At 31.0% G+C, this 72,089-nt stretch overlaps 3 protein-coding genes and 1 pseudogene across 3 annotated transcripts in view; 2 read left to right on the top strand and 2 right to left on the bottom strand.

Annotated features, from left to right (window-relative positions):
• LOC129877822 (vacuolar protein-sorting-associated protein 37 homolog 1) overlaps positions 1-5,047 on the bottom strand; it is a 12,153-nt gene extending 7,106 nt beyond the window's left edge. The window contains exons 1-3 of the mRNA XM_055953361.1: positions 4,910-5,047; positions 3,528-3,752; positions 2,548-2,635 (exon numbers count right to left, since the gene is read on the bottom strand). Coding sequence (XP_055809336.1) covers positions 2,548-2,635; positions 3,528-3,752; positions 4,910-4,929 — 333 coding nt within the window. The 5' untranslated portion in view covers positions 4,930-5,047. The remainder of the gene's footprint in view (positions 1-2,547; positions 2,636-3,527; positions 3,753-4,909) is intronic.
• A 14,792-nt stretch (positions 5,048-19,839) lies between these two features.
• On the top strand, positions 19,840-22,590 carry LOC129877824 (protein RGF1 INDUCIBLE TRANSCRIPTION FACTOR 1-like). Its single transcript, XM_055953363.1, has 3 exons — positions 19,840-20,412; positions 20,808-21,026; positions 22,027-22,590. Exons 1-3 carry the CDS (start codon positions 20,233-20,235, stop codon positions 22,240-22,242), a joined length of 615 nt encoding a protein of 204 aa, XP_055809338.1. The 5' UTR covers positions 19,840-20,232; the 3' UTR covers positions 22,243-22,590.
• A 14,459-nt stretch (positions 22,591-37,049) lies between these two features.
• Positions 37,050-42,908, bottom strand: LOC129877821 (DEAD-box ATP-dependent RNA helicase 38). The gene is made up of 8 exons (XM_055953360.1): positions 42,606-42,908; positions 42,198-42,491; positions 41,241-41,468; positions 40,877-40,942; positions 38,922-39,338; positions 38,633-38,744; positions 38,424-38,509; positions 37,050-37,416 (listed from the first exon to the last, which is right to left on the bottom strand). Exons 1-8 carry the CDS (start codon positions 42,858-42,860, stop codon positions 37,354-37,356), a joined length of 1,521 nt encoding a protein of 506 aa, XP_055809335.1. The 5' UTR covers positions 42,861-42,908; the 3' UTR covers positions 37,050-37,353.
• Positions 42,909-53,256: 10,348 nt separating this feature from the next.
• Positions 53,257-59,805, top strand: LOC129875563 (uncharacterized; annotated as a pseudogene).
• Positions 59,806-72,089: the final 12,284 nt, after the last annotated feature.

The following is a 72,089-nucleotide window of genomic DNA, read 5'->3' as shown; positions in this document are numbered from 1 at the left end:
CCCCCACATTTAGGCCTATCCCTTGTATGGCACAAGCCACCACTAGAGACCATGGGAAGGTCACGTCGGTGCGGTTGCCAGAAGGGCGGATCCTCCTGGCCACTAGGTGTAGCCATCTCTTGGCATCATCAGACCAGTCAGTGCTGGTGATGCCCTTTGTACTGGGCCAATAGACCATGTTTCGGTGTTCTAGAGCCACTAGAGTGTCTTGTAACCACTCCAAATCCATCTCTCTCAGCTTGGCCTCATAGTCAGCCTTGGAGGCGTTGGGTACCTCAAGCACAACATTTATGTAGTGGGACTCAGTAGGATGTCCACTCCACGGATGCGGATGGTGGAGTGAGGGAGTCTCAGTCAATGAGCCCCACCTAAACTCCTCCAGTCGGGCATGGAAGGTAGGTGCCTTGTCTGCCACTCCTATCATGGAGAAGCCCTTCTGGACCAAGAATTTTGTATTCCAGTAGTCATGGTGTCACTCTCGGCTAGCGGCATCGGGAAAGCGGACAAATAGGAGGTTAGCGTCGTCGTTGTAAGCCATAGTGTTGAGACCTGCAAGTTTTTTTCCACAAAAATACAGTTAGAACCCGATGGTGTGAGTATGAAATTAGGGTTAGAAGAATGGGTGGAAACTCAGCACCGGAAGGATTCCAACAAGTAGATTTCAAGCCTATCTCGCCTATCTAACATCTGGAATCAAGAATTGGAGCAACTTATTCTCTCCACAGCTGCTTAGCACCCAAGTAGGCTACGCTTATCTTATTTGAGTAGTTAAATCTATACTTATTGCGTAGTATAAAGGGATTTAGTGAGAGGTTTCATAATTAGGCTCATTGGTCCCGGATCACAGGCAGAAATACAGGTGTTTCAGTGGTCGGCCTTGATGTGACCTAGGTAAGGAGGTTGTATAATGAGTTTGGGAAAATTGATAGTGGTATTCTCATATTCAGACTTGTGTGTTCATAATTGTCTTAATTGTACATATGTTGGTAGGAAAAATAGGAAAGATTGTGATAAACCCTAGGGGTTAGCAACTTATCTTGATTGAGTGCAAGAGCCTAATGTAATTGTAAATGCATTGATTATGTGTTGTTATTGTAACTGTAAATGTGGATTGTTATGGTTGTGAGAATCGGGTGTCACGTTCCGCCATATATATGGTTGAGTCTAGGTCCCATGAGAGGGCCAAGTGTGTGGATGGTCCCATGAGAGGACCCGATGATATCTGTCTTTTTGTGGAATAGTGGGCGTAACTGTTAATGGACTAAAGGGTAAGACTCTTATAAAAGAACCTTGTCGATCCTATGGTTGTTATTAGTTGGGGATTGAGAGTCAGCATAGGCTCATTCGTAGGTCAAACGACAGAGACTTATGAGGCCATGCTGTGATATGTGTGATATTCTACACCTCCGAGCTTGTTGAGTGGGGGTGGTCTGTTAGCAGGGAGTGGATTTCATTAGGATTCGATCAAGTAGTAGTAGTCGTTGTACTTGGTATGTGAGAGCCAGAGCTAGCTAAGAAGTGTGTTTGTGGGATGACTAGGTCATGTCTGGTAAGGTAAACGGGTTATGGCTAGGGATAGTGGTGTTGCCTTGTGAGTGGATAAGGTAGCCGACTGCCTTGATGTTAGGGTGTTCTTAAGGACCTTGTGGGCCCATAACCCACAGGTCTCACCTCAAAAATCAAAGTTGGTAGTGAACCCGTCGTTAGAAGGTGGGTAAAGCACTAGAAAGGTAAGAGTAAAGAGCTACTTGTAAGTTTTGTGTGCGGGAACGTAAACCTTTATTGCTTATGGTCTTCTCTTATTTTTCTATATATTATGCGGTGGGTATCAGATTAACCGATGGTGATGCTTACCAGTACGTGTTGTTTGTACTGATACTACTCTTGCTATGTCATTTGGCATAGTCTGGTTGCAGGATCAGTGGAGTTTCTTAAGTGAAGGTGAAGACGATCCTCCGGCAGTTTCTACTTTTCCTCCCTTTGTGGTTGGAGCTGTGACTTTTTATTTATCTTATGTCCTCTTCCGTAGAGCTCTTGTACCTATTTTAGATTAGTATTCTTGGGGGTTTAGACAGTATCTTGTATAAACTTGAGTTTTTGAATTATTATAGACGTAATGGAAATTCTTGACTCACTATTTAAATTTTTCTGTAACTTCCGCAATGTTTATCTCACGTAAGGGGGTTAAGGGTTCTCCTACCTAGGTCTTAGAGTGGGTGCCCACACGGCCCGGTGGGTTGGGTTGTAACAGTAAGCCATTTGAATGGATTAAATACATTATGCCATCCTGAATGCAGAACCTCACAAAGACAGAACAACTAAATTCAGTAATCCCACGTGCATAATTTGATTCCTCCCTTACTACCAGAAAGGAAATCTCACTCGGTCGTTCATTCAATTTTCGACGCGTATAATTTAGTGGAGCATAATATCATAAAAGAACAAAATGAGGATAAATTAGATCCACAGTGTATGCTTGACTATAAAAGGAAACAGGGTATGGCAAGACCGACCGAGCAGAATGAAATAAGAAATTTTATTACTTACATTATTCTGTGTCTTGACAGCCTCAAGTGAAAGTAAGAAGTTGTGACAAGCAACCTTGTCAGAAACAAGCTTCTTTAGCTCATTAACACTGAACAATTTAACAAGAAAGCATATTGAAAATCAGAAACAAATTGCAAAAAGAAGAATGAAGAAAAAGGTTAAGCTCTTCATTTGATTGTTTAATCACCAGAAAAATTGCCTCTTGTAATTTCTTTTTTCCAATCCCAAGAACAAAAAACAGATGATCAAGTCATGAAGCATTTTTTTTGTTGTTGTTGAAACTAAAAGGCCATGAAGTGTTTGCTGGCAGAAGATACTTCATAGAGTCGAAATCATATTTTAAGATAAAACCAATTCGGCATTCTCAAAACATGCACGAATGGTACCTTAAAGGGTGCTGTTAAATGCTTCCTTGGATACTAATGATCAAAAAGAAAATATATATGCTCTTTCATGTACCAGAAAGATATCTCTGATTTTCAGATATAAAACTTTTATCTTTATTATAATCCATTGGTAGTTTCCTACAAGCCACCCTCTCTTCATTTATTGCAAGAATTCTGCTTTCAAACGACAAAACCTGTACTATCCAGTATATTTTTTTACTGCATACACTTCAGTTCATTACACAATTTGGTGTTTCATGATGCTCCATAAGATAAAAAAGCAGAATTCATCAACATTCAAACAGGTTGAGTTCTATCACGTAGTTGTATCACTACCATTATATAGATTATAGACTTTTCAGGAGTTCTATGTACATAAATGTATAAAAATCATAAATCTATGTTGAATCTCATGATGGTGACATAAAACCACTCTTGATAACCATACAGCAAAACAAAGAGGGAATCTCTGTTACAAATCCCAGCAAGTTCAGAATCTAATTCTGGTAGAAACAAAGACTGCAATAATTGCAATGCAACTAATGATCCTTTCTTTAGAGGTGTAATTGCGGACATATATGAACTAAAATTTACCTCTTGTTTCTTAAAGCAGCAATGATGTCAGCAGACTCTGCAGGAGAAACTTGGGACATAGAGCTTGGCCTGTTTGTTGGACTATGCGCATTAAAGCCTCTGGAAGAGTTTGAACTAGGGGTTGCAGGGTGGGAAGAGCCTGGTGAGCTGACTACAGAAGGTGAATACAATGAAGCATTATTAGCCTCTTGAGGACTTGACTGAGCCTGTTGCTCTTTGTTACCCCTGTAGAAAAGAGAAGTTCAAGGAAATATGTATGTCAGAGCATAAAGTGGAATAGGTATGCGACTCATATAGCTGACACCAACTAATTTGAGATTGAGGAGCATCACTGATTGATTGAGATATGTTTGCCAAAATCATAAAGATAACTCAGATTAGGAATTACTTTTGTATATTCTACTTACAGTACATCATGCCACGATAGCATTTACATTTAAACAAGCTATGCTATAATCCACTGCCAAATGAAATTACATGGATCTCAGGGGTGAATCTAACAAAGGGTTCGGTAGAACACAGTACTTCGGGGTTCAACTATATATATGCGAGAGTGAAAAACAAGTATGATCAAATTAGTTTTACACTTAAGAACCCACTCTCTCTACTCAATCAACTGCGTCCAAATCCTTGATCCACCTAGGGCAGAACTAGAGTGTAGGAAGCGGGCAGAATCTAGTAGTTTTGGTTCAAAAGCCCTATAGTTGTCTTGAAATATTCAATGAATAGGTGCAAATTATTAATTTAGAACCAGTAATTCAAAAGGACTAAAATCCTGAATGGACAAGCTTCTATTTCTGGCTCCACTCCGCCTATGGTAGATAGTGGAGGCTTAAATAACACAAGATTGAATACAATAACAACAACATACCCATTTTAGTCTCACAATGTGGGGTCTAGAGAGGATAGAGTGTACGCAGACCTTACCTATCTTAGAGTTAGAGATTACGATAAGTAATAGAACAGAAACTACAATAGGATAATCAATGTACAAGGAACAACTGAGAGTAACAGAAATCGAAGAACAAAAAACTACCGAAGCAATAGTATGACTACTAATATGAATGGATCACAACACAACGCACTTCTAGCAATTAACACAATATGTAATATCAAAAGGGAATTCAAAACATGAGTAATAGTTCCTAAAATAATGCTTCCAGGATCACTCATTTAGCGCAGATTCTTCACAATTAACCAAAAATTAGCACCAAAAATAACAATAAGAAGAAGGACAAAAACGGAACTGCAGATATCTATACCAAAAGAGGACATAGGTTATATAACATCTGAAACTTCAAATAAAATGAAAAAAATCAACAACGAAAGGCGATCCAATTGAACAAGGAAATGAAAATCTGTAGATCTGAAAGTAAAATTACCAGCGATTGCCTTTGATCATCGAAAATGAAGAAAATGGCGTATGAGACAGAGCTATATGCCTTTGATGATCCAAACGCACCGCTTTTGCCTCCCAATTTCCTTCTATTTTCTATCACTCCTTATGTCCATTTTTAATTTTACTGTGTTCACTTACCCAAAATAAAATTATAGTACTTCCTCGTTTTAAAAAAATGGTTTAATTTAATTTAATATGGAGTTTAAGAAAATAAAGAATTTTTTTTTATCTTTTGGTTCTAAATTAAAGTTATGTCAAATGTATCAAAATATCATTTAATCTTGTGGTCTTAAACATGTCAGGTAGAAAGTTAAAATTAAAATTTTATCAAAAGAAGTCATTCTTTTTTTAAACAGATTAAAAGAAATATCATTCTTTTTTAAAGGAAGGGAGTATAATTTTATTATATATATTATAATATTTTTAAAATTTATATTAAAAAATACTATAGTTAATAATAAGAATAATATCTTATTTGTTTGCACGCGCATTTGAATTCTAATCATTCAGATTTAGTTTATTAAGAGTGTTTATTTTTTAAGATTTGAATCTTAATTATTCAAATTCAGCTCTTTTTGTATTATTTTTTTTGTTTTCTAATAAAACCTCTTAATGAATCATTCAGAATTTAGATTTTCTAAAATAATACGTTAATTTTACAAGATCTTCCACGTCTCTTTGCTTTACTTTTCTGCAAGGTTTTCACGTCTTCCGCTCTTTTATCTCATCTTTTATAGTAAGTTCTCATAATCTTTACAAATACACATTATTTTTTGATATATTAATCTTTATCAAAAACTGTCATAGACGCAAAAATTAATTGCAACAACAATATCGTTTTGTTAAAGTATTCTTGAAGGTGTCAAAATTTATTTGAATTCCTATATATCTTTACACATGAATGTTGAAGATGGCAACTTTACATTAGTAGTCTAACGTGAGCTTAGTTACGTGCTCTGATTGATATTGATATTGATATTGATATTGATATTGATATTGTCATATATATTAATTTTTACTCCTCCATTCTATAAAATTTGATCTGATTATTTTGTAGTTAATTATTTAAACTATCTTATACGTAAGTTGTGAAACGGAACAAGATTTTATTTAGCTGGATATTTTCTTAATAAAAGAATTAATTAATTCTTTATGTTTAATTCTTTAAAAAATCATATTACCTTGTTACAATATTTTTTTGTAATGATATATAACTTTTCATTTGCTTTTTGTGATTGTTCAAATTTTTTATTAAATAAAAATATTTTTAAAAAAAACTCATTGTTTTTAAAAATGATGTGCAATATAAAATGAAAAAGTTCATATTCGTATCTTTATGTTTGATATTTTAATTTGAGGAGAGGTTCAAAATTATGCTGATACTTTATGAAATGGTCCAAAATTTTCTTTTGATAACATGTGGGCCATTTTTATAAGTGAAAAGAGTCAAATTTATATTTGACTATGTAAATGATCAAAAATTTGTTCCTGAACTTTTACAAAATAGTACAAATTTAACAATCATTTTTCTTCCATGATATATAGAATAGAATTTTTTTTTTATAATCACGATAATATAAATTATAAAATCTCGTTGAACTCAACAAGACAAAATTATATAACAATGTTTTCGTTCAAAAAAAAATATATATATATATATATAACAAGACACTTATATTTTATTTTTTAAATGATGGAGAAATGAGGAAGAAAAATGTTCAAAAACTGAGGTGAAACCTCTAAGATTTAAGTGTCGTTTCGCCCCAAGTAATTTTTGGGGAAAACTTGAAATTTAATATTTGGCCATATAATTTGTCATTAATTGGCAAATATCTCAAGTTTCCAAGTTCTAGAAAAAATTAGAACTTGGGAATTTGGGAAGTTTTAAAAATTTAAAAATTACTCCAAACTTTTATATTTTATAAAAACACTCATCATTTATTTTTGGAAGAAATTGTTCGTAGAATGTGAAAGATTTTATAAAAGAATAGTTTGTTATTACCTTTTCTGAAAAAGAATAGTTTGAGTGACAAGATTGGGAAAAGAAATAATTTATTTTTAATTCGATTATTGTATTGCTCTTATCCATATTGTTATTTTGTTGTTGTTGATTGTTATTAATTATGTTATAAAAAATATTTAATGAAACATGTTCATTATAAAATGATAATACAAACGTATGGGTATTTTTAATAATTTTTAGAACTTACAGGTATAAAATAATATTTTTTTTGAAACAATCAAATATTCTTGATAAAACTTGTGGCCAAATGCATGGTGAAACTTCACCAAAACTTCATCCAAAAATTAATTGTCAAGAATATTTGGAAACTTGAGGCCAAACGCTATTTATAGCCAATGAATTAGAGAATCAATAGGTGTGAGAATATTTGTTTGTGAAATTAGTGTCTCTTCGGAAATCATTATTACCATTTGTGAAATTTCATGCACCATTAGAAAAAAGCTGCAAATTTTAAATATAAATGACCACACAGAAAAAAATTACGAAAAAGATAATTAATTTTGGTCCAAAAATTATGTCAATCGATTTGATCATTTGACCAAATTCAAATATGAGTAATAAGAGTGACGCAATTCGCAAGACTTGATTTCTTCTCAAAGTATTTCTCTATATAAACACAAGAATTTTTCTCAATTTTTCCAATGAGAACCAAAACTTCTTATTAAAAATAATTTTTTCCAAATTTCATTTTCCTTAATTCTTTTTTTTCTATTTCTCATTCGCACCTCAACTAAACTTAATAATTAATATTATCTTCATATAATATCGTGAATATTTGTTTAGAAAAGAAGGTAGATTGTTTTATTATATTTTGGTCAAGGTCATATGTGAATGAAGACGTGTAGTTTCTTTGGAGGGCCAAACAATTAGTTTTATGTAATAATTCAGAGTACCAACAATTATTATTTTATATCAATTTTAAGTAAAATAAGTTGGCTATATCAATTTTCATTATTCATGTAATTCCATTAAATTAAGTTCATCGAATAAAGTACAAATTTAAATTTAAAAATAGAAAAAATCTTTATATTTTTTACTGACATATAAATTTGTAATATGGCTAAAAGATTCCTAAAAAAATAATAGACCTAAAAATATTATAGTAAACTAACTTTGATCTTGACCAATTAGTATTGGCTATTAGTAATTTTAAATTAAAAGTATGTTACTTTTGGAAGGAAAGAAGAGTATTATAATATTCATAAAGCTACTTTGCAATTGAGGAGCGCAATTTTCGCTTTTGGATTATAATTTTCTTTTAGTAGTTTATAGTCTTTTCATGAAGTCGTCCCAATTTTGTGCAAATAAGTTTCCTTTCTATTTCTTCCAATGCAATTTTATTTTTTTATTTGCATAATAGTCACTGTTGTTGAAAGAAGAAAGATCACCTAACCAATAAATTATTCATTTGTTCCTAAGGAAAAAAAATGAAAAAGATGATGAAAACAAGAAAAAAGTACTTAGATATGTTTTCGTTTAAAATAGTTCGTTTTGATTATATATATAATTATTATTTTGGATAAGATAAAGAATTGACCGGATGATAATCAAATTTGCATGTATAAGTGTGGTATTTAGCCAAGTTTTTTTTGGAACAAAATAAGTGTTTTTGAAAAGTAATTGAAATAATTTTTCAAAAGCTAAAAAAATATTATTTTTTTCTTCTAAAAGTACGTTTTTAGAAAAGCACATTTAGAAGCAAAACAACAAAATATTTAGTGTAATTTTACAAAGTGAATCTGGGAAGAATAGGTGTGCACATATCTTATTCTTATCGCAAAGAGAGAGTGATTGTTTTCGATGGATTGGAGTATAGCTGCGTACACATTATTCGCTTTATACTTTGGTTAATGGAATATCCTTGAATATGCTATTGTCGCTCAATGTCAATAATTTTTATTTTTAAGTATGTATTGAATGAGTGAAGTTATTATATTATATAGAAGATAGACTATAGTTAGGGAATTTCGAGGCAATTGATACTCTTTACATATTTATTTTTTAGTTTTACATGTTCTACATTGAATCTTTTTATATATAAAATATCTTAACATAATACAGAAGAGATCTTTGTGGCGTAATTTTCTTTATATTGAAATTATACAGAACTATTTCATTCGTTCCTATTAAAAGAAGTTCGTTAGTTGTAACTGATTGAAGTTAGTTAGTACTGATTTATTAGTTAGTTATAAACAATGATTAGTTAGTGATTAGAGGTTAGTTAGGCGAGTAACTAACACGTGGTCGAGTTGTATACAGCTGTAACTATAGGTACCTAACTATATATACTTGTACAAATGTATTCACGATTGATTCAGCTGAATAAGAACAAATATCTTTCTCTCTACTGCTTCTTCTCCACAAGTAGCTCATTCCGCCATAGCTAAAAGCTTGTATATTCAAGCTAAAGTATGAAAAGCAACATTGTATCAGAGCAGTAGTGACATGAATCAAAATCAAAAGAAGTTCGAGACTGTGATCTAAATTGGCTGGAGATTCTGATCAACAACCTCAAGCAATAGTTGCTGAGAAAATCAACAACACGCATCCGTTGTTTGTTCACCCATCAGATACATCGAGATCAGTGTTGATTCCAACAAAATTGACAGGATCATAAAACTATGGGTTATGGCATAGATCTATGAGGATAGCACTGCAAGCAAAAAGAAAGTTAGGATTTATTAATGGTACCTGTAAGAAAGAGCAATTTGGTGCTGATTTACATGAAGATTGGAAAACCTATAATGCGATTGTTCTATCGTGGATCATGAATACAGTTTCTCTACATCTTCTTAGTGGAATCGTGTATTCATCCAATGCGCATCTAGTATGGAAAGATCTAAAAGAGAGGTTCGATAAAGTCTACAAGATTCGTATCTTTCAACTGCATTGAGAAATTGCAATGATTTCACAAGAAACTGATTCTGTAGCGGCGTATTTCACAAGGCTGAGAGAGCTTTGGGCTAAGTCTTGTTGTGATTGTGTGAAGTCAAGAGAATACATTGAGCATCTTCAGGGATAGAGGTTGCTACAGTTCCTTAGTGGTTTAAATGACTCTTATGAGCAAGTGCGCAGACAATTGTTGCTCAAAACTGTTGAGACATAATTAAACCAAGCATATGCTATGCTCAGTGAAGATGAAAGCTAACGATCATGTCTTTTTCCAACTATGGCAGGAAAAGTTGAACCTCTGGCTATTCAAGTCAATAGAGGTCAGCCTTATAGAAGAAAAAAATCATTTACTAAGTGTGATCATTGTGGAAGAGGTGGACATGTACAAAAGGACTGCTATTGGTTGATTGAGCATCCAGAAGGTTCAAGGAAAGTTCCTGATGATGAATATAAGAAGAAGAACCATACTGCATATTCAGATAGAAAACTATACAATTCATACTCTGACAGAAAGTCACATAATTCATATTCTGAGAGAAGGAAGAACTTTAATGTGAATAATATTGTGAATGATGAAAGGAAGTATTATGCAGTTGAGGATGAAGGAAGCAGTAGTCAATCTGAGAAGCATGGATCTGATGATGGACATGCTTTCACGAATCAGCAATACAAACAACTACAATAATTGTATGGCAAAAATGGACCTAGATTCTCATATGAACAATACAAGCAGATCAAGAGACGATAAATGGTAAGAAGGATCAGTCTGATCAACAAACTTTAGCATTACATCCTTACAAGCTGAATTTGTTCCAAAAGAATGGATAATAGATTCAGGTGCTACTCATCATGTTGCATCTCGTCTAGATATGCTAAAGGACATAATTAAACTACAGTGCTCGAATAATCAGCAAGTTCAATTACCAAATAGAGAAAATATTAATATCACTCACATAGAAATTGGTGAGTTCCTAGAAGATATGAGAGTTAACAATGTGTTGTATGTTCTAGACTTCAAGTACAATCTACTATTAGTTAACAAACTAACCAAGAATTTATTGTGCTTTGTCACTTTTTTTCTTGATTTTTGTATATTTCAGGATCTTTATAGTGATAGGGTGAAGGGGATTGGTAGGGAGGAAGGCAGCTTGTACATTGTGAAGGAAGGATTTAAAAATGTATGTTCAATTAATAATGCAATAATCACATCAAAGACAAGAGCTGCTGAACTTTGGCATCAAAGGTTGGGGCACCTTTCATTACAAGTTATGAAGAAGTTGGGATTGTTACAAAAAAAGAATTTAGATAATTCTGCAACTACTGATTGTCCTATATGTTCATTAGCTAAACAAAGTAGGTTGGTATTTCCAACTAGTATTTCTAGGAGTGGATCACCTTTGAAAATGATACATCTTGATGTATGGGGTCCCTATAAAACTCCCACTCATGACAGAAAAAGTTTCTTCCTTACTATTGTTGATGATCACACTAGATACACTTAGATCTACATGTTGCAAATGAAAAGGGATGTTATTACTATTTTGAAAACATTCTTATCTCTGATTAAAATCCAATTTAATGTTGTTCTGAAAATTATTAAATCAGATAATGGCACATAATTCTTTAATAGACAGTGTCATTATCTACTTGATTCTTATGGAGTTATTCATCAAAGTAGTCATGTCTATATTCCTCAGCAAAATGGTATTGTAAAACGAAAGCGTGCACACATTTTAAATGTTGATAGGGCCTTAAAGTTTCAAGATCATGTCCCATTCAGATACTGGGGTGAGTGTGTGGAAGGTGCTATGTATCTCTTCAACAGGATACCAACTGAGATCTTGAAAGGCAAAACATCTTATGAGTTGTTGTATCATAAAGTTCCATCACTAGACCATTTAAAGGTTTTTGATTGTTTGTGTTATGCTACTAGTCTGTTAAAATATGATAAATTTGAAGCCAGGGCTAGACCAACTATTTTCCTTAGGTATTCATCTACTCAAAATGGGTATAGGCTACTTGATTGTGCCACCAAACAGTTCTTTGTTAGTAGAGATGTTGTCTTCAAAGAATATTTATTTTCTTTTACTTCTCGAATTTCCACATCATCTCTTCATAGGGGGAGTGCACCACTTGATCTTGTAGATGATGTAGTTTTATCAGACTATTACACATAAACAGGATCATGAAACTCCTAAGACTGTCATAGATATAGAGAGTGAAATACATGATGAGGTTCATGAGGTCCATGAGTCAGTTGTTATGAATGAAGCAATACAAAATGAAAATGTGGTACAAGATGAGGTAATTGATGCAGAGGTAAAAGATGCAGTACAAATCAGTGACATGCATGAAGAGAGGGTTGAGTCATTGCCAAAAAAATCTGGAAGAACCACAAAACCACCTTTATGGCAAGAAGATTATGTAACTGGTAAAGGAAAAGAACACTTAGCATATCCTATTTCCAATTATATATAATACCACAGGTTATATGCCAACTGTTGGAAAGCCTTAGCTAGTTTCTCAACAGCAACAGAACCACATAACTTTCAAGAAGCTTCCAAAGATGAAAGGTGAGTGATATCTATGAAACAGAAGATCAAGGCTTTAAAGGACAACAACACTTGGGAGGTAGTTGATCTACCAAAAGGGAAAAATGCTATTGGATCAAAATGGGTATACAAGATAAAGTATCAAGCCAATGAAGAAGTAGAAATATTCAAAGCAAGATTCGTAGCAAAATGATATAGTTAAAGGGAAGGACTTGATTATCATGAAACCTTTTCACCAGTAATCAAGATGGTCACCGTTAAATCAGTTATAACATTGGCAACATCAAAAGGATTATGTATACAATGCATTCTTACAAGGTGATTTGGATGAAGAAGTATATATGGCACTATCTCGGGGTTTTAAGAGACAAGAAGAGACCAAAATTTGCAAGATAAATAAGTCACTATAGTTTAAAGTAAACATCAAGACAGTGGAATATTAAGTTATCAGAGCACTGGTGGATGCAGGATATTGTCAAAGTAAGTATGACTATTCAATGTTTACCAAAATAAAATATGATGATATTGCAATTGTCTTGGTATATGTAGATGATCTGTTGATCACATGCAGCAGTGAAAGTCTCATATAAGAAAAAAAAGCAGTATTGCACAAGAAGTTCAAGGACTTAAGAGAATTGAAATTTTTCTTGGGATAGAAGTGCTAAGATCCAGAAAAGGAATTCTTTTGAACCAGAGGAAATATGTCCTTGAGATGAAATCAAAATTGGGGCTAGGAGGAACAAAGCCAATGAACACTCATATGGATATGAATCAGAAGTTCAGTGGAGTATGATACTTGCACCGGAAACAACACTGATGATCTGTTAGAAGATGTGATAGAATATCATAGTAGTTCAACATGACTATTTACTGTTTGTATTTTTTTCTTTTAGACTAGATTTTAATATGCTTTATTTGAATCGAGGGTTTATTAAAAATAATATCTCAATTTCAAAGGACATGCTAAGACTACATACACACCATTCTCTCCATAGTATGATGATTACACTATGTTATTGCTATTATTATAAATATTCTATCAATTATGCAAAACAAGTATTATTATGAGTATAATTTTGTTTTTTCATCAGATGTTTAGTATCTGTATTGGAGCCCAATTAAATTCGAATCGCACGTTGTAGGGTTCATTTTAGGGACAACACTCCCAACAAACGTTTTTTCATTTCTATGACTCAAATCCAAAATCTCTAATTAATAATGAAAGAACTTCAATCATTCCACCACAATCTATGTTAGTAGAGTAGAGGTGCTATTGGGACTATTCAGTGAGCTAGGGATTGAAGTGAAGGGTCCTGTTAGTGTGTATTGTGATAGTAAGGCTGCATTTTAGATTGTAGCAAATCCAATCTTTCACTAACGCACAAAACACATAGAAATAGACTGTCACTTTGTTAGGGACAAAATCAAGGAAGGAAAAGTAAAGACCTATCACATTGGAACCAAAGATCAGTAAGCAGATTTGCTAACAAAAGGACTTAGGAGAGTTCGGCATGAATATTTGTTAAACAAGTTATGAGTGCTTAACTTGTTACACCCTCCAGCTTGAAGGGGAGTATTAAAAGAAGTTAGTTAGTTGTAATTGATTGAAGTTAGTTAGTACTGATTTGTTAGTTAGTTACAAACAATGACTAGTGAGTGATTAGAGGTTAGTTAGGCAAGTAACTAACACATGGTTGAGCTGTAACTATAGATGCCTAACTATATATGCTTGTACAAATGTATTCACGATTGATTCAGCTGAATAAGAACAAATATCTTTCTCTCTACTTCTTCTTCTCCACAACACTACTAAAAATGGTGAAAAAATGACAAAAAGTAAAGCGACGAACTACGTCGATGGTAAAAGCAACGGACTAAGGGACACTGTCCGTCGCTTATATTTTTTATTTTTTATTATTTATTTTAAAAAGCAATGGACAGTACTCTATGTCCGTCACTTTTTTTGGCGAATTTTTACATCAATTTTTTTAATTAATAATTAATTATTTAATATAAATGACGACGCCGTCCGTCGCTTTTGATAAAACTAATTATTTTTAATTTAAAATAAGCGAAGGAGTCCTTCGCTTATTTTTAATTTTTATTTATAAATTTTTTTATAAAATTTTATTTTATTATTATAATTTTTTATTTTTTTTATAAAAATAGCGAAGGACTACATCACTTAGTCCGTTACTTTTTTGGTCAAAATTTTTTAAATGGAGCGACGGACTTTGCGACGCTGTCCGTCGCCCCTACTAAATATTAGTCACAACTTCTCATATTTTTTTAATTTTGTATACTCTCTTAACTCTCTCTCTCTCTCTCTCTCTTCGATCCCCTCTCCTAAACCTCGACCCCGACACTCACCCCCACCCCCGCCGTAGCTTGCCAACGTCGTCGTCGTCCCTCCCTCTCTCTCAGGTACTCCATCCGACCCTCTCTCTCTTTTCTTTTTCTCTCATTGTTAAACTTAGTTAGGGTTTTATTTTTCTGTAAATTGAGAAAAATTTGAATTGTTAGTTAGTTTATTTCATTTATGTTATTGAATATATGTTATTAACATAGTTAATTTGTAACATTGATTGTGAATTAGTGAACAAAAAGTTATAGTTTTGATTTTAGGATTTTACTTTGAATTGGGGTATTTTGAATTAGTTTGTGATATGGATTTTTTTGAGTTGGAATTGAAGTGTTTTTGAAGTTATAAAGTTATTAACATTGTTAGTTTGTATATTTAATTGTGAATTAGTGAATGAAGATTTTTGGATTTTAGTTGAATTAGATTGTAAATTTGGGTATTTTTTAATTTGAATTGAAGTGTTGTTGAAGTTAAAAGTTAGATTTAAGAAGTAATTACAAAAGTTAATTAAAAGTTAGAAATTTAGAACTTATTTAGAGCTTCTAATTACAACTTAGAACTTAATCATAACTTGTATTGAATTTAGAACTTTGAACTTGAATTTTAAGCCGAATTTTTTAAGTTGAACTTAGAATTTTTTTTGTGTAGCATTTACTTATTTGAACTTAGGTTGTGAACTTTAGAAATTGTGAATTATTTATATTTTTCATGAAGTTATTAACTATTTTTTTTTTGAAGTTATTAACTTTGGTTTCTTGAATTGTGGTTTTTAAGAAATAATTAAGCTTAAACTTTAGAAATGTTGAATTATTATAGGATATATGAACTTTAAGCTGTGAACTTTCAACTTACATTTGAACTTGGAATTTAGGATTTTTTAAGTTGAATATTAGGATTTTTTAACTTGAACATAGATTTTAGAACTTGAATTTTAGGATATTTGAAGTACATAGGAATTTTTTTGGTTTGTATAAATTCTCAACTTTAGATACTTGAACTTTAATTATACTTGAAATTTGAAAGTTTGTACTTTAACTTTAGAAATGTTGAACTTGAGAATTCTTGAATTTTTGAAGGATATGCATGTAAACTTTAAGTTATGAACTTTGAACTTGAATTTAAAACTTGAACTTTAGGATTTTTAAGTTAGAATTTTTTTACTTGAACTTAGATTTTAGAACTTGAACTTTAGAATTTTTTAATTAAGTAGTTATAAATTATTTTGGTTTGTATAAATTCTCAACTTTAGATACTTGAACTTAGGATACTTGAAATAATTAATTAAGGTTGAATATTTTTGTACAAAATTTTAAGTGCAGGGGTACAATATAATTAAATATTTCAATATTCGACCCTGCCAAACCCACCACCACCAACCCTCCATCTCAGCTCTAATTGAAAAAGGTCGACGTATTTTTTCCTTTTAAATTTTAATTATTGTATATATTAGATTTTTTTATTCAATGTACAACACTTGCATTTTGCTTAGGATTTGTTTGATTTCTTAGGATATGTTTGAATTTGTAGAGTGTGCTTTAGTGACAAAGTGTTAGTTTAGCATAAGTGACAACATTAGTAGATCTTATTGATGACAAAATTAATTTTCTTGCAAGATCAATTTGTGTCCATACAGTGTTGACACTTAGGTTTGATTTGGTTTACTTGTTGGAATTAATTTGTACCTTAATTGTCCAAAAAAATCCAACTTGCATTTTAGAAATGTTGAATTATTGTAGAATAATATATGAACTTTGAATTGTTAAATTTGAAACACTTTAAAATATTATGACTTCATTCGTTTTGAGTATTTAATTATGTTTGTTATGATGTATATTGTGTGTTTTGTTGGTTGGTTAGTTGTGTTGGATTGTATTGTATTGATTATTATTGAATTGCATTTTAATTGCAGGTGGGCAGTTTTAGCTGTCAAAAATGTTACAGGAAAAGCGACCGACAGGTCCTTTAATCCGTTGCTTTTCTAAAAAATTTTCATTTTTTTTAAAAAAAACGACAGATAGAGACCCTATGTCCGCCGCTTTTTGGGAAATTTTCAAGAACACCAAGAAAAAAAGCGACGGACAGGGACCTAAGTCCGTCGCATTTCTGAAAAATTTCAAGAACACTAGGAACAAAAGCGATGGACAGGGACCCTTTGTCCGTCGCTTTTTTGATTTTTTTTTTAAAATTTAAAAATAAAATGACGCAGTCTGTCGATTTTTATTTATATATTTTAAAAAAAAATAATTTAGAGGTGACGCAGTCCGTCGCTTTTTGCGATGCAATCTGTTGTTTTATTAAAAGCGTCGAGCAAAAAAGCAACGAAAGTGATTGCGTTGCTTTTCCGTCGAGTTTGACCAAAAAAGCGATGCAGTATCGTTTTTTAACAGTTTTTTAGTAGTGCAAGTAGCTCATTCCGCCATAGCTACAAGCTTGTATATTCAAGCTAAAGTATGAAAAGCAACAGTTCCCTCAGCAATTATTCCCTTAGACATATACAATAGAGAAACCCCATTATTAGAATTTGTTTTTAAAAAATTAATACATCCGTTGTTTGCAATATCGTACTATAATTAATTGACAAACAAAAATCTGAAAATCTAAAAATAAAATGTAAGAAACTGTCGAGTGTCAAAATTATATTCTTGCAGTTAAGTGTGTCATTAAATTTCATTTAGACACTTAAATTATGACTTATTTCAATTATAATTGAACATTTATATACATTATAAACTATTTCTATTATATTCTTTCTATTTAAATTTTAGAATTTTTTTGTATCGGACTCCTTCCCTGCCAATAATAATATTATCAAAATTTTTAAATAAATATAAATTTTTTAAACGTCTATTAAATAGTTAAATTAACTATATAAAATATGTTATCCTTATTAATTATATACATTAATATTAATTGAAACAAATTTATAATTTTAATTTATAGTTTATTGAGGGTAATGCATATCATTGTGTTAGAGAATTATATTTAACAACGAAATCCATAAGCTTCTCAAAGCCGGCAGCTCTGTGCAGCTGTTCTTTTTTGTTTTGTTCTTTATAATTATATACATCTCTTTCCTAATTTATTTTATTCTTTTAAAGAAATTTGAATAAGTATAATATTTTGTTTATTTTTAGTTAATGAAGTACTGTTGAAAGTGAGAGGCAAAATAATAAAAAGGAACACTAAACTCTTCTAGTTCCAAAAAGAATATTATACTTGAGCAATCATCATATTTAATTATTATTTCATGAGATGTTGATATCTATATATAACCTTTAGAATGTATTTGGCATAATTTTAGTTATAAGTATTCTATATGAATAATTGAAGGAACGCACATAATTTATAAATTTACGAGAATTGAACAACTTTTATTCATATATGGGAAGAAATTTACTAAAATTTTTAATCATGAATTAAGTTATTATGGTAGTATATAACTTGAGATCAATACACCTCTACGTATATCTTCTTTCTTCTAGACATGTTTGAATCTATTCTCATCTGCATTAATGTATTATTATTCTCTTTTTATTTTGATTAGGGTATAATGGTGCTTTAAATCTATTCCTTTGTGGTTGATCGACTCTATTACTTAATGTCAGGTTCCCTTCACAATTCACATATATATAAAAAATAAATTAGTTGTATTAGCTCATGATCAACTCACTTTAATGCACCTTCATTATATAGGTGTGGACTTGCCTATCGTATTGCGTGCCTAACAATTGCCAAGAGAGCTTCAATATTGATGAGCTTATTGTCTCTTTTCTTATCTTGAAAAAGGGAAAATACAAGAGGAATTACTCCTTGAACAGTCACAAACGTTGTGTCTTTCTTTTTGCTTACACCATTTCTTTGTTAATGCTCCACTTTGCTTTCTAAAGCGCTACTTCTGCTAGCAACCATCTTCGAAGCCAATGTGTTGAGTAGCAATTTAAATAGAAACTCATTTTGAGGCTCAATGGTGCTATTATGTACCTATTTCTAGTTTATTCAAAATTAAATTTTAAAAAAGCTTCTCATCTATATATATATATATTATTATTATTATTATTATTATTATTATTATTATTATTATTATTATTATTATTATTATTATTATTATTATTTCCTTGAGAGATTCAACATAAAAAAATCAGACCAAATTAATCCAAACTAACACCAAATATGCCAATCAAGAAGATAAATCGAATTATATTTGTTTTTAGTTAGAATTGGAGGTTTTCAATAAAAAGGACTTAACCCATATATGCACCTGCTTATTACACCAATCTAGTCACTATATCACATGCGTTTTCATATAAATTAATACTTTACAGCAATACACATTTTATTTCAATTTATAGTTTAATCTCAAAATATTTATATAGTTTTAAATCTGAGTTTGTAATTATTTATTAATAATAAATTTCTAAATATATAGCTAATTCAAGTAATAATTATTGAATTTATAAATATTATTTCTTACTTAAAAAAGTATTTTTTAAAACTTTCACAATAAAACATATTTTCCCGTTTCAAAAAGAATGACCAATTTTTTTTTGGTTTGTTTTAAAAAGATGACCCTTTTTTTTGTCAATACTTTAATTTCAATTTTTCATTCATCATGTTTAAAATTAGAAAATTAAAAGATATTTTAATCCATTTAACATAAAAAAAAACTTTTTTAATTTTTTTTTAACTTTATGTCAAAGTAAAACAAGTCATTCTTTTTAAACTAAGCAAGTAACCAAATGCCATGCAATACTTTAGCTCTATTCTCCTCAAGATACTACAAATCCTAAGGACAAAAAAATGGTAATAACTGCTAAAACAAAGGGTCTTAAAGTAACTTCAGCAGGTCACATTACACTCATTCTCATCTTGGACATAATTTGCAACAAGAAACCATACCGATGGAAAGGGGACCTACATAATATCCAGTAATAATTCAACACGTGTAACCTGCATAAAAAAACAAAAGTCGTAAACGACGTCGTTTAATGACGAGCTGTTCTGCTAAGACGTAGCCTAATGGCCGACCTTTTCTGCCTACATAGAGACGCAAAGAACATCCAAAGTTGGCGTAAGCGCCAAACTCACACACACCTTTTCTCTCTCTTTTTTTGTTTTTCTTTTTTCCTCAATTCATCCAACGGCTGAACATCAATCTCAACCTTTACCCTTTTCTCAACCGTCTGATCTACTTTCATTACGCCCACCCCTACCCCCATGTTTTTATTGTTGAATTTTAAGTTGCTGTTAGTTTAGGTTAGGCCTTCCTTCTTCTCTTCCCTTTCCAACCCCAATCTTTCTCTCTCTAAAAATTCTCTCTCTTCCCCTAATTCTTTTGATTCTTCTCCATCATTACAACAACCTTTATTTTCTAACTTAATTCACATTGGGTTCTTCGATTATTTTTTTCTTTCTGTGAATAAGGTCTTACATTCTGAGTAGGTAGCAATAAGTCGATAATCGACGATCTCTTCGGTTTGATGACAATGCTGGTTCCACCGTGGCTAGAGCCTTTATTGAATACGGCTTTTTTCTCAATTTGCCGGACGCATGGTGATGCGGCGCGGAGTGAATGTAATATGTACTGCTTGGATTGCAATGACAATGCTTTTTGCTTCTATTGTCGCTCATCTAAACATAAAGACCATCAAGTCATTCAGGTAATTTTATTTCATCCGACTAATTTAAATTCACGCACCATAGTCATTCTTGCTATCTAGAACATTCACATTATGACTATTATCATGATCCAAGTGTGGTGCCACGATGATAGTTACAGATTTAGCGAAACTCAATATTTACAAATGCTTTTTTTACCCTTTTGCTACTTTAGTGAGGTTGGAATGTTTATTATCTAAACAACTCATTCTAATCTTTTAAAGACTCATAAATTAAAATTTTTGGGTTCCGTGATTCTTGTAATGTATCTTTTCTTACGTAGTAAGTAATCTAAGGAAAAGAAAGTAGGTATGAATATATGGACATTTTTATTTTTCACCACATGTGGTTACAAATTGTAATTTTTTTTTTATTTTGTTGTTGTTGAAATATATAGATAAGGAGATCATCATATCATGATGTGGTAAGAGTTTCAGAGATTCATAAAGTATTGGATATAAGTGGAGTGCAAACATATGTAATCAACAGTGCAAGAGTTTTATTTCTAAATGAAAGGCCACAACCAAAGAGTAGTGGCAAAGCAAGTTCTCATGTTTGTGAAATATGTGGAAGAAGCCTTTTGGACACTTTTCGTTTCTGTTCACTTGGATGTAAGGTAAATTATCTTATTTTGTTATTAATATTATTCATTACTTCATTTTTTTACCTATTAATTTTGTTTTTTTTGGCCATGACATTGCATTATTCATACATCATTGTTCATGATAATGTCCCACATATTCATAATAATAATAAAGCTTCACATCTTGATCACCATCATTGATTGTAACTCCTTACCAAAAAATACATATATCAGCTCCACCGTCATCATATCATATGGTCACAACTCAAAATTCAAGTAGCCTTGGATTGACATTTTATACATATTGACAAAGGTGAAGCTATGTTTATAGAAAGGGGTTCAATTGAATTTGATGCGTCAAAAATATTATACTGTATAAATAGGATAAAAATATTTTTTATAATATAATAATAAAATTGGTTCAAAAATTATTTTCTAAGTCATATGCTCAAATTTCTGACTCCATTACTGATTATGAGAGAAGCCACATGGATAGCTAGGGGAGATATAAATAGATACCCATGCCATCCTTTACCATTCTTTTCAAGAATAACCAATTAACCAATTTTTTTTAATGCTATTATTACATTTTCAATTTTGGGTTCACAAGTTACACACACACTACATATATAATGATTCATGACACCATTATAGGCCTAGTTAATTTTCTCATTAAATTCATCTTTAAATTTGACTTACATTTTGGAGTATATATCATTTCTTTTTAACACTACATTCACCATATAGGGCTAGTTATTTCTGTTACTTTTTTTTCTAGACTATTTTTATCTTTAAGTCGAGGGTTTACCGGAGACAATCTTTTACCTCTAAAGTAGAGGTCAGATATGCGTATACTTTATCCATTCCAGACGCTTCTTTGTGATGCTACACTGAGTATGTTGTTGTTGTACTACATTCACCATTAGGCCAAGTTAATATCTTTATCTATATTGCAATTGAAGATATGATGAAGTAATCTTGAAAGATGAGTTACAATTTTTGGACTATATATCATTTGTTTTTAATGACTTAGCTTGTAGGAATAAAGAGGAATGGAGATTCAAGCTTTATCTTAGATGCCAAGAATGAAGTACTAGCATTGCAAAGAGGTGAAGGCATATCATCAAGAGGAGGAAATCAATTGCGTGAAGGCTTAGAACATGACATATACCCACCCACCCCTCCACCACCCCCTTCAAATGCTAGAAGAAGAAAAGGGATTCCTCATAGAGCACCTCTTGGCTCATAACAAAATATATAATAACTAACCAAAAAATAATACATTTAAAAAACTACTTTATACAACTCACATACATAAGGAAGGGTTGTAAAGGTTGATGAAGTTTCCTTTTGAAGATGGTGGGGTCTTTTGAAAGGAAAGGAAAAAAGAGCAATAATGCACAATTTGTTATATTAGAAAAGTTGGAAGATTATTCTACGTTGTAATTAATTTAATTAAGAAATTTAAAAGGCAAAGTGTTTGTTGGAGTTAGTTTTATAGTTTTCATTGGCCCACCAACCCACATGGGCCGTTTACATAAAGTAATAACCTTTTTATTTGTTTAATAACATGCAAACCAACTTTCTTATCATTCTACCTAGTTTTGTTTCTTGATAATATATTTTGTAGAAATAGTGTTGCAACAAATCAAAATTTTAAGTCTTTCTGAAAGTGAGTGAATCTCGAGGAGAGGCATAAATTGAAGAATTAGTTAACTTAAGCTTGGTCAATTGTTCGTGGATCACTTTTCAATTTTATCTTTGAAAAATATGCATTATATTAGAACTCTTATGAAATTCAAAATAGATAATTATTTTTTAATTATAGAAACTGAAAAGTGGTTATTTGTGATCCTCCCCCCAACCCCCAACAACATTCTACTCAATGAATTTTTGAGTTATTTTTTTCATTTGGTCATTTCCTTATATTTGTTACCTTTGAAACTTATGTTTTGAACTAAAGAGTTTTTTTCTAATATAATATAATTGTGGAGCCTAATAATTAGGCAAACAACTACTACTTAGAGGGTGATGGATTTTAGAATGTGATGTGATAATCCCATCCAATAATGTATAAACAGTTGGTTGGGTTGGTATTGAATTTACTAATTATTTCTCTTTTAATTTTTTGGTAATCATAATGATTTGAAGTTGACACTTAATCCATACTCCATCTTATTTTAGTTATCATGATAAGACTTTTCACAATCCTTAAGAAAATATTAATTAGGAGCGTTATTTGACTAATATATCCTTTGTTAATTCTTTGATCTTTAGCTATTTATGTGCCTCTTAATTCTAGAATAATTAATGCTAAGGATAAAGTTGGAAAAATATAATTAATTCTTTCTTGATTGTTTAAATTAATAATTATTTTGGGATAACTATTTTTAATATACATGACAGCTAATATGGGAGAGAGAGTAATATATAATATAAATAGATTTCAAATTCATTTGCAAGTAGAATAGAGAGCATCTTGTATCTTTAGCTTGGTTAATTAATCAAAAAGAAAAGGAAAAAAGTTCAAAGATTCTACTACACAACGTAAAAGGGCATCATGATTAACATACTAAAGTACACTTGATATAAAATTGGGAAAAGTATTTGCGTCTAATATTTATACTAAATTAATAAATATAAAATATGTGTTTTTATAACATGGTGCAAATATCAGGTACAAATAAGTATGTATATTCGTAGCAAACACTTCTTTTTATATTCAACATAGTTTGCTTAGGATTGTCTGGTACGGAGGAAAAAATAAGCCATATTTCCGCAATCAAATACCAAAATTATTTTTCATTAAAAAGGAAAATGATTGATAAAATTTCTTCTACCCTTAATGCATTTTTTTTTTGTAATTTTTACATGGAAATAGTGGTTAGGAATTGAGCTTAGGGAGAAACTAGTAGTACCTCTTTTGGAGGTTTGGGACTTATCATTAAAATAGTATCTTTAATTATAGAGTTCTTTGTATTACTTGAAGGACTACACCAAGAAAGTGGGAACAAAGCAGACAACATATTGTCTCTGTTAAGGTAAAAAAGAAGTTATATTTATAATATGTTAAGAAAAAAAAGGTTATATTTATGCCAACAATGTGATATTGTGTTATATATCTATCAAAAAACAAAAATCAAAGTGAGGGGAATGATTTTTTTATGGTTATGCCAACGAAGGTGAATTTGATAATAATCAAATCTGATTTTAATAGATGCGTCTAATTAATATGATATTTTAAATTAAATAATATGTCATTTTGATTGGTCTCTTCAAATCTCTTACTCCTATTAAGATTTTAAGTGGATCGCAAAACTGAATGAGCATATATGATTAAGATTTTGCTTATCCTAAAAAAAGAAAATTATAGAAACTTTAGTTAAATAATACAATAATTTATGTTGACAGAAAAATACTCAAGTTTATTCATAAGAAAAAGGGACACGTTTAAGATTGAGGTTAATGAGTTTTGATTGTTTATAGTTAAACATAAAGGTAGAAAAAGAAGAATTTCTTTTTGGCATGGATTGCATATTTAACCTTTTCTTAATCTTAATTACTCCTAAACTATGCTATAGGATAACATTTATCCTGGTACGATCTCATCCTAAAAGAGTGATATATATTTTCCTATCATATAATTCTTTTTGTCCACATAGCATTTCTTTTTTTTAAAAAAATAATAATATAATTTTCACTTTCTTAAATTCATTAATTTTTTAGACTATATTCTTTGGCCAACCAATGTTTTTTTTACTGAAAAAAAGAAGAAGAGGACTTATAATTATGGAATCTCTTCTCCCAAATCTTCCACAGAAACATAGGTCAAAGAGAAACAAATCATAAAAGACCACAATACCTGAAATATTGATCCAATTTAATTTGCTACATGTTCCTCAAAGATAGTAAATGACTCTAAACTTTACTAAATTATCTTTAAAGGGTCATTTACTTAAATAATATAATATATAACATTAATTATAAAATTTAGTACATATTTTAGTTTTATCAAAAATAATAATACTCTTTTACCCAAAATAATAATAAAAAATATTTTTTCTCTTTCTCCCCCCTACCCCCTCTCTCTCTCTCCTTTTCTTTTTCTTCTGTCCGTTCTCTCCCTCTTTCTCTTTCTCCGCCCCCCCCCCCCGTTCTCTCCTACTTCTCTTTTTTTGTCCCTTTTTTTCTCTCTTTATTTTTCTCTTTCTTTCTCTTTTAAAAATAATAATTAATTATCCTAATTTAAATTTAATTTTAAATTGGATATTATGGAAATGGTAATTTTACTATTTTTTAAATTAAATGATTTTTTTAATGTAAATACATATATAATACATTTCTAACACAATAAAGGAAATAAATATAAACAATAATTGTAATGCATTTCAAATTCAATATATTATACATATTGTAGGCATGTTTCAATATACGTGGTGAATATATAACTAAAATATTTTAATACAATAATATATTTCGTTAATAAGAGAAAAAAATAAAAAATAATTATAATAGATTTTGAATTCAATATATTATATTATAGGTATGTTTCAATGCACGTGGTAATATATAGCTAAAGCATTTTTAATATAATAATATATTTTAGCACCGTTAATAAGAGAAAAAATTTAAAATAATTATAATATTTTTTTAATTCAATATATTATACATATTATAGGCATGTTTCAATGGACGTGGTAAATATATAATTAAAATATTTTTAATACAATAATATATTATAGCACCGTTAATAAGAGAAAAAATTAAAAATAATTATAATATTTTTTAATTCAATATATTGTACATATTATAGACATGTTTCAATGCACGTGGTGAATATATAACTAAAATATTTTTAATACAAATGTATTATAAGTATTACGTGTGAATTTCAAACTTTTCAGCACTATTCAAATTAATTTACATTGTTAGAAATGTATTATATTTGTTGAAATAACAACAATCGAATTCATAACAATGTATAATATTGAATTCGAATTGTAATACATTTTGAATTCAATATACTATATATATTATAGGCATGTTTCAATGCACGTGCTGAATATATAACTAAAATAGTTTTAATACAATAATTTATTCCGTTAATGAGAGAACAAAATAAAAAATAATTATAATAGACTTTGAATTCAATATATTATAATTAAAATGTGGTGAATATATAATTAAAATATTTTTAATACAAATGTATTATAAGATATGTGTGAATTTTAAATATTTTGGTACTATTTAAATTAGTTTTAAATTAGAATAATTAATTATTATTTTTAAAAGAGGAAAAAAGAGAAAGAGAAAAATGGGGAAAAAAAAGAGAAGAAGGGAGACAAGCGCAGGTGAGAAAGAAGGACGGGGGAAGAGAGGGGGAGAGGGGGAGGGCGGAGAGTAATGGGTAATTTTATTTTTTAATTAAAATAAATATGCTATAGATCGTAATAAAATAAAAATACATTAAAATAAGAATAATTATTAATCGAAAAGAGTTCATTTATGTAAATATTCCAATTTCAAATATATTCAAGAAAATTCACTAGATATCCTTCTTAATAATTACTGTTTAACTTTAATTTTTGTTAAGAAAATTAGTGCAAATACGACATTTGCAAAGAAATTGCCCTCCTCCTCCTTTTTATCTTCTTTTATATATATGTTGTAGAAAATTAAAGACACATTACTTATTTGTGATTGATTTGATTGAATGAAATTAGAAAAAACACTATTATTGGATTCAATTGAGCTCGATTATTGAACAAAACAAAAGGAGTATATTAGATTTTGAGGGTTTGGGTTGAATCGAACAATTAATTTTTTTAAACCCTTTTTCTAAAAATTCTCACCTTTTGTACTTTCTTGATTATTCGAATCCAAATTGAAAATTATTGAGTTTGGTATTAAATTGGATATTAAATATGGAGTCATTTAGATTTGAGTTAGTCCAATTTGGATCAATTTTAAAGGAAAAATTAGTTGGTTTCTTTGTAGGAAAAAACTACACAAAATAAATTCAATTGTGAAACTATTTACTTAAATTAGGCCCAACCCAAATTATTTATCCTTAATGGATCCATGACCCAAACTGTTTATCATCTTACCCTAATTTTTCTTTCTTATTTCGCGCATGAAGTCAGCATGATGTAATTATCACTGCTGAATTAATTATTTGTGATAGTTCATCGATATATTGATACTATATTAGTATCATATAGGATTGAGATTAATTCTCTGTGATATTCCAGTGGTATATTGATATCCTATCGGTATCATATATGATTGATTTTTTTTTTTTAAGAAATAAAAATTAAACAATTAAGAGAAAGTTTCACAATCTTATTTATTAAACTCTAAATTAGTAGAAAGTATATTCTTTGTGATAATCCGTCGATATATTGATGCCATATCAGTATCATATAGGACTGAGCTTAATCCTCTGTGATATTCCGTCGTTATACCCTATCGGTATCATATAGGGTGGGCGCTGACGTAAAGATGACGTTAGCACTCGAATTTTAAAATAAATATATTTTATTTTAAAATTAAAAAAAGGTATGAAAGTAATGTGGCATTTAAGAGTAAATATTTTTCCTTTTTGGGATATAAGTGTTTTTTTTCCCTTTTTCTTTAACCGCCGATTTTATGAACATTTCAAAATTACTTTTACTAAAATTGAGGTGATTAATCAAGATATGTGACAGATCCATTCATCAAAATTTTCGATAATCTCCCAAGATTTCTTGTACTAAGTCCTGGTGATAAGGCATCAATATGGGTTGTGGTGCAATGATGAAACTATTTCAACCTTAACCAGAGGTTTTGAATTCGAGCCCTGGGAATGGAAAAGCATCATATTAGGAGCGTCACCCCCGAATGGACCCTGTAATGCATGATCAGAATTTAATCAAAGCTCCGAACACCACATGAAAAACAAAAAAAAAAGTCCTAGTGATAAGCTATTAGTTATGGCAAGTCATTTATTTCACTTCAATAACTCTCACCTTATTGAGATTGGGCCAAAAATTACTCCATTTTGGGTAAGACCGTTGATTGTTATACCTTAGATTAATAGTTTTTTAAAAAAATAAAAATAAAAAATTTGAAAGTCATTCTGGAATGTAATGTATAAGAATGACCAAGAAGAATTATAAAAAAAAAAAAAGGAAAGAAAGTTTTGGTGGTGAAATTTAATTACACCTTTGACAAATGGGATAAAAGAACTTCTACTTTCTCATTATGTTATAATTCAGTAGGACAACTCAATTCAAAAGACTAATCTAATTAGGTAGGAAAATCTACTCAACTTATAAATTCATTAATATTTCTCTTGGTATAGAAACAATCGCCCCAGCTTGAAGATCAATGACCTCATTGGTCCCAACTGACATCAACTTCTTTGATTTAAGGTTCAGCTCATCGCTAGACACTCTATCAGACCATCACTGCGAATTTTGGATCGAAGCGTTGATCGACTTGCTATGATATCAATTGTTATAGACTGAACAAGAAAAGTCAATTCAAAGACTAGTTTATTAGGTGGGAGAGTTTATTTAGCCTATAAACCCATCAATATATCTCTTTTTAATCAATGAAGGACAATTTGCGCAAGATAAATTATTATAATTTTTTTTAATCCTTCTGATTTATAACTAATTCATTTAATCATTAATTAATTAAAATCTAAATTTTTGGTTCCTTTATATAAAAAAATATATATGTTATACTTTGATTATTTTTATAATTATGTATCACATTTATATATGGAATAACAGTACAAATTTAACATAACTCGTGAATAATAAATTGTATAATAATTAATAATTCATTAAATTTGTCAAGATTCACACAAGTGACAATATTAGAAGTATACATTTCAATTAATTAACAGATAAAAGTGATAAGCTAAAAATATTGCAGGCATCAATATTAAATTTGCCATTATTCAGAGGACTAAAAGCAAAGTTAGCGTTTTTTTGACAATTATGGTGTTCGAATCATCTTGTGTGTACCTCAATTAATATTATGGATACTATGTTATATCCATCAATACAGGTATCGAGTAACTTTGTTCATCAAGACTTGAACATATTAGAAAAAAAAACTCACATAATTAGCTTTTTTGCCTCCGATGAGATTTGAACCAGATTAGTAGGGAATAATTTGTTTTCCTTTTCCCCTACCAAGTCGAGACAATGATCTCAATAACTTGGATGATTTGCTCCTTAATGATGAATGATCTCCTTCGTGATTATAATGAGTGTAATCCATAGACAATGATCTCCTAATTCTTTGTGATGACAAATTTGTTGATCTCCTCTCTTTAGACATTACCATCGATACACAATGTCTAAGCATGCCACGAGGTTGTACTTCTAATGAAGAAGTAGAAGTAGAAGAAGAAGGTGAATTTTTGTCGTTTAAATTAATTTCCGATAGTAGATCCAATAAATACATAATATGTGTTTCTATCTCCGTTATTGGAGCACGACAAATGGGGCAACTCGAGTGAGACACGAACCACTTGTCGATGCATGGCACATGGAAAGTGTGTCGACAATTAGGCAACAAGCGGACCAATTCTTGATCTTCTAATTCACCTAAGCAAACAGCACACTCATTTTGATCTACAAGAAATAATTTGCCCTTTTTATGGATTGAATTATAAGATATGATAGGGATTTTTTCTAAGATTTTTTTGTCTACTCCAATAGGTAAGTGAGTTTCTTGGATTGTTGGTCTTAGAAGAAGAGTAGTGTTTATAGTTTGGGTATTTCTTCTTCCAAGACAATATTTGCTTAAGATCAAGTGGTATATTGATAATGCTAATGCTGAGGAAACTATGCCTATTAAGGAGATAATTAGAGGAGCATACCAATATGTTGAAGTGGTGATTGAAGGTTCTCTTAGGTTTTCCATGGTGATTTAATTTGTGATCAAGAAAGAATATATATAATTTGGTATTTGTGATCTTATAACATGTCTGATTTTAAGGAGAGGGAGACAAGGTCTCACAAAGAATGAAAGTGGAACTAGTTTATAGTATGTTAGTTGAAGATAAACTTAAATTAGGAGTGTTTGGTGTGCACAATAACATTTTTTAGAAAATATTTTCCTATATAGTAGAAAAATGAATTTCTAATGAAAATAGGAAAAACAAGTTCCATAAGACATAAGTGACATTTCAGTCTTCCTCATCACACCATCATCCCCCATAGCCCAACCTCCGCCATCCCTCTGTTGGAAAAAATGCGGACAAACACAAAAATATATATATGGTCCAAATAATAGAAATAAAATGAAAAAATAATGACACCAAGAATTTTACGTGAAAATCCTTTTAAATAAGGGAAAAACCATTGTTCAAGAGGAGCAACTGATATTACTATAGTAAGAAATTTTACACTGGATAGTACCAATTACAATACTCAAAAATGACTACCACACACTCAAAAGGAATAACACTCTTTTGATTTACCACCTTACAAAAATATCGCTTACACTCTATTTTTCTTCACAAACTATTTTCTTATTATAATCTATGAAAACCTCACAGCTCAAATATTTTTCTCTCTGTCTGTGAATTGAATGTATTGAATAAGGAGCTGAAGAACTCCTTTGATAGGTAAAATTTTTATTTCTCCGTGCAGAATTTGTCAAACAAATTGTGCCACTCTACCAAAAGTTGCATGCTTCCTTTGTTGACAAAAGGAAAAATGGCTTGCAGTTATTGTTGAAAAGAAAAAAAAGTATGGGATAGACCCCACAAATCTCCCCTCCAGTCCTGTACACTAGAAGGAGGTATCTTCATCTTCTCAGAGAGAGCTCATGCCAACAAGTTCTTTTTACAACTCGAACTTGTCCATTGTTACCACTTTGGTCAGCATATCTGCAGGATTCTCATTTGTAGAGATCTTTTCAACCTGCATAGATTCGTCTTCTATATTTTCTTGAATCTAGTGATATCTCACATCTATGTATTTCGTCCTTGCATGGTACATGGAGTTCTTGCCCAAGTCTATTGCACTTTGACTGTCATAATAGACGACATACTCCTCCTGATGCAAGCCAAACTCTTAAAAAAATTGCTTGAGCCATATCATCTCCTTGCTAGCTTTAGTAGCCGCAATATAATTAGCTTCAATTGTAGACAGTGCAATACACTTCTGCAATTTCGACTGCGATGATTTAGTTCCCCCTAAAAAAGTAAACAAATATTCAATAGTAGATTTTCTATTATCAAGGTCACCTGCCATATCAACATCTGTATATCCCTTCAAGATTGAATTTGATCCTCCAAAACACAAATATTTAGCTGAGCTTCCTCTCAGATACTTGAGCATCCACTTTACAGCTTTCTAATGATATCTTTTTGGATTGTCAAGAAATCTACTGACAACACCAACTGCGTGAGCAATATCAGGTCTAGTGTATACTATTGCATACATTAGACTTTCGACGATGGAGGAATATGGAACTTTGGACATGATTTCTTTTTCCTCCCTAGCTGTAAGACACGTCTTCTTGCTCAACTTCATATGACCAACAAAAGGTGTGCTAACAGGGTTAGCATTATTCATGTTGAAGCGCTCCAGTACACTTTCAATGTACTTCTCTTGTGTCAAATAAATCTTTCTTTCATCCCTGAGACATGTAATTCTCATGCCCAAAATTTGCTTTGCATGACCCAAGTCTTTCATAGCAAAAGACTTACACAACTCTTTCTTCAACTCGTCAATCTTGGAAGTATTCCTGGCCACAATTAACATATCATCCACGTATAGCAAGAGGATGATAAAATCATTGTTAGAAAATTTTTGTACAAATACATAATAATCTGAAGAAGTCTTCTTGTAGCCTTGCTCCCTCATAATAGATTCAAACTTCTTGTGCCATTGTCTAGGAGCTTGCTTTAGCCTGTAGAGACTCTTTTTGAGTTTGCACACAATTGTTTTTTTACCATTTACTTTGAAGCCCTCAGGTTATTCCATATAAATATCCTTTTCTAGGTCACCATGAAGAAAAGTCGTCTTCACATCCATATGCTCAATCTCTAAATTAAGAATAACAGCCAAACCAAGAACTATACGAATGGAAGACATTTTTACGACAGGAGAAAATATTTTATCAAAGTCAATACCCTTCCTCAATAACCAATCTAGCTTTGTATCTGGACTTCAAGTTTTGTTCTTCAACTTTGACTTTGAACACCCACTTATTCTTTAAACCTCTCATGCCCTTAGGCAATTTTACAAACTCATAAGTGTGGTTCTCATGCAATGATTTTAACTCATCTTGCATGGCTTCAATCCATTGATCCTTATTCTCATTTTCCATGGCCTCTTCATAACACTCAAGTTCACCCCCGTCAGTGAGTAGCACATACTCATTGGGTGAAGAACGAAAGGAAGGAATACTTGTCTTGTGGACCTCCTAAGAGGAACATTTGATGCTTCTACAACTTCATGAGCAGGGGCATCATTAATAACAACATTATTTTTATTATCAATATTAATATGTTGATCGGGGACTTATACACTTGTATGAGGAACTTGATCAAGATGGACTACGCCATCAGAACTTGAAGATTCTAGCTTCTGTGTTTTGTCAGCATCTTCAATGGTTTGATTTTCCATGAAGATGATATCACGATTTCTCATAAGCTTCTTTTCAGTTGGATCATATAGCCTATAACCAAATTCATCAAGGCCATATCCAACAAATATGCACTGTCTTGTCTTGGCATGTAACTTTAACCTCTCATCTTTCGGCACATGTACAAAAGCTTTGCAACCAAAAACTCTCAAATGGTCAAAGGAAATATCTTTTCCATACCAAACTCTTTTTGGAACATCACTTTGCAAAGCAACAACAGGAGATTAGTTAATAACATGTGTAGTGGTCAATAAGGCCTCACCCCAAAAGGGGTTTGGTAACTTTTCTTCAGAAAACAAACATCTAACTCTTTCCATCAAGGTCTTGTTCATTCTCTCAGCCAACCCATTAAGCTGATGAGTATTAGGAGAAGTCTTTTGGTGTCTAATAACTTGATGCTTGCAGTATTCGTCAAATGATCCATAATATTCACCATCATTATCAATACGAATACATTTCAATTTCTTTCCAATTTCTCTTTCAACTGAAGCCTGAAACTTCTTAAAGACACCTAACACTTGGTCTTTAGTCTTCAAGACATAGACCCAAAGTTTTCTCAAGCAGTCATCAATAAAGGTGACAAAGTAAAATGCATCACCCAATGTCCTTGTCTTTATTGGACCGCATAAATGAGAGTGCACTAACTCAAGCAACTCTGTTTTTCTTAAAGGAGGGTTAGACTTGATCTATTTTATTTTCCAGCCAAGATGTGCTCACACTTTTCTAATTTAGCACTTTGAAAATCTGACAATAATTTCTTCTTAGCTAGAACATTAAGTTATTTCTCACTGATGTGGCTAAGCCTCTTGTGTCATAACATTGAAGATTTATCGCTCTCAACTGCATTCACTATAGTGGCACAAGTATAAGCCGTATTTCATTATAGACCACAACGTTTGTTATCACGAGCCACAACCAAGGAACCCTTAATGAGTTTCCACTTTTTATCGCCATTGGTATTAACATATCCTTCATCATCTAGAACACCAACAGAAATTAGGTGCAAACGAACATCAGGTGCATGTTTTACATTGTTCAAAACTAATTTAGTTCCAACACTAGTTTCTAAATAAATTTTACCAACACCAATCACCTTAGATACAGTCTCATTATCCATACCCAAAGTTCCAAAGTCACCAGGAGTATTGGAAAAGAAAAAATCCTTCCTTGATGTCACATGAGATGTGACACCAGTGTCCACAACCCAACTTGACTCATCAGAAGCAATATTTATCAGATCTGCATCAAGGATTGTAACAAGATATTCGATGGAGACGGTGGTTAGGCAATTTTTATTGCCATCTTTTTTATTTTTCTCTTTGTCTTTGTTCTTCCTCTTCAATTTCCGGTAGAACTTCTTTGTGTGCCATTTTAATGCCACAATGATAACACTCAATATCCCTAAATTTGCCTCTGGATTTGCTCCTGCTATGTTCTCTATTTTGAGAACCACGATTTTATTTATTCCCCTAGAGCCAGTTACCAGGACATCCGACGAAGAAGAAGAACCTTGAGATTTTCTTCTCATCTCTTCATTCAAGATACTACTCTTGGCAAAATCCATAGAGATCACACCATCTAGAGCAGAATTTGACAATGAAGTTCTAAATGTTTTTCAATTCTCTGGTAGGGAACCAAGTAGAAGCAAGCCTTGAATTTCTTCATCAAATTTAATATCTATAGCAGATAACTGATTCATGATTTCCTGAAAATTATTCAGGTGATTTGTCATCGGAGAGCCTTCATGATATTTTAAACTTAATATCTGCTTTATTAAGAACATCTTATAATTCCAATCTTCCGAGCATACAAGCTTTCAAGATGCTCTCATAGGGTACGAACATGTGTTTCCCCAGAAATATGGTTCAACACATTATCGTCAATTCATTGTCTAATAAATTCACAAACCTGTCCGTGCAAAAGATTTCACTCTTCATCTGTTATATTATTAGGCTTACAGTGGTAAAGATTGGTTGATAAAAAATATTGACATAAAGTAAACCTTCCATTTTTCCCTTTCAAATGGCAAATTAACACTATTCAAACTAACTATTCTACTATTGTTGGCTTCCATCTTCCCCGCCCCCCCAAATATTACTATAGCAAATCAAAGTAAATATTTTTTTATGTGAAAGTTCAAACTATGCTGCAACCACAGAGCATACTAAGATAAAATCTTGCTCTGATACCAGTTTTGTTGGAAAAAATACGGACAAACAAAAAATATATATGGTCCAAATATTAGAAATAAAATGAGAAAATAATGACACTAAGAATTTTACGTGAAAACTCTTTTAAATAAGGAAAAAAACCACGTGCCAAGAGAAGCAACTGATATCATTATAGTAAGGAATAACACTCTTTTGATTTACCACCTTACAAAAATATCGCTCACACTCTATTTTTTTCACAGACTATTTTCTTATATATAGTCTATGAAAACCTCACAATTCAAATATTTTTCTCTCTGTCTGTGAATTAGATGTATTGAATGATAAGCTGAAGAGCTTCTTTTATAGGTGAAATTTTCATTTCACAATTTGTCAAACAAATTGTGGCACTCCACCGAAAGTTGCACGCTGCCTTTGTTGACAAATTGACAAAAGAAAAAAATGGCCTACAGTTATTGTTGAAAAGGAAAAAAAAGTATGGGATGGACCCCACACCCTCCACTAGTTTTTGCTTGCTTATCGAACAACAGAAATAAGTAAGAAAATCATTTATTTTCTACAAAAATATTTTTCAGGAAAACATTTGTCTACCTACCAAACACACCCAAAATTAAATTATAAGTTTTTGTTTTGCCACACAAGAAAACCCAAAAAAGGAAACCTAAACTATGTTGAATGGTTCAACTTAACTATAATGATTTTTCTATATATAATTTACATATGGTATTAGACTATTAATTAGTAATGTTTTTTTGAGTATTTAGAATGATATCCAACAGTAGTACTAATATTTTGTGTGGTTACGGTATCTTTGTATGATAAAGCTATAAATAATATGCAAAGTAGAGACACATAATCAAGATGTGAATATTTTTTGAATATGAAATATTAATTTCTTCAACGACATATTTGTTGATGACCTCTACCATTCCTCACGAGAAGTGATTAAAAAAATAAAAAGGAAAAAGAAAATCCTAGCCACAATTTTAGGTAATATTTAGTTGGGGATACTTAGTTCTTAATTACTATATTGTTAGCATGACGTTTTAGTAGGTCCATGGAAGATGTGAATGATCCAAATGTGGTGGGATTTGCAACAAGTGGAAGTTAAGTGTAGATAATGTTTTTCTGGTTTTCCACCTAGTGTATGATATTTATATTAGAGCTTTGATTAATTCGAATTCACACCGCAGAAGGTGCATTTAAGAGGAAAATGTTTTTTAACAAGATTTTTTTTTTCATATTCAAAGTTTAAACTCGAGAACTCTAATTAAGGTTGAAGATGAATTATTGCTTGAGCATAAGAAGGCAGAGTTTGTTATAAGAATTATTAACGAAAATTAGTACAATTGTACTAATTAATTAGACATCTCAAATTGTATTTGACTCGCACTAAAAACTGAACATTAGATTAAAGTTGGATGAGCTACTTAATATCCTTTTTGGATTGAATCAAATATACTCTTCTTTACTTGTTTGCCCAAATCATTCTCCTTGCAATAATTTTACGTGCCAGGTGGCAGGGACAGTAGTTTAAGAAAATATGAAATTAGTCTTCCACGTGGCTATTTGTTCCAGAAATTAAACTAATGTCCACGTGGTTATAAACTATTATTGTTATTTACTCCTTTTTATTTATTTTAAAATGAGTGGACATATTAGGAGACATAAGGATTAAGAATAAACATATTTGAAACAAGATTAGAGTGCTCTTGATAGAAGACAAAATATGGGAAGCGAGATTGAGATGATTTACGTATGTGGAAGAGTGGTTTCAATGGAGGACAAAATGCGGGAGTGAGATTGAGATGGTTTGAGCATATTAAGAGAGAGGTCTAGACGCCCCAATGCCGAGGTGTGAGAGACTTGCTATGAATAGTTTCAGGAGAGGTAAGAATAGACCAAAAAAGTATTTAGAAGAGATGATTATACAGGATATAACGCAATTTTTGTTGTAATAACGATTTACTATTTCATGGAACATCAGTAACTGTTTTTTTTGGAACTATTTTGAACGATTTTTCTTGAATCGGGGTTTATCAAAAACAGTCTCTCTACCTATAAGATCTGCATACATTCTATCCTAGCAAGACCTCACTTTATGAAATTATACTGAATATGTTTTTGTATAAGTGTCAAAAATATTTCTAACATATGAAAAATGACGCACAAAAACTTCCCTTCCACCTTGTGGTCTAACCCTCCACATTTTTTTTTGGATCAACAATACCCCTCAAACTAAAGCAATGTGTTCACATTCACTGCTGTATGTAACATTAAAGATGGTACGTGAAGCCGAGAGCAATCAACAAAGAAAAATAATATCAACATCTGGCTTTTAGGAGCACTGCACACACTAACAAGATCACTTAAAACAAGCCATCAATTTTTAGTCTAATGCTGATGCCGCTTCAGTGGTATGTAGATGGCTGTCAAACTGTCAAAAAAGGAATTCTCGAAAAGTGGGGCTAATCAGGAAACTCCACCTCCTGCGTTCTGCTAACCAACAACGGGCAGCGGATCTACTCAGCTTACAGCAACCCAGCTTTCTTCAGAGCATTCTCAAAATCCTCCTCGCTCTTCCATGAGGGAATCTGCATAACGAACATTAAACAATTAACTTGAGTCTAATGTTCCCCATGGATAATACCAAATTGAACCAGAAACTGCAATATAATTCATGCAATATGCACCAACTTCCCGGCCACTAAAAGCTCAGCTATGTTGGCATTCTACTGTGTTGAATTTTTTTCACTATAGTCCACTACATCTAGTAAGGAATCTATACAATTTCTCAAATAGCACTTATAAGTCCGAACTCAATTCCATAAGAAAGTAGTTGTGGCACAATGGGTCACACAAGTCATGATAAGCCATGCTTGTAATAAATGCAACCTAGCTCTATGATTGAGTGGCATCTTTGTAATATATAGCAAATAGCATAGTGATTGACCACTACTTTGACAAGATTACTACTATACTATCTTGTTTTAGGTAGCTGTAGATCACATCAATGTATATAATATAACAATTCTACTTGAAACAAAAAAAGGGGATCCCCCGACAACAAAACTACTCTTTAACTCCTTATATAATGGAACTATGCCCTTCTTTTCTCCGCAAGATTTTCTTGTTCCTTTTTTGGTTGAGAAATTGGCCAGATTCTTTTTCCTGTGAATAGCATACTACAAATGTTGCATTCGATCATAATGCTAAATGCTTTGTTCATCTTATCTTTATCTTGAATCGCATCTGCATTTCACTCGGAATTGTATCATAAGTTTAGTGTGAATTTGCACCCCACCCCCTTCATCACACAAACACAGAATGAAGAAATTCTAAAGAGGTAAGTTTGTTCAATCTCTTGAATTAACTGGAGTTAATATACTTTAAACTAATTTCAGGCCACAAAATACCAACCGTGTTTGTAATTAATCATGATACTATACCTCCAGCCTTATTTAGAAGACCATGAACATAGTCAGATGCTAAGCACCTGTATGCACGTATGACCTAATCCTACAAATTTTTTGGGTAGGATCCTAAACGTCAGAAACAAAGAAAAGCCCAAAATGCAGTAATGTAAACAGTAGATACATGCCTCAGCCACTTGATGGTTGAAATGGTTCTCAATCTTTGACATTAGCATGTTGTCTCGGTCACTGCACAGCAAGTTGAATATCGCACCTGCACAACACGAGGAAAGTCATACTACACAACGCTGCATAAAGTACATAACATTTATATATGGCTCATTTTCAGCCATTAATCTATCAAGGAAGTATGCATAAGAAAGTGGCAACATATTACCTTTGCGCCCAAATCGTCCTGCTCTACCAATCCGATGCAAATATACCTCATGATCTGGCTCTGTTGGACTCTCATGTCTCACAGGGAGGTCATAATTAACCACCAAATTAACCTGCAAACAGATTATAATAGCTTTTAAGATTTTCTAAATGTTAGCCACCAAGACAGAATTCAAGAAAGAAGAGATTAAATACCATCGCTACACAACAAGTTTCACATCCAGAAGAAGAAACAAATTTGCATAGCATATCTATGGTTGGCAACTGGAAAGCCTCAAATCTAAAGTTACCTGTGATTGGTCAAATCCACGAGCAAGAAGATCAGTTGATATAAGAACTTGTGTCAATCCATCTTTGAACTCCTTGATTATTTTGTCTCTGTCTTCTTGCTTAAGAGCACCTTGAATTGTTGTCACTTCATAGCCATAGTTAACCAATGATTTATGCAACATACTTGCACTGTTTCTGGTACGAACGAATATAATTGTTTGCCCCACCTTCTGTCCTAGTTCGAGTATTTTGTCTTTAATCACCATGATTTTTGAAAGTTCATCTGGACACAGCACTTTATACTGTTTTACTGAATCCAGTGAAAGTTCTTCCTTCTTTACAAACATTTGGTTGTAATCTTGCACGAAAAGATCTTGAACAATTTTTTGCACAAATGCTTTGACATTTTCCCCAAACGTTGCAGAAAAAAGAAGCACCTGCAAATTGAGATGATGAAAAAGAAAACCTCAACATCAATTTTCTTCCTGAGAATCGTCCAATGGGGGAAGCTTATCAGGAAGAATGTATTATAAACAACAACTTAGCACAGACCCGTTTGCAGCCCTCATCACATCCCTTTTTTGCCTAAAATAAACTCAGCTATTTATTAGCCAGCTCTATGAGTTGTACCTTAATTTAAGCCTCAGACTATACTCGGTACTCACTAAATGAAAACAGTGAAAATTTAGATATTGCTTGATATTCTACTCCCTATCCCATATGCATACATATAGAGGAAACATGAAGCAGCCCCTATTTCTTTTTACTTGTGAGATAACGACTAGAAGCGATTTTGCCTCTCTTTATTGTTTTGCAGCTGTGAGTGCTATGTGCATTGTCATTTGTACATCAAAGCAAATTTAGTTGGTTGGTTTTGGAACACTGGACTTGGCAAACGCTCCATTAAGGGCATACCTATTAAATGGGGAAATGTTCTATTCATGTTAGCACCTGCACTTCTATTTTGCGTCCTATACTTTTCTAGGAGTAATTCGTCCTTATAGAGACTTATACGTTTTACACGCCAGTAGAAACAACAACCACCCCCAGTGAAATCCCACAACGTGGGGTCTGGGGAGGGTAGATTGTACGCAGACCTTACTCCTACCAAGGTAGGACGTCAGTAAAAAATACAAAGAAATTTTACTGCTTTTTATAGTTATTTTCATTTTATATAGCATTGGCCTGAGATGAGTTTAAATGGAGTAACATGACTGTGAGAAAGAAGAGACACAAATAACCATCTCTTTCTTCTTTCTTCTTCAGTCTAACAGAGATCAAATGGATTATCGTTGAGCATACAACAGAACATTGCATAGAAGAAGCTGAACAGTTGGTAGATTCTTTGCAAGTATCTTAGGCTGTTCTTAACAATTTTTTGAAGGTCCCCATCATCAGAGGAATACAACTTTATCAGTTTCAAGAAAATGGAGTGACATGATCAGTCTTGATTCATGAAGCCAACCCTCAACGTAAGTTGCGACTGAGGCATAGTTACTACTGCTGCAATAAAATAAGATGCACCAAAGGTGTGACTGAACAACCATTGAAGCTGGAATGGACAATGGGAGACCTGGGTTAAACCCTAGTAGAGGCAAAAAAACAATGAGGTGGTCTTTTCCTATCTGTCTAAGCTTTCAGTAAAAAGATTTACTTAGTAGGTAAATTATTATAGGTGCGTGTAAGTTGTCCCCGGAACCACCATCATAAGAAAACAATTATACAATTTGATTTGTAATTCTGACATGCTAAATTCATGTATGCTGCAAAAGTTTCTCTATTCACTTTTGTATTAGGAAAAATGCAATGTGCCACTCTAAGGGTCAACCATTTGAGAGACTCAGCTTTGCATGTGACCTCTGAATTCAGACTCTTATTACAAACTAAGCAATTCATAGCAGCAAAAACCTAAAGAGAATTCCATCATCAGGTGAACTGAAAATTTAAAAAGCACAAAGGCCAAACTTCAACCAACCTGGCACTCAGTGCTGGCTTTAACGATTGCCTTCATTATTCTTATGGAATCATCCTGAAAACCACTCTGTGACACACAAAAAAACCATAATCAGATACTGCGAATTGATAAAAGGACAAAGCACAAATCCTTAACATTTCAAGCAAAATCCCTAAAGATGAGATTGGAAATTAGATAATTAGCTCATTACGCTCAACACTACAGTTCATCTTAGAAAGCAAAGGCTAAATCCATTTTTTTACACCAACACACAAAAAACGAGAAGTGATTTAAATAATTCAAAAATTACATGTACATCAATAAACATCATCAAAAGGGGGAAAATCAAAGGAACACTAGCAAGTGCGGATAGAGAACCAATTACCTCTGCCAACATGTGGTCCGCTTCATCAAATACAAGAATTTTCATGCAACTCATGCCCAGTTTCCTTGCCGTCACCCACTTGTTTATAGTCCCAGGTGTGCCAATCACTACTTGTGCTGTAACAGGTGGCCGTTTTGAAATTGGAATATAGTTGGCAGAATCTGCTGGGATACCTAACTCTGATGTTATGCCAGTGAACTTCCCCATCTTCAATAGCACTTCCATATTCTGCAACATTATCAACCATTTAAACTAAACCTTCTAAAGTATTCTTTGTTTGTTGAATAATGAAGAAACGTCTTAAGTTCTTCTTTGAAATGTAAAAACACTAAAAAGGATCATTCTTTCCTCAACTTCCTCTTTGATTCTACAATTCCTCATAAAAAACAGCTTAAACCACCACTCCCTCCAGATGGCAAACAATCAAATCAAAGATGAATACTTTGCATCACCTCACAAACCATCTCAAAAACTACAGGCGGGAACACACACAACATAACCATACAGGAAACAATATATACAGTAGGTAAAGTTTCTAAAATATAGATATGTAGTGTGGCAAGTACCTTTCTGGATTATTTTTTTTATATCTAGTGAAGCAGATACATAACTAAAACACGTGCATAATCTGACACGCATAATGTTGCACCAAAATTTCTATTCAGCTAAACATTAAGTTGTGAAGTAATTGATCCTGCAAGAAATTAATTCTCCAATGCCAACATTATTGTTGCACCCAAAGACAGGCCTAGGTCAATGATGTTGGACAAAGATCTAGGGTGACTGCCAACAAAAAAGGAAACTTGATTTCTTTCCATCTGCCTAAGCCTTATTGGGCTTAACTTAATTATTTACCAGTAAGAAGATCCAGGTAACCTGTGGATAAGTCCAGGTGCACGAGAAAACAAAAATCAAGAACAAAGAGAAGAAAAAGGGTACTAGCATCTTATATCAAACCTGAATAGCCAATTCTCTGGTTGGACAGATACAGAGAGCTTGAGGGGCAGCAAGCTTTGGATCAATCCGACTCAACATCCCAAGCACAAAGCAAGTAGTTTTACCAGAACCATTATGTGCTTGAGCAATTAGATTCTTGTACGGCGGCGTAAGAATCATAGGCAAACTAATTTCCTGGATTTTGCTAGGACGCTCAAACTTCATCTCTACATATAATCCCTTCAATAGCTCAGGAGATAAGTTCAAATCCTCAAATCTCTTCGCTGATTTGTACATAGTATCGCCAGATACAACCTAGATTTCATTGATTAAACCTTAATTTAGCTAAAATACAACAAAATCAGCTTATTCAAGCTCCGAAGAGTGAATCAAATCCAAAAAACACAATTAGGTTGAGGAAAAGCGTACGGCTTGTATGCTGGAATCTTCCGGCTCAGAGAGAGTGGAGTTGACTCTTTTGGACTCATCGACTTGTAGAGATCCGACATTCATCTCGGCAGTAACGTCGTCTTCATTGGCGGCGGAAGACTGCTCATCGATCTCGTCGGCTTGGTCTGCCCAGCTTTTGGTTACAGGTGGGTTTACCGAATTGGTTGCCGGTGGGTTTGCCGTCGTAGAAGCGGCGGTGCTACTGGTGGCGGTGGTACTAGAACTGTCGGCCATTGGAAAGTTAAGGGAAAACAGGGAGATGAATAAATATAAATAGAGATTAGAAAATAATGAAAAATATTTATAAACTCGTTACTTACAAGATTTTTTTAATTGTTTTTTACACTTTTTATTTTGTCTGTAGTATAGGTCGAAAATAACTAGCAATATCTTTATTTATAATAATAAAAAATTAAATTAAATTAATATTAAAAAATTTATTTCTATATGAATTCTGACAAATAAATCATAATTAGATATTAATTAAATAAATACAAAAATAATAAATTTTAAGCAATTTAATATTTCTACTTCAACTTTGAATTATTATTCCAATAGAGAATATTGAAGCCTTGAACGTGGCGTGAATTGTTTGTTCCATCTCGAATTTTTGATAGTCTTAAAACCATCCCTCAATTTAACCTAGTGAATCTAAATACACTTTTGATCTACCACATGATATAGCGAGTGATCTCAAATTATTGTAGGAACGTGAGGCTCTTAATGAAAAACCGAAAAAAAAATATTTAAAATACCCCTAAATTTGGCGACAATTTAAGATTGTATAAATGTTCAAATTTTTTTTGGTTTTCCACTCGGTATCCGAAGCCCGTGGAGCTCCGACTATACCCGAAACGTGCACTATAGAACTCATTCGGGGGTGACACTCCCAACAGAATTTTTTTCATATCCAAGGCTCAAACCTAAAACCTCTGATTAAGGGTGAAACAGTCTATCACTGCACCACAACCCAATGTATATAAGTTCAATTAGTTAAATAAAATAGTATTTTTAAGACAGTCAACAATTTAAGAAAAAACTAATAATTTGTACAAAATTTGAAAATATTTTCAATACTTTTCCCTCAATATGTATATATGCACGTATGAGGTTTGGCTGACTCGCAGCGTTGCTTTAGCCTGACGCTAACTTGCAATTAAATTAACTTAACAAATATTTTAGTTATAGTAAGAATTTATATTGAGAAATTATTCACCACAAAGTATTTAATTTCCACAAATTTAGGGACTCTTAATATAGTTATTTTAAATTATATTTTTACATTTAAATATAAGGTTCATCTCAATAAATATAGTTATGTACAAAAAAATATATATTAACTATAGATATGATACAATGTCCTCATATTTTTTCTTTGTAGATAAGAAATTCAAGAGCAACAAAGAAAATAATGATAACCTTGATTAATTTTGTCTAATTCAGAAGATCTCAACATCCTGCATATTTAAATATAAAAGAAAAATACAGTTTGCAAACTTTTATGGAATCTATGCAAGGATGATAAAATATGAATAAAATGGATAGATGTTTACTTTATCAAAGGCCAGAATATTTGAAATTACATACGCAAACAAGCTTCTTGAATATTGAAAACAAATTAATGCTTGTAACAATATATCCCGTTGAATCCTACTAAGTGAGGTCCGGAGAGAATAAAATATACGCAAACTTTATCACTATTTCAAAAAGATAGAAAGACTATTTTCAAAAGAAAATTCATAATTGTAAAGGCTCTAAAATATTGATATTCTAGATATGAAATCATTCAAAAAAAAAAAAATTAGAGCGCATTTAATTGATTAATGAAATTTTAATCATATATACCGATTTATGTGTATTTTAATTATTAGACTCAACTTTAATCTTTTGTGATAATTAGATTCACTGACATAAATAAATCATAATTGAGATTTTAATTGCAAATGAAATTGAGGAGTTACAATAAAAAGAACCAAATCAAAATTTAAGATAAAGATGAAAGGCAAAGTATTTTTAATTTTGTATTGCTCCATTAATTTATTGTTTTATGACTTTACTAATTTTATATTGCTCCGTTGAACTCAACATTGACTCCGACACTAATCTAAATTGTTTCTATGACTATCGGACAACCTATTTAAGATCAATACTCTTTCTTTCCTCTTAATAATTAAATGATTATTTTTTATGAATGAAAGTAAGGTTCTACACACTTCATTAAATAGTATAAATAAAATTTCAATATTAATCTTGTACGCCTATAAAACAATTGGTTCTTATTTAATAAATTTTAAAAATCTTCTAATTTAATTCGAAAAAGATTGAGAGATAAAAAAAATTATTAGAAAAAAGAATTTTATAGTTATTTAAATGAAAACTATTAATGATTAGTATGATCTTATGTATATAGCTTATATTATTAATTTAAAAATATATAAAATTATTTTATTTTAATTGATAAAATAAAATTAAGAGAAAAACAATATACTTTTCACTTTTTTATTACTTAAAGATACTAATCTCTATGAACGTGTCGTTATTCCCTATCACTTGTCAATCATAACAAATATTGGATAATATTGTTTGAAATTACATATAATTTCAAAATTATCAATTGATTTTATCCACTTAATACTTTTAAATTGTTATATATGGTATATATCCTTTATGTTTTTATCTATGAAATATGTTAGTATTAAAATATCCAACATTAGGAACTGAGTTAATGACCTTATATTATTTGTTGACACCCAATTTTTACCCTCAACAACATAATTTTTACAAAAAAAATAATAATAATAATACAATAATAATAAAATATATATATAAAATTAAATAATAATAATAATAAAACGAAATATACATATATGGTATCATCGTTTTAAATTAATTTCTCTCTCTATATATATGGCTATATATATATTTATAAAAAATAATTCTTGAATATAATATATTTTATTATTTATTCAAAAAAAAAAATTGTCTCAAAAGATTTTTATTTTTAAAATAAATAGCTCTGTTAATTAGTTTGATTTAATTAATAGACTCATATTTCAAGTTAATTTATTTAAACCGAAGTTAATTATTTACTTTGTCAAAAATGAGAGGTTTGTTAATTAATTAATGCATACTTATCTTATTTTAATTTTAGACTTCTTCAATTTTAATTAAATTAAAATAATTGGCTTTTATAAAACCATGCATATTTTCAAGTGTATTTTTAATAATTATTATTTAGTCATTATCTCTTAGTAATATTTAAATTTGACTTATAAAAAAAGAAAATTATTATTTACCATAATTAATTATTTCGTAAATTAATAATTAGTTACAATGAGGTTAATCATTTTACTTTTGTTAAAATTAAGAAGATCGTAAATTAATTCGTCTAATTTGATAACCAATTACACTAATTAATTTTACGTTTTCATTACTTCTCCTAAATAACAAATAATTAATATTGAATTAACAATTTTTTTTATTATTTTTATTCTTTCATTAATACTACAACACGCAAATAATATATATGACATCTCCTCGTCAAAAAATAAAAAAATAAATAAATCAATAAATAAATAATAATAATAATAAATAAAGAAATTAAAAATATTTATATTATAATAATAATAAACATTAAATAATAATAAAATATATAATTGTTTTCTTTTCATCCAAATAATTTTTTAAAAAAATGAATATAATATATATATATATATATATATATATATATATATTAATCCGATTTTTTTTATTTATTATTTTTTTTATTTATCTTTTTAATAAAAATTAAAACATTATTTTAATCCACGCGTGCCCCGCCCATCATTCTTTGTCCATTTTTAAAAAAAATAATAAAAAATATATATATATATTATAAAATTCATCCGATTTTTTTTAAAAAAATAATAAAAAATTTTTAATAAAATATATATATTATTATACACATGTTTTGTCCCCTTCCCATATCCCTATAACATTTTTTATTCCACGCTTGTCCCTTGCACATATACCCATATTAATATTATATCTCTTTTATACCCTCTAACCGACACTAGTTCAAAAAAATAAAATAAAAAATCTCCAACCACTTTTCAGAAAATAAAATAAAGAATATATATATATATATATATATAATAACAATCCTTCCCATACCCCTTTGTCCCTTTTTTTTTAAATAAAAATAAAATAAATAATAATATAAAATATATATATATATATATATATATATACTTTATCCGAATTAAAATATAATAATAATATAAACAATAATAATATAAAATTCGGCCGCATGCACGCGTGTATTCCACCAACATTTCTTGTCCCCCTTTATTTATTTATTTTTATTAAATATATTAAAAAAATAAATAATTCTTCACAAATAAAACTATATATATATATATATATATATATATATATATATATTATATTCGTCCGAAATAAATAAAACAAACAAATAATTTTTGTCATAATCTATTTCAAAAAATATATATATAATAATACTCATTCCGCATTATTTTAATATTCCGCCCATTTCGTATTAATTAATTATTTTAATTTTTTTTTCCGCCGATCCGTATTATTTTAATAATCCGTCCATTCCACATTATTTAAATATTTCGCCCATTTCGTATTAATTATTATTTTTCCGCCGTTCCACATTATTTTATATTTTCGCCCACTCCGCATTATTTTAATCATCCGTTATTATTTTTATTTTTATTTAATTTCTATCTCCCTATAAATAGAGGGATTAGACAGAAAAAAATGAACACAGACAGAATAGGGAAGAATTTTTGAATTTTCTCTCAATTTGAACTCGATTTTACTTGAAAAACAAGGGTATATTCGTGACCAAAGCATTTCCGTTCACTGTCCAGCAACAGGTAATATTTATTCCGTTCTTCTTTTATTTCTCATTGTTATTATCATAAAAGGTTATCCTAAATTATTATCTTGCTAATTTCGTCATTATTTTCTTGTTTTGCATGAACACCCCTGGAGCAAAAATGGAGTCTTGATCTGAGACTCGATATAATCATCCTACCCTCACATGGAGTCGATATCCTAGATCTTTTAAAAATAGCAAACGAATAAGATCGCCATATTCAGTGTCAATCCGGGCTGTTTATATTTTTTAGCATTTATTATTATTGTTATTATTATTCTAATTATCAGTGTCTGTTTATTTGATGTCGTTATTATTGTTATTTTAATTATTATTGCTATTATTATTATTAGTATATTTTATTTTCTGTTATTATTATTATTATTATTATTATTTTCGCTGTCAATATTATTAATAGAAGTAGTAGTATGTTTATTTTTCCGTTAGTATTATTATTATTATTATTATTATTATTATCGTTTTCGTTATTCATATTAATATTATTATTTTCATTATTAATATTATTAAGAGAAGCAGTAGAATGTTTATTTTTCTGTTAGTATTACTATTATTATTATTAATATTATTATTGCTATTGTTATTATTATTTTCGTTATTATTATTATTATTAGTAGTAGTATATATTTTATTATTACCGTTTTTATTATTATTATTATTAGTAGTAGTATTTTATTTACTGTTAGCATTATTATTATTATTATTATTATTAGTTTATTAATATTTTCGTAATTATTATTATCATTATTATTAGTACATTTTGTTCACTGCTATTATTATTATTAATGTTACCATTATTATTATTATTTTATTATATGTATTATTATTTTCGTTATTAATATTATTAGTAGTACTATTATTATTATTATTATTATCATTTTCGTTATTATAATTATTATTATTATTTGCATTATTATTATTATCATTTTCGTCATTATTATTAATAGCTATTTTTACTATTATTATTACTTCGTTAATATTACTATCATCATTTCATTACTATTATTATTATTATTATTATTATTTTCGTCATTATTATTATTAATAGTAGCAATGTTTGTTTTTATTCACTATTATTATTATCATTGTTAGTATTTTTGTTATTATTATTGTTATTACTATTATCATTACTAGTATAGTTATCATTATTAATATCATCATCATTATCATTATTATTATTATCATTATTTATTGTTATTATCATTATTATTATTATTATCATTATTATATTTATCGATATTTTATTTATGATTATTATTATTATTATACTATTATTGTTATTATTTTATTATTATTATATGTTATTGTTATTTGTTATTAACGTTATTATTTATTATGCTTATTGTTATTATTCTTATTCTTATTATTATTATTGCTATTGTTATTATTATCTATTTATTATTATTCGTATTATTGCTATTATATTTACCGTTATCATATTATTATTATTATTATTATTGCTATTATTATTATTGTTGTTGTTATCACTATTTATCATCATTATTATTATTATTATTATTTACTTATTATTATTATTATTATTATTATTATTTTTGTTATTATTATCATTATTATACTAGTATAATTTATTTACTATTATTATTATTACTATTATTGTTGTTGTTGTTGTTGTTATGAGTTGTAGTTGTATTTTATTTTACTATTATTATTATTATTATTATTATTATTATTATTATCATTAGTATTAGTAGTATTTCTATCTACTATTATTATTATTATTATTATTTTCTTCATCATTATTATTATTATTAGTAGTACTAATAGTAGTAGTAGTATTTTCATTTACTGTTATTATTGTTATTATCGTTACTATTATTATTCGTAGTATTTTATTTTACTATTATTATCATTAATATTATTATCGTTATCTTTATTAGTATCATTAGTATTAAATTCGTTATCATTATCATCATTAGTATTTTTATTATTATTATTATTATCGTTATTAGTATTATTTAGTGTTACTATCATTATTATTATTATTATCATTATTATTATTATTATTATTTACTGCCGTTATTAATATTATTATTTCTATTATTATTATTTTTATTATTATTATTTATCATATTATTATTATTATTATTGTCGTTGTGTTCTCCCTAATGCAATAGCTAACATTATATGGATATTTAGATTTGTGAAACTTTAATTAAAATGGTTCATCATAATAAAAGAAATCAATATTTTTCTTTAAGGCTTAGTTATTAAAATATATATATATATCGCATTTAAACACTCACTTAGTTACTAAGCTTTGTTTTCAAAACTTTTGAGCAACCTTTTTATAATTTTAATCATTTAACCTAAGTTTGGCCGGTAATCGTTTTTAACGAATCTTGAAGGATGCCTAACCCCTTCCCTTTAGGATAACTAGAACCCTTATCTAGAATCTCATAAGCTAAGTAGACCACTAATTGGAGATCATTTTTTAGCATTGAATAAGTTAAATATTTAGGTATCCTAATTTACCTTAAAAAAATAATTAGGTGGCGACTCCTTAAAATTAAATAATTTAGGAATCATTAATATGTTGTACACCGTTTGACCTCGAGTTAAAATGGGGTATAACAGCTTGGCGACTCTGCTGGGGACATAAAGGTTCTAAACTATAACAGACTTAGGTTAATAATTTGAATTTCTTTATATTTTTAGTTTTTCTTTTTTTTTTGTTTGATGATTTATGTTATGATTATTTATTTGCTATTGCTTGATATTAATGTATGTTTGCAATTATTTTGTTGCTTTATATATTTGAATATTTGTTACTGCTTTATATAAACTGTCATTCCGTTCATACTTCCTCCAATTCTGGAAAATTGACACTATCACACGTACACGTGAGGTGTGTTTTGCGCACCCACAAAGTTTTTTTCAAAAATCCCAAAATTTAGGAGAGTTGGTGTATGCGCGGGGTGTCCGGATCTTTTTCCGTGTGGCCGCGTAGCCTTCTCACTCGAGTTGTCCACTCGGGAACCTTTTGTCTAGTAAGCCAAATCTTAGAAAAAACATAAGATAGAGCTGTGCTTCCCTTCGAACTAAGTCATGCATGCATACGCCTTAGGTGGATTGACCCAAGGTGTCAATTCCACATTTAAGAAACCACACATACGTCGACGGGTTTCATGACCCAACGACCAATAAGCATATTTTATGGAACGTGATAAAGATAGACTGATCCAAGCCAATTTTGACATAATGAGTTTGGAAAATGTGTCCTTATTTTATTAATTTGTATTGTAGGATGGATTCAACTCCCCAAATACCCAAAATTAGGATGGTCGAGGGTGTCCCGTACAAATTGAAGAAATGGTGGGAAAATTTTAGCCCCATCGAGAAATCAGCAATTACAAAAAAATTGGGCTTCCTCCCTATGCTATTCAAGGTCTCCCCGGATAATCATGTGGTTAGCGCATTACTTCCATTTTGGGATCCAGATCGTGTTGTGTTCGCATTCAAAGACTTTGAGTTAACACCCACATTGGAGGAAATCTACTATTTCACTAGTTTGAAGTATCGAGGGAGAAGTCAAATTATCCCACACGGTCAATCAGGGAAGAAATTTCTTCGATACTTAGGATTGAAAAACACTAGGAAACTAGGGTGTTTCAAACACAATTGGGTTTCCTTGGATTACTTATATGGGCGGTATGGATGTTCGGACAGTTACAAGTTATTCAGAAAAGAATTCTCTTGCACCTCTACCCATTAGCAAGCTAACCGTCCTATTGCATTTGCTGTGGCTTTACTAGGAACCTTGGTATTTCCACAAGAACATGGGAAGATTAGCACTTGTATATGTTATGTGGCTAAAGCACTTTTCAAAGGAGTCGACGAAAAAGAAATCACTTTGGTTCCTATGATTTTGGCTGAAATACTTTGAGCCCTTGGAAAGTGTAAAAGAGGAGAAACAAGTTTCTTTGAAGGTTGCAATCTTCTTTTGCAAATGTGGGCGATGGAACATTTTTACCAACGTGATGACATGGTAGACATATGTTTTAGTAATACAAGTCATATTAACAGTTTTTATGATAGGATGAAAAGGTTTGTGTCTCCAGTTGGTACTAATGATTGGTACGAATTCTTGATTTCTCGCACTAGTGACCAAATTCAATGGAAATACCCACTACTCTCATGTCCTACTGCATTCATAAGGTGTAGAGGATTTTACTACATCAAGCTCATTGGATTGGAAGGTCTCCAACCATACGCCCCAATATGTGTGCTTCAACAGTTCGGTCAAACACAAATGATTCCTCTACAAGCAAATATGAAATCTTCTGAAATTTCCTTCGAATCAGACTTTAAAGTCCCTAGAGTTGATAAGATTCTTCATGAATGGGATAATATCATCACGCTAGAGATAGGAGATGGACCAGCAAGAAGAACTCCAGAATATCAGGCATGGCTTTGAGAAGATCGCAATAGCATAAGCCCAGAAGGTGAACAGGGCTTTGAGGATATTAGGACAACGATTTGGATACGACACTATCATCTTGGAACCAAAATAGTTACACCAGAAATGTGGGCTCAAATGGTGAATATAATACAGATTCTGGATAATGCGAGAGCAGGATCTAACAGTGTTGGAGCATCATCTTCATCCACTTCACCATTCTGATTAAGAGCAAGAATTAGGCTAAGTCTTTGTTTCCATTTTTTGTCATCTTTCCATGTATTTTGTTGATTATTGTACCCTTTTATTGTTGTTTAATGAAAATTGGATTTTTTTTGTCTTCCAAACTCAAATTATCTCAAGTTAATGGCTTGGATCAACCTATCATAAATCTCGTTATTTGGCATTTAGGCCCACCTTTGGCATAAAAGAGGTCCCGTGCATATTAGGTCGCATTTGTACCATTAATTTCTCTTCTTACTATGTAATTTATTTGCTATGTGGTATATGTTCCCTTATTTGCCAACATTATTTGCCTAATTGTTTATTCGATTTATACTAATATATTTCTTTTCTTTTTGTTTAACAGAGGTTTCTTTTTCCTTTCTAATTTATTTCCCCAAAGGTTGATTCGTGTTGACTGCGAACTGGCGGATCATCCATACTTCACTAGATCAAAAGGCCGATCACCCGCCGATATGACTGGTTCAAGTGCATCTGATCAAGATGGTTTAGGACTTGTCACTATCCCAAGAGATGAACCTGAGGCTTCAGAAGGAAGGGATCCTATTTCTTATAATGAACATATTGCTAACCTGATGCAACAAATGGCCAATATGCAAAGAGAGATCGACCGACTTCGAAACCTTACCAATTTGTCCATTAGCCTAAATACACCACTTCCCGAACATGGGGCAAATGCAACTATTCCACCTGTTGACTCTTCCTCGCCTCAAGACTTCCTTCCAAATCCTTCCCCTTTCAAAACCAATATGACTGCTCCTAAACAACCCGTCAACCAACCACAAGTCAATTTCGCAAACATCAACTCACAACAAACCAATCCACTACCTTTCACTACCCCTTATGTTTCCCAAACTCCAGTCCTCCAAACTACACTTACCTAAGCTCCACTCACTGAAACTAACCCACTTACCCAAAAATCCCCACTCACCCAAACCAACCCGCTCATCCAAAAATACCAAACGATCCAACATATACCTGTGACACATACTACAACTCCTAACATGCAATATGTGCCACAAGTATACGTAACAGAAGCTCAACCTTTCATTACTCCAATACCAACCATGCCAGAAGTCGATCCATATAAGGAGATGGAGAGAAAGGCCAGATCAAAAACAGATGAAAGTGTAGCTAGGGAGATTCGTAATTTGAAAGAAGCGTTCAAAAGTATCCAACTTCACAAAGAGTGCGAAGGATTTGAGTATGAGGATTTATGTGTTCATCCTGATGTCGAGTTGCCTGCAGGATATAAAGTACCAAAATTTGATGTGTTTGATGGGAAGGGAAATCCACGAGCTCATTTAAGATCGTATTATGACAAGCTAGTTGGAGTGGGGAAAGATGAGGCCATTAGAATGAAATTATTCATAAGGAGTTTGACAGGAGAAGCATTGGATTGGTATACAAGTCAAGATCCGAAGAAATGGCATAGTTGGAGTATCATGGCACAAGATTTCATGGATAGGTTCAAGTTCAACACTGAGGCCATACCAGATAGATTCTATTTGATGAAATTAGAAAAAAGGTCGACGGAGTCTTTTAGAGAATATGCCATGAGATGGAGAGCAGATGCTGCAAAGGTTCAACCTCCGATGACAGAAAGTGAGATGACCTCCCTTTTTATACAATCTCAAAAAGATGCAACGTATTATGAGAAGATGATAAGCGTGGTAGGACAAAAGTTCTTTGAAGTTGTAAGGATGGGAGAATTCATTGAAGAAGGTATTAAAACTGGGAGAATCACTAATTTGGCAGCCTTACAAGCAACAAGTAAAGCAATTCAGTCAGATTCAATTGGAGGAGCCTTTAAGAAGAAGAAGGACGGAGTGTCCGCTGTCATGACCATCCAGGAACGTAGGCCAAACCAAATGTTAACATACCAAAACCCTTTACCCCAACCTTCATACCATAATCAGTATACCCAAGTCCCTCAACCATATTACCAGCCTTCTGTCGCCCCTTATCCAGTTTACACTACTCAGCCAATATATTATCCATCCAGAGCGCCCACTTATCCAAATCCCTCACAATACCGACCTACATACCCACCTCAATCCCATTATCAAACACAAATTCGCCCATCAAATCCACCAAGGCCCCGCCCAAACTTTGAAAGAAGACCACCCAAAACCTATACACCTTTAGCCGAACCTTTATCCCAACTATATGAAAGGTTGAGAACCGCAGGGATACTCCAACCAATCCAAGCACGAATTCCCAACCCCCTTCCCGGATGGTATGATGACACTAAGCATTGCGTCTATCACTCTGGAGCTGCTGGACATGACACCGAGAACTGTCTTACTCTCAAGGACAAGATTGAGGCATTAATCAAAGAAGGAGTTATTCAACTCAGAGGTGCTGCCCCCAATGTAAATAACAATCCTCTTCCAAATCATGAGAATGTGAATATGATCACTATTGATGAAGAGTGCAATTTGGAAGGGACTATTTTGCCAATCAAAGAAGAGAAGAATGTTATGGCATCTGCCTTTATTGCTCCCATTATCACAATCCAGGCGCGAGCGCCATTTGAAGTGGAAGTTTTGGTTCCTAAACCTAAGATTACGGTTTTGGTTGCTCAATCAACTCATTTTGATACTAAAGCAGTTCCCTGGAGTTACTCAACTGACACAAAGGACAAAGGGAAAGGAAAGGTAGTTGTAGAAGTTGCTGCTGCCGGAATGACAAGATCGGGGCGATGTTATGCCCCTGAAGGTGTTGCACGAATCGTACCGAATAAGGAAGTTAACCAAAAGAAAGTTGTGACAGAAGCTGAAATAGAGGATTTTTGGAGGAAAATGCCAACAAAAGAATATTCTGTTGTTGAACAGTTGAAGAAGACTCCCGCCCAAATTTCCTTGATGTCATTATTGATGAGTTCTGAAACTCACAGGAGCGCTTTGGTGAAAGTTCTAAGTGAAGCTTATGTTCCGGCCAATATCACAAGTGAGAATCTTTCAGCCATGGTAGGGCAGGTTTTGGAAGCAAACAAAGTCTGTTTTCACGAAGAGGAATTACCATCTGAAGGTTTGGGACATAACAAAGCATTGAACATCACTGTCAGGTGTAGGGACAAGTTTGTTTCTAGAGTTCTGATTGACAATGGTTCAGCTGTTAACATATGTCCTTTCAATACCCTTCGAGCTTTGGGAATTAATATCGGGAAAATTCGTGAAAGCCATGTGAGGGTTAGAGGTTTTGATAGAACACAAAGGGGAGTCATTGGCGAAATTGATTTGCCACTACAAATTGGACCCGAGGAGTTCGTGGTAGAATTCCAAGTATTGGACATACCTGCTAGTTACAATTTATTGCTTGGGAGGCCTTGGATCCATATGGCTGGTGCGGTCCCTTCTACCCTGCACCAAAATTTGAAATTTGTTTGGAACCACCACGAGATTATTGTTCATGGAGAAGGTAGTAATTCCATGTATCCTGAGAATTCAATCCCTGTTGTTGAAAGTATGGAAGAACTGGATGGGTCTGTGTTCCATACTAAAGAGATTATGTGTGTTCATCAAATCGAAAGGGTAAAGTTACCACGTGTGCTTGTGATGGTGGCTTGGGAAATGTTGAAGAATGGTTTCATGCCTGGTCGAGGACTTGGAGTGAACTTAGGTGGAATAGTGGAACCAATTCAATTGTCGGGCCAGAAATACACCTTTGGTTTGGGATACAAGCCTACTCCTGAAGAAGTCTCATTGGCCGATCTCAAAAGGAAAAGTGACATTTCATTGCCCCATCCCATTCCGCACTTGAATCAGTCATTTTCCAAGGCATATATTATAAAGGAATCAGAGGAAGACGCTGAAAACACCCTCGTGGAAGGACTCAAAAACTTATTTATAGAAGAAGCAGAATGCAACATGATCTTGGAGGATTGTACCGAGATTCCGACCATATGGGATGTGGAGCCTGGAGATGCTTTGAACAATTGGACTTATAACCCATCCCCGTTTCCTCGAAAATCTTGGTAGATGTTTGTACTAGAATTAATGAAATAACATGATTCAAAATTGAGGCCTGAATCATGTTTAAGAATCTTTAAATGTTTTGCCTCCACTTTTGAAATCTTAAATGCCACATTTAAGCCATATTTTCTGCTTTAAAATTCAAAATTTTGTACTTAATTATAAATTTATTTTTTACTCCCTTTCAGCGAGCAAATTAATGAATCTGCCAATACCGAGAATGTGACATGTAATGAAATGAGCAAACAAATCTCAAATACTGAGCAATCTTTTGCGGAATATGAAGAAGAGGTGCAACCTGAAGAGTTGACTGAAGATTTTGAACATTTTGAGAATAAAATAAAGCCAAATTTGGATGAAACTGAGACGGTAAATTTGGGAGATTCAGAACTAATGAAAGAAACAAGAATTAGCATCCATTTGACTCCGTCTCAAAGAAAGGAACTTATTGATCTTTTGGGACAATATATGGATGTATTTGCATGGTCTTATGATGATATGCCGGGTCTAAGCACAAACATTGTTTCACATAAGTTGCCAACTGATCCATCTTGTCCCCCAGTCAAGCAAAAGCCAAGGAAGATCAAGCCTGATCTGAGTTTAAAAGTTAAGGAAGAAGTTTCTAAGCAAATCGACGCCAACGTCATCCGAGTCACAAAGTATCCTACATGGTTAGCTAATATAGTGCCAGTACCAAAGAAAGATGGAAAAATCAGAGTATGTGTAGACTATCGAGACCTCAACAAGGCCAGTCCGAAAGATGATTTTCCACTTCCAAACATTCACATACTTATTGATAATTGTGCAAAGCATGAGTTGCAGTCATTTGTTGATTGCTTTGCAGGCTACCATCAGATTCTAATGGATGAAGAAGACGCTGATAAAACGGCATTCATCACACCTTGGGGAGTGTATTGTTATCGAGTAATGCCTTTCGGACTCAAGAATGCAGGAGCAACATACATGAGAGCTATGACTACCATTTTTCATGACATGATCCATAAGGAGATTGAAGTCTATGTAGATGATGTCATTATCAAGTCATAAAAGAGCTCCAATCACCTCACAGATTTGAAGAAGTTCTTTGATAGGTTGAGGCGGTATAATCTGAAATTAAATCCTGCAAAGTGTGCATTTGGTGTCCCTGCTGGAAAATTGTTGGGTTTCATTGTGAGTAGGAAGGGCATAGAATTGGATCCTTCAAAAATAAAGGCTATTCAAGACTTGCCCCCTCCAAAGAGTCGAAAGGATGTAATGAGTTTTCTTGGTCGACTAAATTACATTAGTCGATTCATTGCACAGTCGACTATAATTTGTGAACCAATCTTCAAGTTGTTGAGGAAAGACGCCGCCATTAAATGGACTGAAGATTGTCAACAAGCTTTTGACAGAATCAAGGAGTACTTGTCTAGTCCGCCCGTCTTGGTGCCTCCAAAACCGGGGAGACCATTGCTACTATATATGTCAGTATCGGACAATGCATTTGGATGTGTGTTAGGACAACATGATGAAACTGGGAGGAAAGAACAGGCTATATACTACTTGAGCAAGAAATTCACGCCTTATGAAGCCCGGTATACTTTATTGGAACGCACTTGTTGTGCCTTGACTTGGGTTGCACAAAAGTTAAGACATTACTTATGCGCGTATACCACTTTTCTCATCTCAAGGATGGATCCACTCAAATACATATTTCAGAAGCCTATGCCAACGGGGAAGTTGGCAAAATGGCAAATTTTACTAAGTGAATTCGATATTATTTATGTCACTCAGAAGGCCATCAAGGGACAGGCGCTTGCTGATCATCTTGCTGAAAACCCTGTGGATGAAGAGTACGAGCCTCTTAAAACTTATTTCCCTGATGAAGAGGTGTTATTTATTGGAGAGGATATTTTAGAAGAATATCATGGGTGGAGGATGTTCTTTGATGGTGCTGCAAATTCTAAAGGAGTCGGTACTGGGGCAGTGCTTGTCTCAGAATCAGGTCAACATTATCCAGTCTCAGCGAAATTCAAGTTTCTATGCACTAACAATATGGCGGAGTATGAAGCTTGTATTCTTGGACTCAAAATGGATATTGATATGAATATACAAGAATTGTTGGTTATAGGTGACTCAGACTTATTGATTCACCAGGTACAAGGCGAATAGAGCACCAAGAATGTGAAGATACTCCCCTATTTGCAATGTGTGAAGGAAATATGCAAGAAATTTATCAAGATAGAATTCAGGCATATTCCTAGAGCTCAAAATGAATTCGCAGATGCCTTGGCAACCATGTCTTCTATGATTCAACATCCAGACAAGAATTATATAGATCCAATCAAAATCAATGTGCAGGATCAACCGGCCTATTGTTTCCATGTGGATGAAGAAATAGATGGAGAACCATGGTACTATGATATTGTGAGGTATCTCAAAGAAGGAGATTATCCAGAAGGCATAAGCAATATTCAAAAAAGAACACTGCGGAGGCTTGCAAATCACTTTTTCTTAAGTGGAGAAATCCTTTATAGGAGGACTCGAGATTTAGGTTTATTAAGGTGTGTCGACTCCCAAGAGGCGAGCAAGTTGATTGAAGAAATACATGGGGGTACTTGCGGGCCACACATGAATGGTTTTACTTTGGCAAAGAAGATTGTGCGGGCCGGATATTTCTGGATGACTATGGAAACAGACTGCATTCGCTTTGTGAGGAAATGTCATCAATGTCAGATTCATGGTGATTTGATCCGAGTTCCACCGAATGAACTCAATGTGACGAGTTCTCCTTGGCCGTTCGTAGCCTGGGGCATGGATGTCATCGGTCCTATCGAACCAGCCGCATTAAATGGACACAGGTTCATTTTGGTAGCTATCGATTACTTCACAAAATGGGTAGAAGCATCCTCACATAAGTCTGTGACAAAAAAAGTGGTGACAGATTTTGTTCGCAATAACATAGTTTGTAGATTTGGCATCCCCCATTCGATTATAACAGATAATGGAGCTAACCTCAATAGCGGTTTGATGCATGAGATATGTGATAAGTTCAAAATTATTCACCGCAATTCTACTCCTTACTGACCACAGATGAATGGAGCAGTTGAGGCTGCCAACAAGAATATCAAAAGAATATTGCGGAAGATGATTGATAATTATAAGCATTGGCATGAAAATTTACCGTTTGCCCTCCTTGGCTATCGCACCACGATTAGGACTTCGACTGGGGCAACACCTTATCTTTTGGTTTATGGAACAGAAGCAGTATTACCAATGGAAGTTGAGATACCATCCCTGAGGATAATCCAAGAAGCTGAGTTGAGTGATGCCAAATGGATACAAAGCCGATATGAACAATTGATGCTCATTGATGAAAAGAGAATGAATGCAGTTTGTCACGGACAACTTTATCAACATAGGATGGCCAAAGCTTTCAATAAAAAGGTAAGACTGAGACAGTTCAAGCCGGGACAATTGGTGTTAAAACGGATATTCCCGCACCAAGAAGAAGCTAAGGGGAAGTTTGCGCCTAATTGGCATGGGCCTTATGTGGTTCACAGAGTGTTGACTGGAGGAGCGGTGATTCTAGCAGAAATGGACGGAAAGATATGGCCGAAAGCCATCAATTCAGATGCGATTAAGAAATACTATGTCTAGGAGCCTTTATATTGTTTTCATGTAATATTTTATGTAATATTGAAGAACTACGTTCCGCCCTGATTCCCTTGGCGGGATACGTAGGAAACCCATATCGGGTCTGGTCACTTAGGAAAAATTATAAAGAAGATCCCATTGTTATGTACTATGAACTACGCCTGGCCTGATTCCCTTGGTGGGATACGTAGGCGGCCTGTATCGGCTTCGGTCACATTATGAGAAAATTTTCATTTCCCTCCTTCTTATTATTATTTCGTATATGATAATTACGCATAGTCTAGTTCATGTTGGATACCTAGGCAACCAGTAAAGGACTCGGCCCCTTTGTTTCAATTCTCAAGGAATGTATTCACGAATTACGTATGGTTCGGTCTTTTCGTTATCATGATGAAATATCATTATCTCCCTTTACCAAAACTGGGACAGTTTTGCGGGCAACATTAGAAGAAGACCTCAAGAAAATTGAAGAGTATGTGGGAAATAGAATAATCAGGTTGAAGAAAGAAAAGGACGTTTGCTTCGTTTCACGACAGGTCGCAATCTAAAATTTTGCAGAAATTCTTTACTATTATATATATATATATAATTTATCTTATTACTTTTAATATGGACCTTTACACCAAATATTTTCCTGTTATTTATTAGCCAAGATTTAGAATAGACGGGGATTGCAAGTACAAACTAAGTTGAAGAAAGAAGGAGTATGAAGAACCAAGGCTTCAAAGTCAATGCGAATCAACCTCCCCCCAAAACTCATAATTTTTCTTTGAATGCAGGCTTGCCAGAATTATCGGCCAATAAAGAGGTCAACATATTTACAGCCTCGGAAGGATCATATGTTGAATGGTTTGAATTACTTATAAATTTATGTTTTAAATCAAGCTTCTCGAAAATTCCAAATATCTTGATTTCACAAATATTTTCAGTTGTACTACCTATGATATTAAATGCCCCGCATAAATATTCTCAAATGCACTCCACGAATACTTTCAAATAATTTTAAGTGCAATACGCCATACAAATGCTTTCAGATATCTTCGAACACATCGCACAGATGTCTTGAAATCTTTTCAAATGCACTGCATAAATGCTTTTAATTATTATCAAATGCACTGCACAAATGCTTTCAATTATTATCAAATGCACTACACAAATACTTTCAATTATTATCAAATGCACTGCACAAATACTTTCAAATATTATCAAATGCACTGCACAAATGCTTTCAGATATTATCAAATGCACTGCACAAATGCTTTCAATTATTATCAAAAGCACTGCACAAATGCTTTCAAATATTATCAAATGCACTACACAAATGCTTTCAAATATTATCAAATGCACTGCACAAATGCTTTCAAACATTATCAAATGCACTGCACTAATGCTTTCCAGTATATTCAAATGCACTGCACAAATGCTTACAATTCATTCAAATGCACTGCACAAATGCTTTCGATATATTCAAATATTTTATTGCGCTCCACAAGGCTTTCAATTGCTTTCTACTGCTTTGTACAAATGCTTTAAATATAATTGTATAAAACGCTTGCAAAGTTGCAATATTTGCAAAGACGTCATTTTCATTAATCATTGACTTGAGAAGTTGCAATCTTCATAAATTATTTGGGTTAAAGCCTCATTTCATTAATCATTGCTGAAAGGCATCATTCTCATGAATCATCGGCTAACCCTATTTTCATAAGCTTTATTTAATCATTACGGTTTGCAAGACCGCATTATATATACTCGCACCCTAGAGGTGTCATTCTCATAAGCTTATTGCACATTGCTTTATATTTAATATTTACTAATTGTCTTATCAAGTTTAAGTTTTGCAGAAATCGCAGCATAACGTGGAATTGTTTCTAAGCAGTGAACGGGGATGTTTGTTGGAAAGTCAAACTCACAAACAATGGTCATGAATCTACTCTCGAACGCTACTCAACCTACTTCCATAATTCAGGTTTTAAAATCCAGTCTCGCCATTATTCGTTATTGGGACGATTTCTTTGGGGTTAGGCTTTACTTCGTTCTTCTCAATATTCTCGCCCCTTATCGAGTCCAGGTTTTTAATTCCACTTTTATCTATTTATATTGTCAATACGCTCCCTTTTGCTTCACTTCATTTTTAAATAACTCTTCACTTGTTCAAATCTTATTCTTCTCTGCGGCCACCTCTGTCAATATTTTCTCATTCACTAATACTGACACGATTTTATAAATGATGGTGCTTACAATTCGCTCCACCTTATTCTGGCATAACTTCAAAGTTGCACTCGGCTTGAATCCCAAAAGATTCGAGACTTGTTGGTAACTCAAAAGGAAAATTCATCCACAATTTTGTTTTTTTTTCCACAACATTGATGATCGGGACAAAATTGGCTATTATGTCAACTTCTTTGCCCAAAAACTCTTTCATCGTCTTCGGTCAAAGAGGGACAGCTGTTGACACCCAATTTTTACCCTCAACAACATAATTTTTACAAAAAAAATAATAATAATAATACAATAATAATAATAAATATATATAAAATTAAATAATAATAATAATAAAACGAAATATACATATATGGTATCATCGTTTTAAATTAATTTCTCTCTATATATATATGGCTATATATATATTTATAAAAAATAATTCTTGAATATAATATATTTTATTATTTATTCAAAAAAAAAAAATTGTCTCAAAAGATTTTTATTTTTAAAATAAATAGCTCTGTTAATTAGTTTGATTTAATTAATAGACTCATATTTCAAGTTAATTTATTTAAACCGAAGTTAATTATTTACTTTGTCAAAAATGAGAGGTTTGTTAATTAATTAATGCATACTTATCTTATTTTAATTTTAGACTTCTTCAATTTTAATTAAATTAAAATAATTGGCTTTTATAAAACCATGCATATTTTCAAGTGTATTTTTAATAATTATTATTTAGTCATTATCTCTTAGTAATATTTAAATTTGACTTATAAAAAAAGAAAATTATTATTTACCATAATTAATTATTTCGTAAATTAATAATTAGTTACAATGAGGTTAATCATTTTACTTTTGTTAAAATTAATAAGATCGTAAATTAATTCGTCTAATTTGATAACCAATTACACTAATTAATTTTACGTTTTCATTACTTCTCCTAAATAACAAATAATTAATATTGAATTAACAATTTTTTTTATTATTTTTATTCTTCCATTAATACTACAACACGCAAATAATATATATGACATCTCCTCGTCAAAAAATAAAAAAATAAATAAATCAATAAATAAATAATAATAATAATAAATAAAGAAATTAAAAATATTTATATTATAATAATAATAAACATTAAATAATAATAAAATATATAATTGTTTTCTTTTCATCCAAATAATTTTTAAAAAAAATGAATATAATATATATATATTAATCCGATTTTTTTTATTAATTATTTTTTTTATTTATCTTTTTAATAAAAATTAAAACATTATTTTAATCCACGCGTGCCCCGCCCATCATTCTTTGTCCATTTTTTAAAAAAATAATAAAAAATATATATATATTATAAAATTCATCCGATTTTTTTTAAAAAAATAATAAAAAAATTTTAATAAAATATATATATTATTATACACATGTTTTGTCCCCTTCCCATATCCCTATAACATTTTTTATTCCACGCTTGTCCCCTGCACATATACCCATATTAATATTATATCTCTTTTATACCCTCTAACCGACACTAGTTCAAAAAAATAAAATAAAAAATCTCCAACCACTTTTCAGAAAATAAAATAAAGAATATATATATATATATATAATAACAATCCTTTCCATACCCCTTTGTCCCTTTTTTTTTTAAATAAAAATAAAATAAATAATAATATAATATATATATATATATATATACTTTATCCGAATTAAAATATAATAATAATATAAATAATAATAATATAAAATTCGGCCGCATGCACGCGTGTATTCCACCAACATTTCTTGTCCCCCTTTATTTATTTATTTTTATTAAATATATTAAAAAAATAAATAATTCTTCACAAATAAAACTATATATATATATATATATATATATATATATATATATATATATATATATATATATATATATATATATATATATATATTATATTCGTCCGAAATAAATAAAACAAACAAATAATTTTTGTCATAATCTATTTCAAAAAATATATATATAATAATACTCATTCCGCATTATTTTAATATTCCGCCCATTTCGTATTAATTAATTATTTTATTTTTTTTTCCGCCGATCCGTATTATTTTAATAATCCATCCATTCCACATTATTTAAATATTTCGCCCATTTCGTATTAATTATTATTTTTCCGCCGTTCCGCATTATTTTATATTTTCGCCCACTCCGCATTATTTTAATCATCCGTTATTATTTTTATTTTTATTTAATTTCTATCTCCCTATAAATAGAGGGATTAGACAGAAAAAAAATGAACACAGACAGAATAGGGAAGAATTTTTGAATTTTCTCTCAATTTGAACTCGATTTTACTTGAAAAACAAGGGTATATCCGTGACCAAAGTATTTCCGTTCACTGTCCAGCAACAGGTAATATTTATTCCGTTCTTCTTTTATTTCTCATTGTTATTATCATAAAAGGTTATCCTAAATTATTATCTTGCTAATTTCGTCATTATTTTCTTGTTTTGCATGAACACCCCTGGAGCAAAAATGGAGTCTTGATCTGAGACTCGATATAATCATCCTACCCTCACATGGAGTCGATATCCTAGATCTTTTAAAAATAGCAAACGAATAAGATCGCCATATTCAGTGTCAATCCGGGCTGTTTATATTTTTTAGCATTTATTATTATTGTTATTATTATTCTAATTATCAGTGTCTGTTTATTTGATGTCGTTATTATTGTTATTTTAATTATTATTGCTATTATTATTATTAGTATATTTTATTTTCTGTTATTATTATTATTATTATTATTATTTTCGCTGTCAATATTATTAATAGAAGTAGTAGTATGTTTATTTTTCCGTTAGTATTACTATTATTATTATTATTATTATTATTATCGTTTTCGTTATTCATATTAATATTATTATTTTCATTATTAATATTATTAAGAGAAGCAGTAGAATGTTTATTTTTCTGTTAGTATTACTATTATTATTATTAATATTATTATTGTTATTGTTATTATTATTTTCGTTATTATTATTATTATTATTAGTAGTATATATTTTATTATTACCGTTTTTATTATTATTATTAGTAGTAGTAGTATTTTATTTACTGTTAGCATTATTATTATTATTATTATTATTAGTTTATTAATATTTTCGTAATTATTATTATCATTATTATTAGTACATTTTGTTCACTGCTATTATTATTATTATTAATGTTACCATTATTATTATTATGTTATTATATGTATTATTATTTTCGTTATTAATATTATTAGTAGTACTATTATTATTATTATTATTATCATTTTCGTTATTATAATTATTATTATTATTTGCATTATTATTATTATCATTTTCGTCATTATTATTAATAGCTATTTTTACTATTATTATTACTTCGTTAATATTACTATCATCATTTCATTACTATTATTATTATTATTATTATTATTATTATTTTCGTCATTATTATTATTAATAGTAGCAATGTTTGTTTTTATTCACTATTATTATTATCATTGTTAGTATTTTTGTTATTATTATTGTTATTACTATTATCATTACTAGTATAGTTATCATTATTAATATCATCATCATTATCATTATTATTATTATCATTATTTATTGTTATTATCATTATTATTATTATTATCATTATTATATTTATCGATATTTTATTTATGATTATTATTATTATTATACTATTATTGTTATTATTTTATTATTATTATATGTTATTGTTATTTGTTATTAACGTTATTATTTATTATGCTTATTGTTATTATTCTTATTCTTATTATTATTATTGCTATTGTTATTATTATCTATTTATTATTATTCGTATTATTGCTATTATATTTACCGTTATCATATTATTATTATTATTATTATTATTATTATTGCTATTATTATTATTGTTGTTGTTATCACTATTTATCATCATTATTATTATTATTATTATTATTATTTACTTATTATTATTATTATTATTATTATTATTGTTATTATTATCATTATTATACTAGTATAGTTTATTTACTATTATTATTATTACTATTATTGTTGTTGTTGTTGTTGTTATGAGTTGTAGTTGTATTTTATTTTACTATTAGTATTATTATTATTATTATTATTATTATTATTATTATCATTAGTATTAGTAGTATTTCTATCTACTATTATTATTATTATTATTATTTTCTTCATCATTATTATTATTATTAGTAGTACTAATAGTAGTAGTAGTATTTTCATTTACTGTTATTATTGTTATTATCGTTACTATTATTATTCGTAGTATTTTATTTTACTATTATTATCATTAATATTATTATCGTTATCTTTATTAGTATCATTAGTATTAAATTCGTTATCATTATCATCATTAGTATTTTTATTATTATTATTATTATCGTTATTAGTATTATTTAGTGTTACTATCATTATTATTATTATTATCATTATTATTATTATTATTATTATTTACTGCCGTTATTAATATTATTATTTCTATTATTATTATTTTTATTATTATTATTTATCATATTATTATTATTATTATTGTCGTTGTGTTCTCCCTAATGCAATAGCTAACATTATATGGATATTTAGATTTGTGAAACTTTAATTAAAATGGTTCATCATAATAAAAGAAATCAATATTTTTCTTTAAGGCTTAGTTATTAAAATATATATATATCGCATTTAAACACTCACTTAGTTACTAAGCTTTGTTTTCAAAACTTTTGAGCAACCTTTTTATAATTTTAATCATTTAACCTAAGTTTGGCCGGTAATCGTTTTTAACGAATCTTGAAGGATGCCTAACCCCTTCCCTTTAGGATAACTAGAACCCTTATCTAGAATCTCATAAGCTAAGTAGACCACTAATTGGAGATCATTTTTTAGCATTGAATAAGTTAAATATTTAGGTATCCTAATTTACCTTAAAAAAATAATTAGGTGGCGACTCCTTAAAATTAAATAATTTAGGAATCATTAATATGTTGTACACCGTTTGACCTCGAGTTAAAATGGGGTATAACATTATTTATTCCCATTATATATTGAAATCTTATGAAGAAAAAATTAAAAGGGTATTAGTCATTTATTTGCCAAAAGATTAAATATATTTTGATTAGAAATGTATGTGGTAGCATTTCATGCATAAATAAGTCACGCAAATTATAAGGACCAAAAGTTTCATTCATCATAGGTGACAACTCATAATTTTCCTATCCCATTTTATCAAGTGATATATATAAAATCTAGATACTCGTTCTATTAATCTTATTTTTAATAAAATTCATTTAGCTAGTTATTAAGAGCACAATTTATTTTTATTTTATATTTAATGTGTGTTTTTTCTATTCTATTTAAATTGTGGCACCATTTAAGAATTTATTTTTCTAAAAAAGTGACTTTATTTTCATGAATGATTCAAATAATTAAATTAAGTGTAATTACACAAAGCCACTATAAATGAATAGATTCAAGAAGAATATGTCATAGTTAAAATGGATAAGCGTCAAATATATCCATTTACTATTAGAAATAGTTTAAATATAATTTTATTATATTTTTTATTTAAATATACCTCTCATGTTATACTTTCTGTTCAATTATACCACTTCTATTACTCTTTAGTACAACTTTGCCCTTTATTTTGATGGAGGAACAAATGGCAGGCAGAATCACATGACTCACACTTAATTTTAAATATTCAATCTATTTACTAGCGCAATCCATACCTAAATCGAACTGAACCCTTTACTTTAATTTTTACATATATTCCAAACGTGAATTTATATTCAGTCACTATGTCTGAATCATCTTCACAGGTGAGAAAACTTATTTTAAAAAAAAAACATAAAATGAACATTAGTTAAATAGCAAGCCCAAAAGTGGATATTTGTGCATTTTTCCTAATTTTGCTACCTCTAATGTAAAGCATGATAGTTTCATTGAAGAAGAATACTTAACGGAATTGAATATATTGTTATAAGTTAATGTAAGTTATTTATGTCTTTGTAATATAAGTTTTATCGTAGTTTGAACTGAAAACAAGTTCAAATTATAACTAATGACTGCGTTTGAGTTATACTTCCAATCGAATTCAAAAATTTAAATATTAGGTAAAAGTTGAATATCGCAACTTTGTCACTCCTACATGGATTAACTTTTTGAAAAAATAATTTCTCTTTTGCAATTGATAGGGTTAACAAAATAAATGAACTCATTAATTATTTTTGTATGAGTATTTAATTTAACTACACATTACATTATTGTTCTCAAAATCTTGAAAACAAAAAAGAGATTTGATAAGAGTAAATTTTTTTCCTTTTTTCTTACAAATTTGCAATGGGAATTAATTTTCTTTTGGTTTAACTAAGAAATTAATTTTCTTTTGATTTAACCAATTTTGCTTTTGTTTTTCGTAGAGAAGGAAAGGATGATGAAGTTAGAATAATACAAGAAGAAAAAGTCCGTGGAATTCGATCAGCCTTCTTTTTCTTCCCAACAACACCCTTGGCATGTTATTTGTCATGGTGATGACCCACAAAAGCAAAAAAAAAATCAGTGTATCAAGGGATCAATATTATATAGACGTATACCTAAGCTAAAAGACAAAATAATATGGGCTTATGATGATGAGTGACTCGTGCTAGAAAGCACTCTAATTCTAGTGATTGTTATTTTTGGAATCTTATTTCAAACAACCTACTGCTGAGTGCCACCACCCAACTGATGACACTAATGATGATGACATGAACGATGATGAGAACGATTAGGATGTGAATCCGCCTACTTTTTACTTCTATAAGTTAGGTTATAATGAAAAATTTCATAAACAAGATGTACATTTAATTATCGAAGATGAGTATACTTATCTAGTAAATTTTATGTATTAACCTTTCAGACAAGTAGTCTAATCTGTTTGGATCCAGACAATTATTCAGAAAGAATAATAGTTACATGAATAATTAGTTCATTTGATCTTATGATGATGATGATATGTTGTTATATGTTCACTCACTATTTAACAGGAAAGATCAATTTTTGTAAGCTATTCTACTCAGGTGGAGACAAATTGTTCCATAAGAGGTACTATCTTAACAGAGAATCCATCTACTTCATCAACGATCGTTATCTCTTCCTCTACAACTTGATCACACATACTATATCATTATCCTTCCCTTATTAACTCTAAATTAGTAAATGTCTACGGCTGCTAGGACTTTTTTTTTAAAAAAAAAAGATCTTATGTTTATTTAATAATTATATATATATATATATATATATATATATATATATATATATGATTTTTAAAATACATGATAATTAATTTTTTTTATTGTCACTATAATATTTCTTATAATAATTTATAAGACATGAATAGATATATATAAATTATTATATGTTATATGACACCACAAATATTTATATTTTTGATAAGTTCTTATTGAATATAGTTTTGAAATGTTTTTCAATTCAATCAATTGTTATACAAACTATCAACATATCCTAGAAATAGTAGTACTTAAAATAAAATTGAGACTTCACCCGATTGAGTCTACCAATTAGAGTATCAATTTAACTTGTATAATATTTCGTATTACTTTTAATTACAAAAATAAGTCTAAGCCATCAATATTGTAGTGATTGTTACATTTTGGAAGACATTCAAAGTTAAGATATTGTCTTTTTGAAATTTAAATATTTGATCTAATTAGTTTGAGTTTGAATTGCCTAAGAGACACCCCCAAAGAATTGAAGACAATCGTATGATGCCAATTTTAAAATTTGATTGATTCGAATTGAAGTGAATTAGACAAATTAAGAAGTAGAAAGTACTTGCAAATTTTATTGCCTACAACTTTTTATTGTAATTATATCAATTGTATTTTAAGAAAATAATAAAATTATAAAAAAATATGTGCATAATGATTAGTAAAAGATTGTGTCACGATCCAATTCACAGGGCCGTCCGGGCACCCACTCTATGACTTAAGTAGGAGAACCATTAACCCCTTATATGAAAAGCATTGCGAAATTTAAATCAAAACTTGAGTAAATAAATCAGATGTTTATAGAAAACTGTAATAATACACTTGTACAAAAATGATACATAAAAACCCCATGGTTACTAGTCTAAAACAGGTACAATAGCTCTACAGGAACAAGATATAATACAAATGAAAGACACAGCTCCAACTATAGGAAAGGAAAAGTAGGACCTATTATCGGAAGATCATCTTCGCATTCACCTACGAAACTCCACTGACCCTACAATCAAACTATGCCAAGTGACATATCAAGAATAGTATCAGTACAAACAATACGTACTGGTAGGCATCATCGTTCAATCTAATAACTACCGCATAGTATATGAATAGAAAAATAAGAGACATCATAATAATTAAACTTTATTAACTTGTCCACTCCAACCAATAGGTACATTCCTTACCCTCATCCTTAAGGTCTGTACCACTCTACACTCCAGAGATTCACTACCCACTCTAATTACAATTAAGACCTGTGGGTTATGGACCCACTCTACTACTGTTCATTCACTCCAGCCGTCTCCACCTAACAACCTTAACCACTAAATGATTTCACTCATCCTTCACTGGTTTGGTCCAATTGTCTCACAACATAAGGGCCTATCCATCTCACAACTGCACTTCCTAACTAAACCCGATTTTAGACAACCACTACTACTCTCACAATTTCTCGGGGGAAACTTCAATGATAACTACATATCAACAAGCTACCTCCACCTCTAAGTCCATGAATATAGAACACTTCATATAAGACATATATCACATCAAGTCTAATACGATCCATACTCTTACCCACGAATAAATTTATACATACTCGCAACTATTTATAACTAACACACCTCAACTCAAGGATTCCTTTTTAGGTCTTTAATCTATGGTTCATTCACCACTAACCTTATTATTACATGCAATTACCGATATCATTAGGTCCTCTCATGGAACCATCCACACACACATACTTGGCCCTCTCAAGGGGTCCAATCCAGTCATATGTGTGTCGGAATGTGAGATCCGATCCAAATATGTATCGGAACGTAATACCCGATCCAATTATGCAAACCAACCACAACTATCAACAATGGACCACTTTATATCACCAAAAACTGATTCATCACAAAACAAGCCAGCAATTAATCATTGCTTCAAGTCTAACATGTTTCCCTTAATCATACACACCTATGCATATCATGAATCAATTTAACAAGTATATAAAACACATACGGAAAACGAAACCATCATATACACTATCAAATCTTTAAGGTTTATCATCAATATCTACTTAGTTTTATATTCCTGTACACAATACTATGCCCGTTATAAAATAACCATCTGTATGCAATAATATCACAACCAATACACTTCCCCAATCATTACAACACCTTTTTACCCAGGTTACATTCTAATTAGACTCTAACACAATCGAATTTCTACTCGTGACCCATGACCACAACTTAGTTATATGATTTTTCATTAAATTTTTTTCTATACTACACAATAGATATAGATTTACTACTCAAAAAAGAGAAGTCTAACCTATCTTGACACCAAGCAACCGTGGAGAGATAATGTTGTTGAAATCATTGATTCCCAACGTTCTACAGGCAAGACCGAATTGAATTCCACGGGTTGAAACCTTCCCAAATCTGAGATTTCCTCCCCTTCTCTTCTCAAGTCAAGGGCAACCTTTTGGAGGGTTTTTCAGAAACTCCCGCCTCTAACTTACACTTGGGAGAAGTGGGGGAAATAAGAAATTTGTGACTTAAGTTCTGATCCACGACCTCCTGCTCTGGTGGCCATATTCCCGCTCCGATGGCTCCGCTGAGGCGGGACCATCCCGCTTTAACGGAATGGTGGGATCCAGTCAAGTAAAATTCTTGTGATTCCATTTAATCTTAATTAACAAAGAATCAGATCATTATTGATTGACACCAAACTATTAAGAAAATTTCAAATAATACTAACAAAATTATATAATTATTTATATTTATATATTAATTATATATTAGCATTTAATAATTTTAGGGTTGA

Source organism: Solanum dulcamara, chromosome 12 (assembly GCF_947179165.1).
Source record: "Solanum dulcamara chromosome 12, daSolDulc1.2, whole genome shotgun sequence".
Lineage (NCBI taxonomy): Eukaryota > Viridiplantae > Streptophyta > Magnoliopsida > Solanales > Solanaceae > Solanum > Solanum dulcamara.
The sequence above is the reverse complement of the archived record's forward strand: the minus strand, read 5'-3'. Positions and strand labels throughout refer to the sequence as shown.

What these genes read in the sequence shown, in the direction of transcription:
- LOC129877824 (XM_055953363.1), top strand. Translation starts at nt 20,233, where the DNA reads ATGACAATGCTGGTTCCACCGTGGCTAGAGCCTTTATTGAATACGGCT. An exon ending in AAGACCATCAAGTCATTCAG is followed by an intron (nt 20,413 to 20,807) that starts GTAATTTTATTT and finishes TGAAATATATAG; the next exon opens with ATAAGGAGATCATCATATCA. An exon ending in TCTGTTCACTTGGATGTAAG is followed by an intron (nt 21,027 to 22,026) that starts GTAAATTATCTT and finishes TTAATGACTTAG; the next exon opens with CTTGTAGGAATAAAGAGGAA.
- LOC129877821 (XM_055953360.1), bottom strand. Translation starts at nt 42,860, where the DNA reads ATGGCCGACAGTTCTAGTACCACCGCCACCAGTAGCACCGCCGCTTCT. An exon ending in CCAGAGAATTGGCTATTCAG is followed by an intron (nt 41,469 to 42,197) that starts GTTTGATATAAG and finishes ATAATGTTGCAG; the next exon opens with AATATGGAAGTGCTATTGAA. An exon ending in CGGACCACATGTTGGCAGAG is followed by an intron (nt 40,943 to 41,240) that starts GTAATTGGTTCT and finishes TGTGTGTCACAG; the next exon opens with AGTGGTTTTCAGGATGATTC.